This window comes from Dromiciops gliroides, chromosome 1, assembly GCF_019393635.1.
Source record: "Dromiciops gliroides isolate mDroGli1 chromosome 1, mDroGli1.pri, whole genome shotgun sequence".
Lineage (NCBI taxonomy): Eukaryota > Metazoa > Chordata > Mammalia > Microbiotheria > Microbiotheriidae > Dromiciops > Dromiciops gliroides.
Genome location: NC_057861.1, coordinates 698,396,609 through 698,457,556, shown reverse-complemented (window position 1 = coordinate 698,457,556; position 60,948 = coordinate 698,396,609). Strand labels below are relative to the sequence as shown.

Below are 60,948 nucleotides of genomic sequence, written 5' to 3'. Positions count from 1 at the left end.
CACCAGATTTGAATCCCTGCTCTGCTAGGTGTGTGACCATTCTCATGTTCCTTCACTTTTCCCTGCCTCAGTTTCTTTATTTGTAAGAGGCAGGGGTAAATATTTCCTTAATTCACTTTCAGCTCCATATCCTTTGACCATTTTTAGGCATAGGCTTCCAGAGCGTTATAGCTACTGTTGCTTTTCTCAGACACAGGATAAAAGGCAGTCAGGCCAACAACGGGCGGCTTAGTCTCTGGTATGAGTGACTTTAACCCCATTTAGAAAACCTTAAGGCTGTGGAGTTCATACCGAGGGGGCGGCGCCTCATTGTAGCCCCTCCTCCTGAGATTGAGAAGGGGTGGGGGATTGGGAGGTAGGTGGGGCCTTATCTCAGCAATGGGCGTGACATGGGCGTTCATCCTTCTGTGATGCAGCCTTACGGAGGGGCGGACATCTCTCCCAAGCCCCGGCCCCGGTGACGTAAAGGGGCGTGTCCCTCATGCTGCCCCCGCCCGCGCTCGGCCCCGCCGGCCTCTGCTTGGCCCAGTGCAAAGTCCGGGCGGTGACTGCAGGTGGCGGGTCTGCCGCAGGCCCGGCGGGGGGATGTGAGTAGCGTGCGGGCTGGGGCTGGGCTGGGACACTGTGTCCAGGGGGAGCGGCCCGAGGGCTCGGGGGAGCGGGGAGGCTTTTCATCCCTTTGCCTGGCAGCTTGACCAAGTACCTGGACGTTGCGGGCCCCGTCCCTCCCAGATTGCAGTCGTGGCTCGGAAAGTGGAAGCTGGATGCCTCCACCTCCTCCTCCGCGGGCGGGACGGGTGGGGGCCACCACGTGGCCAAACAGCTGGTCGAGGGGCTTGGGTCAGGAAGAAGTGACAGGCCTAGGGGACAGGCCCTGGTCCCTGGGTGTGGGCTGCGGGGGTGCAGACACCGCATCTTTGGGGCTGCCTTCTGCAGAGGCAAGCTTCTTCCGCAGTCTGTGATTCCCCCCTCCCCAGGGTCGAGGCTCTCCGGGGAATTAAGTATCCCTGAGATCCCATCTGTGCTCCCACCCACCCCCAACTGCTCCCTTGGGAGGAAAAGCCTGAAACAGGCAGTGAGGGACTCTGGGAATGTAGCCCCAGTCCACCGCCTTCTCTGGTCAATGGGAAGAAAGACAAAAAGGGCCAGGGGGGTTGGGCTGGTGGCCCTTGCCAGAGGTTGGCACTGGGATTCACAGGACTTTTGTGAAATGACAGCCAGTGACTGGACCCAAAGATGAGGCGGGAGAGGGGAGAGGAGACATTGTGGCCCATAGGGATCCTGGGCTCGGGATAGAGGGGGACATATGGCAGCTGTGGCTAGAGAAAGGAGATGGGAGGCTCTCAAGGAGCCTGGGCCACTGGCTCACGAGTTTAATAGTTTTAGATATGGAAGAGAGCTTAGGTAGCTTAGCTGATTCCCCCTTATTTTTCAGAAAAGTAAATAAGCTCAAAGGTAGGTAACTTCCTCAAGGTCACATGTAGTGGGAGCTGGAGCCAGAGTTTGAAATGTACGTTTCCTCCAAATCTGTCTCTTTTCCTGAAAAGCTGTGCTGCTCCCCATCTTTACATCTTTCTATTCCTCTCTTCTCCATTCCCACAGCATAATACTGAAACCTTCTGATATGTTTTAAGTTTTTGGTCTTCCAAATCACAGCACAGTGTAGTAGAAAGAACAGCACTGGAGAGTCAGGAGGCCTGGCTTCTATTTCTAGCCTTGTCGTGAATTTATTGCATGACCTTGAGAAAAATCACTTTTTCCTTTTGGACTTCACTTTTTTTTTTTTCAGTGAGACTAGATGGACCTCTAAGGTTCCTTCCAGCATTAAACATTTGATGGCTCATACAGAGATATTGATAATGACTTGGTGTTTACTTTATGTTAGAATGGTTGGAACTACTGAGATAGCCTTGGTAGATGGGTCTATAATAGCCCTGTATGCATGGGACCAAAAGTGGTCATAGACAGGGTATGACAAACAACTTCTGTCTCTTCATTTATGTAGTTTGAATTTTTAAAATTTTTATTTTTCCTTAGTGCCTCCTCACCTATTATATTTTCTTCATAGTCACTCTGTGAGATAAATAAGGGCAAGGGAACAGTAGTATTGTCACTGTGTTATAACTTTAAACAACACTCTACCCTGATGTCTCAAAGTGGCCTAATGGTGACTCTGAGTTTTAGAATATTATACCAGAGCAGCATAAGCTCTGGCATCACTCACAGTGTTGATCATCAAATCAGAAAGATCTTGGTTCCAATTCTGCCTCAGATGTATGCCAGTTGAAGGACTCTGGAAAAATGTCTTCACTTTGTTCAGCCTCAATCTCTTCATCTGGGAGATGGGAATAATAATTCTTGTGGTACCTTTGAAGTTGTTTTGAATCATAGGATTATAGATTTTATGCTAGAAGGGACCTCAGAAACCATTAAGTCTAACCCTTTCATTTTACAGATGAGGAAACTGAGGCTTAGAGAGGTCAAGTGACTTACCCAAGGTCACACAGATAGTAAGTTGGCAGAGGCTGGATATGAACCTTGGTCTTTTTGACTTCAAATCAGTGGTCATATGGAACTTGGAAATCTTGACTCTCTTCTGGAAGATTCCAGTTCTGACAGATGTCTTTGCAAGGGACTGATGAAGCACTTGATAGCCTACCTACTAGGGATCAGAAGAGTTTGGATAGGGGCAGCTAGGTGGTGCAGTGGATAAAGCACCAGCTCTGGATTCAGGAGGACCTGAGTTCAAATCCAGCCTCAAATACTTGGCATTTACTAGTTGTGTGACCCTGGACAAATCACTTAATCCTCATTGCATAGCCAAAAACAAAAGAAGAAGAAGAGTTTGGAGAATTTTTGACCCAGTTATTTCTTAAGTGCACCTCTTCCCCCACCTGAAACTTTAAGATTCCATGATTAAGATGTCTTACGAGAAATAACTGGCAGGATGCTCTCAGAAAAGCCTGGAAAGACTTAGAACTGATACAAGTAAAATGAGCAGAACCAGGAGAACATTGTACAAAGTAACAATATTGTATAATGATCAACCATGAATGACTTAACTATTCTTAGCAATATAATACAATTCCAAAGGACTTAGGATGAAAAATGCTATCCATCTCCAGAGAAAGAACTGATGGAGTCTTAATGCAGATCAAAGCATACTTTACATTTTTTTCTTTATTTTCCCTGTTTTCTTTTTGGGGGAGGGGGGGTCTATTTTCTTCCACAATATAACTTATATGGAAATATGTTTGATGTGACTGCACATGTCTAACCTATATCAAATTGTTTGCCTTCTTAATGAGAAGGGAGGGGAAGGAAGTAGGGAGAGAATTTGGAACTCACATTTTTTTTTTTACTTATTTTTTCCCAATTACATGAAGATAATTTTCAACATTCATTTACTTTTATTTTATTAAAGTACTTTATTATTTTCCAGTTATATAGTTTTCAACATTTATTTTCATAGGATTTTTAGTTCCAAATTATTCTCCTACCCTCCCTTCCCTCCCTCCTCCCCAAGACAGAAAGCAGTCTGATAAAGGTTATATATGTACAATCACGTTAAACATATTTCTACATTAGTCATCTTGTGAAAGAAGAATCAGAGCACAAAGGAAAAACCTCAAAAAAGAAGGGAAAAAAAAAACAGTCCAAAAGTAGAAACAGTATGGTTCAATCTGCATTCGTAATCCACAGTTCTTTTTTCTGGATAAACATTCATTTTTGTAAGATTTTGAGTTCCAAAATTTTCTCCCTCCCTTCCCTTCCCACTCTCCAAGACAGTAAGCAATTTGATATAGGTTATACAATCATGTTAAACATTATTTTCTCATTAGTCCGGTTGTAAAAGAAAAATTGGAACAAAAGGGGAAAACCATGAGAAAGTAAACAACAACAACAACAACAACAACAACACAGTATACCTCAATCTGAATTCAGACTCCATAGTTCTTTCTCTGGATGTGTAGAGCATTTTCCATCATGAGCCTTAGAATTACATTGGATCATTGTATTACTGAGAAAAGCTAAGTCTATCATAGATGATGTTAAGGGCTAAAATTCTAGCTAGTCTGTCTAAAATATCCAATGAGTGGTCGCCAATAAATTATAAGCTTTAGCAAGAGTTAGACTTTTAAGTGTTTATTAAAGAGAATAAGAATTTGGTAAAGAGAGAAAGAAAGGCCTAGATTCCTATCCATTAAAGCGAGAGCACATTTCTAGCTCCACTCTCCACCAGAGTCCAAAGGAAAAGCGTGAGACCGAGCGCCAGTCTCTTCCTTCCTCCTCCCACTAGCCCGCGTCACTTCCTGATGCCAAAGAAAAGACTCCTGGTCTTGCCCTCAAAGACCTTCGCTTCATGGGCGGAACTCTTCTACAGTAAGTCTCCTGCAGGTGGTGTCATCCCAATTGTTACAGTTATAATCGCACAATGTTGCTATTACGGTATATAGTGTTTTCCTGGTTCTCCTCACTTTACTCAGCATGAGTTCATGTAAGTCTTTCCAGGTTTTTCTGAAATCCTCTTGCTAATCATTTCTTATAGCACAATAGCATTTCATTACATCCATATACCACAATGTATTTAGCTATTCCCCAATTAATGGCATTCCCCTCAATTTTAAGTTCTTTACCACCACAAAAAGAGCTGCCATAAATATTTTGTACATGTTGGTCCTTTTCCCTTTTTATGATCTCTTTTGGATACAGACCTAGTAGTGGTATAGCTGGGTCAGAGGATATGCATAGTTTTACAGCCCTTTCGGCAAAGTTCCAAATTGTTCTCCTGAATGGTTGATTCAATTCATAACTCCACCAATAATACATTGGTGTGGAACTTAAAATTAAAAAGAAATGAATGTTAGAAATTATTTTTACATGTTATTAGGGAAAAATAAATTATTAAATCATTTTTTAAAAAAATCTTGTTATCACTCATAAAAAGAAGATGAAGATTCCATGATTCTGTGTGTTCTGAGGTGGTATTCTGTCCAATTCTCTGTCTGTCTGTGCCTCAAGGTCTCACAACACCAAGCTGTACCAAGAAGTGTCAAAGAACTGCTGGCCCATTATCTACTCTCCAAGATACAACATCACATTCATGGGCTTGGAGAAGCTCCATCCATTTGATTCTGGGAAATGGGGGAAAGTCATCCATTTTTTGAAAGGTAAAAGCAGGCCTTTCTCTCTGACCTCAAAGTAATACTGTAGTAAAACTATGTGAAATGCAGGTGAAGCTGGTTTTCAGTGGCTTTTACTTTTTAGTATATCTTCCCCGTGTTTTTTTTTAAATCCCCCAATATTTGGAGTATGATTTTGCAGAACAGGGCAGTTAGGTGGTGCAATGGATAGAGCACTAGGCTTGGAGTCAGGAAGACTCCTCTAAGAGAGTTCAAATCCTGCCTCAGAAACTTCCTAGCTATGTGACCCGGGGCAAGTCACTTCACCCTGTTTGCCTCAGTTTCCTCATCTGTAAAATGAGCTGGAGAAGGAATGACAAACTACTCTAGTATCTTTGCCAAGAAAACCCCAAATGGGGTCACAAAATTGGACATGACTGAAAATGGCTGAACAACAAATTTGTGCAACAACAAACATTTATTAAGCACTTATTGGATACTGAGCACTGTGCGAATTTACTGATCTTCATGGTTCCTATCAACTGTTTCCTCCATCTATTCTATTTTTCTTTGTTTTCTTTCTTTCTTTCTTTTTTTTTTTTTTGGTATATACCTACTTATGTGTTGTTTCCCTCTGGATTGTAAACTTCTTGAGGATGAGGACAGCTTTTTGTTTGTTTGGGGTGTTTTTGTATTCCCAGTGCTAAGCATAGTACCTGGTAGATGGTAAGTGGTTAATAAATGTTTATTAACTGATGGATTAGGCAGCACTTTTGCTTGCAATATCCTTCTTCTCCCTAACCATCCATTGAGACCCAAATACGATGCTATGTGTTTGACAAAGTCTTCTCTGTTCCTTTTTTTTTTTTAATTGGTGGGAATGTTCTCCCTCAGATTCTATACAACACTTTGTTTTGAAATTCCCTAGCTAGAAATTTTGTATCACCCCCAACACAGTGCTCTGCACACAGTAGGTGCTTAATAAATATTTGTTGTACTATATTACACCACCTTCTCTGTCCCTGGCACTGAGAGTGTCAGTGACTTATTTTTACTGAGTGTGAGACCATCCTCCAGTAGAATGTAAGCTGCTTGAGGGAAAGGGACTATTTTTTTTTTTGTATTGTATCCCCAGCGCCCTACCCAGCACTTGTAGTAGGTGCTTGATAAATATTTTGAATTGAATTGAATCAACATCCAGGGAACTAGCATAATGTCTGTATTGAACTGGGGGCAGATTGTGATGACCTCAATGTTACAGCCAGTGGGGCTTTAGGCTGTCAAGGGCTGATTTCCCCTTGGTGTTCAGTCTTCCTAGATATCTAAAGGGTGTGATTTATCTTGGTTACAGAAGAAAATTTCCTTACTGACATCATGATGGTGGAGGCCAGAGAAGCCACTGAGGAAGACCTGTTGGTGGTACACACACAAAGATACTTGAATAAGCTGAAGGTAAGGAGGAAAAGAATCCCTTTGGCCAGGCCTGTTTGGAATGGGTTCCCAGGCTTGAGGCTTTCCTGCTATTTTCTGTATTCTCTCTTCACTTTCTTCTCCATATCCCCATTGCTTCCCTATTCAGGGTAGGAGATAGTTTGGAGGCCTGGAGCTCTCTACAACCGGGGGAGTCCTTGGGTGTCCAGCACGTTGAGACAGCATATCTAGTTACTTTGGATAAACTAGGCTACAGTCGAGGTGGTGAATTTCTTGTCCTCCCTGTTTTATGTTGCTAGCCACTGTTTCAGGCCCAAGTTGAGCAAAGGTAGTTTCAGGTTCTCTCATGGGAGAGTCATAGTAAGCCACAGTCCAGTTGAATATATAGAGATGAATGAAGGACAAACTTAATCCCAGGATTCATTGTTGTCCTTCCTCTAGGATAGCTCATTGCAGGAACCCATTTTAAACAGATCATCCTTTAGAAAGAGCTTGTAAATCACCAAATATAACTGTCAGACAAGAGGCCTCAGGTTCTTTTACTTCATAATAGGCAACCTTCCTTTCACAGACACCCCCCCCCCAATTAATTTTCTCTTTGAACAATCAGTCACATTTCTCTTATCACACAGGCATCCAGGAGTTCTGGCATGAAGTTTCCGTAGGCCTACTAACAAGATTGTTTTTGGAGTGCCTACTATGTGTAAGGCACAGATGAACACGCAGAGGTACTTGGCTATGCCCTGCAGTAGTTTGGGGCTTGAACATTCCAAAAATATTAGGTAGTCCTTGGGCCATCCAACTGTAACTTTCACCGCCTGACTGACCCACCTTTTATTCTGATCATACATTTCCCTTATAGTAAGTACTTCTTGCATAGAAGGTCAACTCATTATATGTTTATTGAGCATCTATTACATGTAGGGTCACTGTTAGAAGTATGCTGGATACTTGTCCCCACAAAGCATCTCGTTATTGTACTTTGTGTCACCCAAAACTCTTCAGATCTTGTGGTCTTCTCAGCTTTGTAATTGCAAACTTGATAGTTAAGAGAATATTTGCATTTAAAAGAGGAGTTTTTGCTCTGAGGAGCAGCTTGTGATTGTTAAAAGTACCATACTTTCCCACGTGTGTATCATCTTTCTTCCTCCTATTCAGTTCTGGACCCAACTTTTTTGTCCTTCTGCAATACTTGACTCAGATATAGACACTGTTGAACTAACTGGAATTGTGTAGATAAAAGACATTTTTTTTCATCTGTTTAATTCTTCTATTTGGATTAAGTATATTTTTAGAGTAATTATGGTTTCCATTGAGGAGGTCTTGTAATGTTCTGGGACTGGATAACAATCAACCCAATATATCCTTTGTCATCTATAGGGATATAATTCTCTTCCATTTGAACCTTGTGTAGGTCATCCTTTATGGCAGGACAGACACCTTTGGCAATCATTCATATCTCTTTTTTATGCTTCATTTGATATTTATTAGTTTATTAGAGTTAGCTCTGTGGTTGGCATTTGCCAAGGACATTTGAGAGACTCTTGTGAAGGTCCTTAAGGCTGCGTGTGTGTGTGTGTGTGTGTGTGTGTGTGCATATGTGCACACATGCAAATCAATAAACACAAAAGAGCAAGATATCTTGTTTTCTCTTTGCCTCTCAGAGAACTGGGTAACTGTAAAGCTGTGTTTTGTTATAAATTACTACTTCAGAAAGTCTGCTGATTCCTTTCTCATGTTTTCATAAAGGTTATCCTGAGTATGTCTGTAAATTATTATCAGTGATTTTTATAAAGGTAAGAATGTAGCCATATGAGTTGGTAGTTATCAGGATTATTTTGGTACCCTCTTTTGGGTAGTAAAGGTGTCCATGAATTTTTCCATTAATTTCATTTCCCCCCCCTCTTAGAGATAGCTTGTTAAATGATCCTTTGAGGCTATCAAGATTGTGTTTCTTCTAGCATGTCTTAAATGCCATTTCAACTTCCTTGTGTAGTCAAGGACTGAGGGATTAGAACACAAATGAAGTAACTGATGATGAAGAAAACAGATCCTTATGGAAACACTGAAAATTTTGTCCCATTTTCTGTCTATTCATTGTCATTCAGCCAGTTTTGCCTCTAACTGCTCTCAGGATGATGTGGTTCAATTGGGGCTCATGCCAAGTTTCTGAAGACTTCCTTTTGCTTCTATTACTTTTCACTCTTTTATGATGTGATAATTACTAGTTATTTTCCATGATCTTCCTTCATTTTTTACAAATGAGTTGGTATTCTAACTCTTTGGTACTCTTGGCTTCCATATACCCTTTGGCAAAGGCGTCATATGTTTGCTGACTGAGGCAGTTTCTGGGCACCTTTGGCCTTTTCACTGTGGGAACTACTTTACAATGGCTAAGCTTTTGTAGGAAATGGTGATAATTAGAGTTAAAATATTTGTTTTTCTTCATTTCCCTTTTTTGGCCTCACCTTATTTGTTTTTTATTTTGGGGGGGGGGCAATGAGGGTTAAGTGACTTGCCCAGGATCACACAGCTAGTAAGTGTCAAATGTCTGAGGCTGGATTTAAACTGAGGTCCTCCTGAATCCAGGGCCAGTGCTTTATCCACTGTGCCACCTAGCTGCTCCCGGCCTCACCTTATTTGTAGAGATCAGACAATATATTCTCAAGGCTGTCTTCTCATTATTATTCTTTCTCTTAATTAATGCTGATTTTTGATTATTGCTCTAATTTATCCATCAGTGGTCAAAAAGCACACTGACAACCAGTTCTGCTTCGTATCTGAGAGGATTAGTCATTTTCCTATCTGTTAACAGATAGAGGTAATTGATTTTTTGCATGTGTTTTATTCTTTGCCATGTCCATGGATTTCTTATGCTCTTAAAGTAATTATGATATATAAAATCCAAGTTTTTAAAGTAGCCTAAAGTCTTTTGCTCTCTTTCATATTTAAAAACCTAAGTAATATTTTCTAACTCTTTTTTGCCATCTTCTCCTATTGCTATTAATGTCACCAAGTAACAAAGTATATTTTAACTTGGTGTAGAGAATTTTTTCCAAGTCCTTCATATTCACTCCTTATTCATCCTTATTCATCAACAGATGTCAGTACACGTGAGTCAATTAATGACATGTTTATGCTCATCTTGAGCATCAGAAGATGAGATTACCAAGTATGCCAGCTCTGCCACATCTTTTGTTTGCCTCCTCAAGAACTTACCTGTAGCTTCCTTTTATCTCTTGATTTCATTTCCTTTAAGAACATCAATATTCATGAATTTCAGTTCTTTAAGAGTGTCTTTGGCTTGGGATTTGCTCCAGTGCAAAGAATATAATACATTGGTCACTGGACAAGGTTTTCGCCATTAGGCTACCAACAGTTAGTATAATGTTTTAGAGAGTCTTAAAACTGTAATTCTTAACCTCCCTCTACCCCATTTTTCACCTCTATCCCTAAGATCCACATAAGACTGATGACCATTTTGGATTTTTCTTTATTTCCCGAGTTCCCACGGCCAATCGTGGCCATCACCTACTGCCCAAGCTATTGGTGATAACTCTCCCTATACTTAGTTATCTTTGTCCACAGACATCATCAGACTGCTTTAGGGACCACTTCAAATACTTCCCAGCATTGTTGACACTGCCAGAGTTTCCACTCTCCTCAAATTGTTTTTGACAATCCAGGGCCATTATCATGCCATGGTAAGGAATTAGAATAGAATTTTGTAGAATTTTGCCTCCTTTCTGGTTTTCCTTTGTGTCTGGAAAATGGTGCTTGTGTTTTCCTGGCACAGATAGAAAAAAACCCAGAGACAATGTAGAGCTTCAAGCTTCCCTAATTTGGAGTCTTGTGTATTTTTAAAAGTGATAATAATTTGACCAAAATTATTTTTGAAAAGATCCTCCTATTACCCATGGATAGTAGGTCAGGATCAGGCAATGAGATTGAAATAGTGATGACATGTGGTGGGTGGGTGGGTGGGTGTAACTCTTGTGAGAGAATCAGCCACCTTAACTTGTTAGATTCAGTAGGAGGGAAACTGGCAACATTCCTGAAAGTCATCAAATCAATCAGCAAGGCTGTATTGAATAATGCCTGTTCTCCAGTTTCTAGTTCCCCTCTGTCACTAGAAAATACTTTGTATCTATTTATACTTATTTGTTCATGTTGTGCCCTTTCCCCAGTTAAATGTAAGCTTCTTGAGGGGTGAGACTGTTTAATTTTTGTCTTTGTATTGGCAGTATCTAGTGCAGTACCTGACACATAGCAGGCACTTCGTAAAGGCTTACTGAATGAATAGATGAATGTTCATATCTCTGTGCTGTGGGAGAGAAAATGGGAGAAGACTGGGTCCTTGTCCTCAAAGAATTCTGTTTGGGAGCATGGGATCTGCCCTCTCCACTATCCCCCAAGAAATACAGACAGAAGACAATGGATGGCAGTAGCATTAGCTGCTAATGGAAGAGAAGGAGGCTTAGTATGAGGAGAAAAGTTAGGTTGAAATGAAAAGAAATTAAAAGTGTTTCTTATCCCTTGACCAATTAATAAAAATCTTTTACTCTTCTGTTTGTGTCCCATAACCTCTTCTTCCTCAGAGCCTTTCCTCCATTTCCCTCCTGTAAAGATTACCTACCTGGGTAGTATCCAAGACTCCAGATTTCTGAAACTTCTAATCAAAACTTCTGGCCTTGTGTCCTATTCCCTTAGGGTCCTGATTTTTACTAGGACTAATCTGATAAAATCTCCTGTTGCCAAAGTACTAATGCTTTACACAAAATTGCTAATAATAGCTACTGATAATATTTAATATAAAGTTGCTTATAATAGCTACTGATAATATTTAATACACAGGTGCTAATAATAGCTACTGATAATATTTAATACAAAGTTGCTAATAATAGCTACTGATAATATTTAACACAAAGGTGCTAATAATAGCTACTGATAATATTTAATACGAAGTTGCTGGGGCAGCTAGGTGGCGTAGTGGATAAAGCACCAGCCCTGAACTCAGGAGGACCTGAGTTCAAATCTGTCCTCAGACACTTGACACTTACTAGCTGTGTGACCTTGGACAAGTCACTTAATCCTCATTGCCCCACCAAAAAATTAAAACAAAACAAAACAAAAAACAAAGTTGCTAATAATAGCTACTGATAATATTTAATACAAAGGTGCTATTAATAACTTAGTGATAATATTTAATACAAAGGTGCTAATAATAGCTTTGTACCCCTTATTATTTGTGCTTTAACAGGGAATTTTACTGCCTCAACCCAAAGGTGGGAACTATAGCAGCTGGGGTTGGAGAGATAGCTCTGGAGGATGAGGAATAGGGATGCATTTAGGTCTTTTCATCAATTAATAGCATTTATTAAGGCCTACTTTGTTCAGGCACTGTGTTAAGTAAGTACTGGGAGTACAAACACAAAGAATGAAACATTCTCTACTCTCAAGGAACTTACATTCCATTGGGGGAGATGACGGGTACCTAAAGAAACATATGCAGAATAAATATAAAGAGAAGTATAAAATATATCGGGTAGTTTGGCAGGGAAAGAACTTCTGTTGAAGTTGAAAGGCTTCATGTTTAGAAGCTGGTGCTCAAACTGTGTCTTGAAGGAAGAGAGGGATTCAGTGAGGCAGAGGTGAAGAAGTAGTGCATTCCAGGCATGGAGGTAGGAGACTGAGGGCTTTGGAAGAGGAATAGAGAGACTGTCAGTTTTGGATACTAGAGTTTTGTGGGTGAGTTGTTTCTGACTCTTTCTGACCCATTTGGGGTTTTCTTGGCAAAGATCCTGGAGTGGTTTGTCATTTCCTTCTCCAGTTCATTTCACAGATGAGGAAACTGAGGCAAACAGGGGGAAGTGACATGCTGAGGGTCAAACAGCTAGAGTATTTGAGGCTGGATTTGAACTCACAAAGAAGAGTCTTCCTGACTCCAGGCCTGGTGTTCTATCCACTGCACCACCTAGATGCTCATCCTAAAGTTTAGAGGGGGAGAAATATACAGGGAAGCTAATAGTTGAGACCAGATTGTGAAAGGCTTTAAAAGTTAAACAGAAGAGTTTACGTTGTATTCTAGAAGCACTAGAGAGGCACTGGCATTTATTGACTAGGGGTATTACCTGGTTAGATCTCCATTTAAAGAAAATCCCTTTGGCAATCATGCCATTGATGGATGTGAAGAGAAACATGAGTCAGGGAGAAAAATGAGGAAGAGCTTGCAATAATCTAGATGAGAGGTAATGAGGTTCTACTTAAGCTTTGTCTGCCTTAGCTTCCTCCTCTGTATAATGGGGACAATGTCAGACCCTCCCTATCAAGGTTGAAAGGATAAAATGAGATAATATTTGTAAAGTGCTTTTGCAAAGCTTAAAGCACTGTATAAATGTAAGTTATTATTTTGTTGTTGCTGCTGCTGTTATAGTAATGGCTTGTGATTAGAGAAAAAGGGTCAGATATGATAATGAGTTCAATTTCTTTCATGTTGAGTTTGAGAAGCCTCTGGAATATCCAGCTTGAAATTGTCCAAAAGACAGTTGGTAATGTGGGACAGCAGTTTAGGTGACCCAAGATGTATAGATCTGTGAGTCATCTGAACAAAATGGATAATTAAACCCCTGGGAGCTCAAGGCATTACCAAGAGAGAGTTTAGAGAGAGAAGAAAAGAGAGCCCAGCATAGAGACTTGGAGAATAATACTCAGAGGTGTGTATGTGAGGGGGGGCGGGGAAGGGGGGATGACATAGATAATGAACCAGCAAGGGAGCCTGAGAAGGATGAGTTGGACAGATAGGGGAATAATGAGGAGATAGACTTGTCATGAAAACTCAGAGAGGAAAGAGGACGAGGAGAGGGGGGTCAATAGGGTCATATGCAACAGGCAGGCCAAGTAGGAAGAGGGCTGAGTCAGATGTCACAGTCAAGACATCATTAGTAACTTTGTAAAGAGAAGTTTTAGTCAGAAGTTTGATGAGGTTGGAAGCCAAATTGTAGAGCTTTGAGGAGTGAGTAAAAGGTAAGGAAGTGGAGGTTACAAGTGTAGGCAGCTTTTTCTAAAGTTTGCCTGAGCTTGGGGGAAGGAGATGGGTGATGATAGCCTGAGGGGATCATAGGGTTGGGCCAGTGAAGGTTTTTTAAAGTTGGGGAGGGAAGGCTTAGGCATATTGGAAAGTAGTACATAGGATCTGTTTGGGCAACTCCACTTAGAGGGAGGGCTGCCCCTCATAGGGAGGAAGAAGACAGAACCACCAAGTGAAGTAAAGGATTTAATTTGTCCTTTGACTTTCCAATTGAGGGTTTGCTATGGTCTGTTAGCTGACATCCTAGAGAACTTCAACAACAATTCAGTGAATATTTCTTGTGTCCATTGTGTATAAAACACTGTTCTAGGCATATTGCCCCCTTGAAGAAATGGCCACTCAGATTCCTGTTGAAACCTTTAGTGGGTTTGGTGGGCAGGATCCTTCCCTATCTGGGTTCTTGTCCCAGGACCTGGTCCATTCAAAGGGTGGGACTCTATTGGGTTTCACAGAACTTGATTCTCTTCCCCTGGGGAAGGCCATGATCCAGAAGAAACCTGAACTTGGTGGAAGCCTGAATCCTGCTCTTCTCCCGGTGGCTACCCATCCTCTCTCTTCCTTGTGGCCTAGGGTTTGGTGAGTTCCTGTTACTATATGTGCACCTTACACATAAACCTCATTACTATTGTTAAGTTTGAGCCCACTCTTCCCATGGATGCTATATGCATTGGTGAGACAGTGCATCCTATGTTTATTGGGGAAGGATGTTTTGTAGCTACTATTCTTAATATGGCATCTTAATAAATAAAGTAAATAAAGTTAATTTTGCTAACTTTAGGAAAGGAGAGTTTGTGGCAGGAGCCACATTGAAGAGCCTAAAAAACATCAAGAAAGCATTTTTTCATGTTTGAAAATAATTTTTAATACAATCAGTGCATCAAATTCACATATATATATATATATAAACATCTACACGACTCCCTTGGTAATTCTGCCAAAGGACCCCCAACTCAACAAGGGAAAGGCTTCAGGAGTTAACCCTGAAGAAAAATCAGGAGTCGGAGTCCCTTAGGAAGTTGGATGTTGGACATCACATCCTTCTGGCAACTCTTGCAGCGACACTGGTGCCCAAACTATATTGACTCTGCCTCTCCTTTGGATCCACCAATGTCGTGGAGAGGGAAAACCTGCTGCATGGGCAACAGCTTGTTTTCCATATTGATCTGCCCAGGCCAGCGCCCTGGAGAGGACGCTCCAGCTACTCCTCATGGGGTAGATACAACACGGGATGCAGCAGTTAGTGGTTATAAGTCATTCAGGAGCTGCAGTGCACAGCCACACTGTGGCCTGTGGCTCCTCAAGGTACTGATCCATGGTTGTCCTGGACTGGTGGAGGCCTACTACTACTACTACTACTACTACTACTATTATCTTAGTAAATGCCTTTGCTAAGAGATCATTGTGTCTCCAGGCTGATCGTTGATGAGAAATATTAGAAACACAGCCCATACAACTCGAGTAGCTGCCACCCTCTATGGACCTAATCCTAGAGTGCAAATTGGGGGAGTATCCCAGGAGTCCTTAAGGATTTGTAGGGGAGATATTCCGTCTCTGTGGGGTGGAAGATTTAAAGTATTATGGAATGACTTGTCAGAAGCAAACTAGGCTGTCAACAAGCCTGTTGGTCTGGTCAATAGTTCATAGCCTCTATTTTTCTCCCCATCAGAGGCTAGACTAGAGGAAATAGTGATACCTCAGTCAACTGAGTTGCATTTCCTAGTTTTAGGTGGAAGGTGTATGTGTTTGGGGGTGAAGGTAGAAAGAACAATGGGTAAGATTTAGTTGGGTCTTAGCTAGCAGCTGGCATTGTTTACAGGCTATGAGCACTGTATCAGTGGACACAGCAGCCTGGGGAGAGGAACCCTGATTCACATAGGTATGGGGAAAGAGACTGAAAACCAGTGAATTCCAAAGCCCATCATTCCTATCCCTTCCCTGCTTTACTGTGTTCCATCACCTTTCCTTGGCTCATTACAATTAAAAAAAGATTTTCCCTTCCACCCAGATACATCATGGAGTATTAGAATCAAGACCCATAAAGGACTATGGGAAACAACTTGGGATAGTGGAGAGGGAATTGGATTTGGTGACCATAAAGTACTACTGCTTCTGCTTATTTGGCAAGGGGTACTCACTTAAATGGGGCAAGTAGGTGGCATAGCGGATATAGAGCACTGAGCCTGGGATCAAGAAGACCTTCTTTCAAATCTGGCATCAGACATCTAGTAGCTGTGTGACCCTGGGCAAGCTAATTAGCCCTGTTCGCCTCAGTTCTTCATCTGCAAAATGAACTGGAGAAGAGAACAGCAAGCCACTCTAGTATCTTTGCCAAGCAAACCCCAAATGGGGTCACAGAGTCAGACACAACCTAAACAACTGAATGGCAACAGTTCACTTACATTTCTTGGGCCTCAGTTTTCTTATCTGTAAAATTAGGGGTTTAGACAAGATGGCTCTCGAGGTCCTTTCAAGCTCTACATTGTTGATCCTAGGATTACTGGGAGATCATACTGAACAGATTGGGTGAGCCAGATTATGACGGGCCTTAAAGCTTTGCAGGGGAATTTAGACTCAAAATCCAGAGTAACTAAAGGTTCTTGAGTAGGGTAATAACCCGATGATAATGAAGAAGAAAAAGGAAATGATGGTTAGGGAAGATATCTCTGGTGGTAGTTTTTAGGGTGGATTGAGGGAAGGTGAGGGAGACAGGAAGCCCAAGAGGCTATGGAACTGAGAAGAAAGTGATAGATGTGAGAGACATTCTGAAGAAATCAAATCAGTTTATGGAGTAACTGCAGAGGACAACTGAAAAGGGAGGAAGTACAAGATACCAATCTTAGGACCCTCTTTGCCCTCTGGGCATCTCTTTTCATCCCTGGGCTGGAATGGAGTTAGTTCTCCAGGGAAATGAGCTGTTGGGTATAATCTTGTGGAGGAAACTCAAGGTAGGCTTTAGATCTGATCAGGGTAAGATGGCTACTGAGTTAGGTCCTTGGCTGAATCTCACTGGCCTCACCCATACCCAGCTAGGCCCAGTAACAGATATGTATTCATGGGCATTGAATGTATATTCACCAGAATCTCACCCAGACACAAACACTCATGAACATAAATATATACATATGTATATATATGTATATATGTATTGTGTATATATATATATATATATATATGTATGTACACATACACACATATTTACCCCAAACCTTTTCTTTCACCTATCTAGTTATTTAATAATTATTCCCAAGTAAGCAGAGAGAAGACTCATTTCACTGGGTGTAGGGAGGGGAGCTTCTCCTTTAAAAAGAAAGTAAAATTCAATTTGAGTTCTGAATGATCAGGGGCTCAGTTTACCAAAGGGCCAATTTCTCCAATAAGACCAAGTGGTAGGTACATGAGTCCGTTATTCTGTCCCTGAGAGAAGAGCTGTCACCTAAGGACTGCAAGAACTCTTCATCTTCCTCTCCCTCTCAGCCATTTTTGATGACTTCCCATTTCACACTATGGACAGCTGTGGGGTACAAACATGCAGGACATTGTAACCTCATGGGTTGGGGGCTCTTCATTAGCAATGGATCTTTTAAATTGTTCAGAGCTGTTGGTGTTTTGGGGTCATTCTCACTGGCTGAACTTCCATGAAATATCCATCATGAGAGGGTTCAGGATAGCAAGCACGCTTGCCAGCATTGGGGTATTGGAGTCAGCCAATAGAAACATGATGTGGGGTATTTAGAAACATTCATGGCATTCCCAGCTCTGGCTGCCTTAGGTTTCTGATGCCCAGTTTCCTGGTGGCAGCCGCTAGTCTCCTTTCTTGGCCAGTAGCTGTGAGAATTCTAGATGGGCCAACTACAGCACAAACTCATTAAAAATGAAAGGGAAGAGACTGAAGCTTAGTTCTTGAAAAAGACCTGTAACTCTTTGGCTGGCAGCCTGGTATTTGGCTGAAATGGTACATGACAAGAATTCCATGTGCGGAGAAAGGAGGAGAAGGGAGGAAGGCTAGGAAAACCTGCCAGGTGGATGAGAACAAATGTGCACATGCAGAGAGAGCTTAATTTATGATGTTACTGGGAATCGAAATGCAGAAAGTGGGATGACTCTCAATGCTTGGTACTGGATGACTCGCTCCCATTTCTGTATTTCTCAACAAGTTGTCATAATATCTGACCTCTTTGATTCAGTAACTGCCAATTTGGAAACTGATATTTCTGCCTTTTCCAGATGTTTGAACGTCTCTTTCTCTTGCTTTTCTCTCTCCTTTGACTGGCACTCAGAACTGTATCCTGCAGAGCTCTCCGGAGGTATCCCCATGATTGATATTCTGTTTCCATTCCTCACATCCCCTCCCCTTGGGGGACTGCAAGTAGAGCTGCTGCCATTCAGCTGTGTGTGTGTGTGTGTGTGTGTGTGTGTGTGTGTATGTGTTGTGCAGAGTTCGTTGCTGTCCTTCATCTCGTGGGTCTCAGCTTGGCAGCAGTTGGCTCCCCTGGGTTTCTCCCTGCATGGCTGTTTTGTTCGTGATGTGAACGGATGTCATATTCAGTTCTTAAATAACAATGGTAATAGAAGAATTAATAAAAGCCCAGTTGACATTGGGATTTGCCTGTGAGAGGGCAGTCCCACAGTGGTGATTTATTTCGGACAGCACCGTGCTGTGGCCTTTGGTTGATAAGGAGAGTTTGCTGTACTTACGGCTGTGCGTGATTTGATGTGGGACTGCAGGTTGGGGGAGCAGGAACTTGAATTTTAATGTTCTTTAATCCAGGAAAGAGAGGGTAAAAGCTCAGAACGAGAGTGAGGGGAAAGGGGGTCTTTGGAATGAATCTAATGATCTAACCTGGACTGAGGTTTTTTTGCAATTTCTTTTGATCATAAGTCCTTTTGATAGTGACTCTCTCAATATAAAGACCTAGATGTCATACCAAGGAATTCCACCAAACCACTGCTTCCATTCTTTTGTGGGGCTGTAATGTAGTGAAATGGGCCATGGTTTTCGATAGGGGTTAGGGCTGGGCAATGTTTGGGTCACCTCTGGTCCTTAGGCTGCAGAACTTTTTTAGGGTAATTGTAGAGAAAGGGTATTGGGTAGGCATTGAGATAGTGGCTTTTCAGAGTTAGCTTGGAGCATGCTAACAACCACAGAATTTCAAAATATTTGAAACAGACCCCAGTAGCCATCTAATGAGCTATAGCCAAATAAAAAAAATCCTACAATATACTTGACAAGTGGATCATCCGACCTTTGTTTGAAGAACTCCACGAAGGGGAAACTTCCCTCTACACCATACCCAACAATGGTTAGCCACTTTTTTCACTGAAGACCTTCAATCTCCTCTCCCCTCCTCCCTTCCTGGCTTCCCGGGGCAGCCCATGCCACTTTTGGATAACTCTTACTGTTAGGACATTTCCCCTTATATCAAACCTAAATTTTCCTCCGTCATTTCCACCCTTTACTTCTTATTCTTCCCTTCAAAACCAAGCACATGCCTGACCTTTCTTCCACATAACAGCCCTTCAAGAACTTGAAGTCCCAGAAGGCCTAGATGCAGCCTTGTTGACTGAGTGAGTCCTGACTCCAAACTCCCAGCTTCTCAAAGCTCCTGTCCATGGATAGCAAAAGTCACTTTCAGGAACAGAAACAAGCCACCTTAGGGTATGGGGGACAAAAACAAAGAGCCCACATGTTAGGACTAGGAAGCCAGATAGAAAACTCTGGACCCAAGAGAAGAGATGTTAGGGGCAAAATTGGGGAGGATAATTCTGGTGGACTCACACTTGGAGGTGTGTTCTGCATTTTTTATTTGTGGGGCAATGAGGGTTAAGTGACTTGCCCAGGGTCACACAACTAGTAAGTGTCAAGTGTCTGAGGTCGGATTTGAACTCAGGTCCTCCTGAATCCAGGGCTGGTGCTTTATCTACTGCGCTACCTGGCTGCCCCCATTCTGCATTGTTTTTTTAAAGATTCTGGTTCAATGGAAAAAGCACTGGTTCTAGAGTTGGAGCACCTAGGTTCATATTTTGCCTCTGCCGCTTACTACCTATGTGTCTTTGGAGAAGTCACTTCCCTTTCTTTGGGTCTCAGTTTCCTCATCTGTAAAATGAGGGAAAGGGGCCTGAGCTAAATGGTTTCTGAGGCCCCTTCCAGCTCAAGGTCCATGATCCCTTCCCCTTACTCCAACAACTTGTGTTCTCTAATCTCCTTTGTTTACCCTAACCCCATTTGCCACTTCCTGAAGTTATAGGCAGGGTAATTTGCCTATTTCCTCTACTCCTGTCTCCTCCTATATATGTGCACATATATACACCCAAACAAAAAATGGATGTCAGGTATCTAGGGTGCTGGTTTGTCATATCTCCTTGCCATTCATTATATTTAATAGAAATCCCCCTCCTTCAACAAATGTTAATTGAGAAGAAACAAATATGCTCTGAAATGAAACTTTTACTGGCCCAGATTCTTACAGGTTCTAGAGAAAGGTCATGTTCTCAGGGTACATACGTACTGAGGAGACTAGGACCCAACAATCAAACATGTCTCCTAACATTTGGGGCTATGGATAACCTTGGCCCCGGGTGTTTGTTTTTTGGAGAGATGTTTATTCTGTTGGTAGTTGGCTCACTTAAGGTTTTTAGGGGGATGCCTTGGGAAAGGAGAGTGACATCAAAGCTAAAGGGATCAGGTGAACAGACCAGAGAAAATCCCTATGACCATGTCTTTGTTTCCTGTTCCAATTGGTGATCAATTAATCACAAGCATTGTTTGAGTACCTATTTTGGGCAAGCTCTTATACACTGGTCTAGTATGGTTAAGATCTGCCATGCCACCCTGGATTCTCCTCAGTAGGGCTCATGCACTGACACATTTGGAGGTTTGGCTAAGAGCTTTTGGGTGCCGAGGACATAATTATCAAAACGTCCCTTTGGCTTCTGAAAAACCTCGTCACAATAGAGATCATAAGATCCTGGAAAATCACAGCTATAGAGCTAGAAGAGAACTTAGAAGAAATTAACTCGGGGCAGCTAGGTGGCGCAGTGGATAGAGCACTGGCCCTGGAGTCAGGAGAACCTGAGTTCAAATCCAACCTCAGACACTTAACACTTACTAGCTGTGTGACCCTAGGCAAGTCACTTAACCCTAATTGCCTCACCAAAAAAAAAGAAGAAGAAGAAGAAGAAGGAGAAGAAGAAGAAGAAGAAGAAGAAGAAGAAGAAGAAGAAGAAGAAGAAGAAGAAGAAGAAGAAGAAATGAACTCCAATTCCCCATTTTATAGTAAGGAACTGAGTCCTAGCAAGGTGAATTGACTCACCCGAGACCCCACAGGGATCAAGCAGAAGACCCAAATTTGAACCCAGTGCTTCCTGTCTTGATTTTGTTGTATTCAGGGTATTTCTTTTCTGTCATCTCCCTTCTCTGACATTCCTAACACAGTATCATGTGCATAATGCTTATTCAATTAAATTTAATTTCTAGAATTCATTCTTTTCTTCCCCCAAGGATGTATCAGGATGTATTTTCTCCTTAATGTCTAATTCAGAAATTGGAGATATTCCGCCAAATATCCATTCTTCTCTTCCCTGTACTAATGTATTATGCATCTTCTCATCACTCATGAATTTATCTCAGTGCTGTTTGAAGGCACAGCTAACCTCTTGGGGACAGTATATTCTCTTAAGTTTACCCACTTTGCATAGTTTTTCCTTTTCCTTTAATTATTTAAGGAGTTGTTATAGTCATTGGTGTGGGTGTTCTGTCCACAACTGCAGATCACAACTCCACCATAATTTAGGAGCTGGTCTTGGAGAGTTACTATTGGAGGAGAAGAGGAGAGGAGAGGCAAGATCATCATGATGCAGCCATCCTATTGATAAACCTTTGGGGGAACATGGCTAGATGCTACAGCATGTCACAAAAGGCTGTGATTGAGCCATTAAAGCTCAAAATATCACTAATACTTTTGGGACCCGCTATATATTTCTGGCCCTTAAGCTCCTATACTTTAAATTTCTATAGCATTTTTGTACTTGGACATCCTGTTATTATTTGAAACTTTTAATTCATTTCCCCTAAAACACCTTTTAGAACCAGTTTCTCCTTGGTCATTGGTTGTGCCGGTAGGCTAATGGCTGTGCCACTACAGGCATTGTTGACTGTTCCCTCTCATTCCCATCTAGTCATTCAGCCGATCCTATCTTTTTTTTCTTCTGTGGTTTGTGCTTTACTCTCTAGCTCTTTCCACTCATTTCAGCCCAGGTCCGAATCACTTCACAACCTCCTATATGATCTCAAAGGTGGAAAGGTACATCGGAATATTCAGCGTCCAAGGAGTCAGATTCATATCCTGGCTTTTTCCTCTTACTTTACTGTGTTTTCTTACTAGTCTCTTAACTTCTCTGGGCCTCAGTCACTAATTTCTTAGTTAAAATGAGAAATTAGAATTGGGTGAGCACTGGGGTCAAATTTTTGGTCTTTGCAATTTTTCCTTGCCCTTTTTCCCCACCTGAAAATAGCTGTTAGATTAATCTTTCCTAAATTATCAATTTTGTTCTTTTTTTCTGATCAAGAATTCATGATGGCTCCCCTTTCTTATCACATCAAATTCAAATTCCATTCATCTGAATATAAATGACTTTCATCTCACACAACCTGTGTGTTTTTATTTTTCACTTGTTTCAGTCATGTCTGACTCTTCATGACCCATTTCCTTCTCCAGCTTATTTTACAGATGGGGAAACTGAGGCAAACAGGGGTTAAGTGATTTCCCCAGGATCACACAGCTAGTAAGTATCTGAGAATAGATTTGAACTCAGAAAGATGAGTCTTCCTCACTTCAGGCCGGGTACTCTATCCACTGCACCATTACTTTCCAATAGGAGCCCTTTGCTGTGGCCAAGACGGTTTCCTTACTCTCTCTTGAACATACTAAGTTCATTCTTAGCTCTGTACCTTTGCTCATGCTGTTCCTCCTGCCCAGAATGCCTTCCCTTTTCCCCCTCTAACAATTCAGGTGCTTTGCATCTCCTCAGTCCCACCTACTCCATGAAGTCTCTCCAGACTGACTAACCCGCAGCACATAGTAATGTTTCCTCTTATGTTGTTTTGCTTCCCATTTAGGTATAGTGTTTATGTAGTTTCTCTTATGATTGAGATGCCTCTGGCTTGTTTCCAACTATGCCATCATCTGAACTTGATGTCTCTCTATGTGGATTTTAGGTAGAAATTTGAAGACAGGCAATGTATCCTTCCTCCTTCTCCTGCTTCTGTCTCCCCCATATATGGGGGTAAAAGTAGTGGATACTGACTTCTCAGTGAATTGATTTTGTGAGTCAGTTGAGGTTATAGGATTCAGTAGAAAGATGCCTCAATAGTGAGCCAAGAGAAAAGGGGCCTATTTCAGGTTCCTCCACTACTCAGCTGTGTGATTTTGGCCAAATCATTTAAATTCTCTGAGCCTCAGCTTCCTCATCTGTATAATGAGGGGTTTCAGCCATGGAATCCATTCCAGCTCTTACATTCAATGACTCTTAAGTTCATCGTTATACTCCAGGTATGTGTTGGAGGATTGGTTAGACTTCAATCATGCTCTCTCCCATCTTTGGATGCATGGAGTGGTGCTCAAAGAGAACTGGCTATTGGATATGGGAGTCAGAGGGCTTGGAATCCAGTCCTGGATTTGATCCATGTGACCTGAGGCATTGTATTTAACTTCTTTGGGCCTCATCTCTTCATCTTCACAGTGATAAAGTTAGACTAAAAGATCTCTGGAGTTCTTTTCTAGCTCTACATCCTGTGATCTCATGAGTAAAATATACATCTTTTAGTCCATCATCAAATGAAACTTTTCCTGCCCTTGTTTCATTAATGATTGGAAATACAAATCTCCATACTTTAGGACCCTAGATTTAGAGCAGGAGGGTGCCTACCTGGGGCAGCTAGGTGGCGCAGTGGATAAAGCATCAGCCCTGGATTCAGGAAGACCTGAGTTCAAATCCGGCCTCAGACACTTGACACTTACTAGCTGTGTGTCCCTGGGCAGGTCACTTAACTCTCATTGCCCCATGCAAAAAAAAAAAAAAAAAAAGGAAAAAAAAGAAAGAAAGAAATTATAACACCTAACCCGGCTCCTCGGCTCCTCTTAGAGAAGAGAAAGTGAGGCATAGAGAAGGGAGGTGGCATGGAAGAGGCCATTAGGGGCCCTTCTTCTGCTCTAGTTCTCCTCTGGCACCTTATCCTGACAGAGAAATGAGCCCAAACTCTAGAAGGATATGTTGTCATAGAGAATGATCTGGCTGGTTCCACCATATTGGAAAGGCTCTGAGTGCAGGCCTGGTCACCAACTGTGATTGTTGACTAAGGATCAGCCTGTTGAGGTGTTGAGAGCCTCATCACCAGAAGGTCCACCACCAGGTGATGATTTGTTTTTGATCACAGCAGTTCCTGAAGACTGTCTTTTATGGTATGGAGGGGTTACCATCTGTGTCCTTGGAGGGAGTGCCCACAATGATGAAAGCCAGCTCTTTGTGAAGGGTTAAAGTAAGTATGGATCCTTACCTCTTCCTTTCCATAAACTGCTCACAATGATGTGGACAGGATGGGGGCTACTGAGTTGGGTGCCCAGCACTGGTGATGTCCACCTTTCCCCTGATTTTCTTGTATAAATAATCTAAAGCAGCAAAGTGTTTGAAGCCAGATTTGAACTCTGGTCTTCCTGATTCTGGGCCCAGCGCTGCCTCATCTAGCTGCTGACCTCAAAGGTTACCTTATATCCAACATCCTCATTTTACACATGAAGAAACAGATCCAGAGACACTTAGTGACTTGCCTGAGGTCACACAGGTTGTGAGTCAGAGTGGTGGGAGTTGAATCCACATGTTTCGACTCTAAACCCAGTGCTCTTTCCATTGGGCCACAGTGCCTCCTAGTGGTGATGGAGTGTGGCTAGAGCTTCTGCAACATAAGGTCTAGAGCCAGAAGAGGTCTTAGAAATCATTTATTCTAAACCACCCATTTTGTGGATGACTCTGAGACTCTGAAAATGTGCCCAAGGCCATTTTGCTTATGTTATGGAGATTTAGGTTGTCTTATATTTTGACTGTGATTGGCTTTGAACCGTTGGGGAAAGGAATAGCTAGAGGCAAATGTGTAGTGATTGGCACTCATTTTGGTTAATTTAAATAAGTATTTATTGAATACCTACTATGTGGGGGGACATTGTGATAAGCACTGCTGAGCAACACAAAGGAATAAGGCTTGGTCAATCTCTTTAAAGGAGCTTCCATGAAGGGAGGTGGGCAGGTTAGACTAGTACATAAACAATTCTCATGCAAAGCTGAATAGAAGGGAGTTCTGCTGCATCAGTGACCACCCTCTTCTTTTAGATATTCTTTTTTTCCACCGTAGCTGCTGTTTTTTTTCCTTTTTAAATGTTTTGTTGATGTTATTTCTTGAGCTCTATACTTTCTCTTTTTATGATCTGATCTATTCTCATGGGTTCAATTATCATTTCCAAGCCAATGACACCCACATCTATATACCTAGCCCTTACTTCTCTCCTGAACTCCATTTCTGCACCTCCAAATACTTGCTGGATATCTCCACTTGAATGTTTCCCTGGCATCTCATACTCAACATATCCAAAACTAAACTCATCATCTACTCTCCTAAACTCATCCCTCTTCTAAATCTCTCTTGTTCTAGTTGAGGTCTCTACCACCATTCTCTCAATCATTTATGTTTCCCATCTTTTGACCCTTAGTCTTTCTCATCCCCCTTAATGAATCAGTTGCCAAGTTCTATCATCTGTCCTTTCTCTGCATTCAGATTTCCCTCATTCAACCCCTCATCATCTCATGTGTGGGCTATCATAATATTCTACTGGCTTTTTGTTTTTGTTTTTATTGTTTTAGGGGCAATGAGGGTTAAGTGACTTGCCCAGGGTCACACAGCTAGTAAGTGTCAAGTGTCTGAGACTGGATTTGAACTCAGGTCCTCCTGAATCCAAGGTCAATGCTTTATCCACTGCACCACCTAGCCGCCCCCAATATTCTTCTAATTAGTCTTTCTTTCTGCGTTTTGTCTCTTCTACCTCCGATCCAGCCTTTACATAGTTGTTGTGATTCTCTTCTGATGGCATAGGTCTGACTGTGTCATAAGATCATAGAAATAGAACAAGAAAGACCAACTAGTTCAACTCACTTATTTTACAGTTGAGGAAACTGAGGTCAGAGAAGTTAAGTGGTATGCCCAAGTTCACAAACAAGTCATCATGTTTAAGAGGGAGATTTGAATGTAGGTTCTCTGACTCCAGTATCAGTCAGTCCTTTTTTCACTGTATCATCCCTGCCCCCAAACTTCACTGACTTCTTATTACTTCTAGGATAAAATAGAAACTCTTTAGCAGGCCGTCTAAAGTTTTTTTCCAATTTGGCTCCAGCCTGATTTTTTGGCCAATTGTTTATTAGCCTCATTCCTTGCCTTTGCTCACTCTGTGTAAGTCCAGCTGAACTGGACCACTAACTATTCCCCAACTTCCACCATGCCATCTTCCCGTCTCTGTTGATTCACATGAACAAACTGGTTCTGATGCCTATAGTCCACTTTCTCCTCTACAACATTCAGAATCCTTCCCTCCCTCTTATCTGAAGCCTTCTCTGTTGTTAGTGCCTTCTCACTGCCTCATAATTCTGCCTACAGCCACTTTATCTTATTTTCTCCTTTATCCCCTGCACTCCCTCACTTGTATTATGCTTATGTGCTGCTCTTGGTAATCCTCATGAGAGCAGGGGCTCTCTCCCTTTTGTTTTTGGGTTTTTTCTATCTCTATTGTCTTATATAGTGCCTTGCACTGAATAGATGTTTCTTTGTTGAATTCAACTGAATTGCTGTAGAAGAGACAGAGTACAATCAGAGAAGAAAGAAAGTAAGGCTTCATGAAGGGGGTGGCATTTGAGCAGGGCACTTAGAGATATGGGGGTAAGGTAGCATAGGTGAAGGGAATAGTAGGAGCAAAGGTGGGGAAATGGATGCTGTATTCAGCACATGGTGAGTGGTCCAGTGTGGTGGGAGCATAGTGTATCTGTGAGGAAACGGTGGGTGATAAAGTTTGAATGTTCAGTCATAGCCAAGCTAGGAAGTGTGAATTTGATTCTTATAGGGAGGCACAGAAGGTCTTTGAGCAGGAGAATGATATGATCAAAATGTTGCTTCATATTAAAATGAATTCAGCAGCAGGTTTGTACAGTATTGGAAGGGAAGATATTGGGATAAGGAAAACAAGGTGAGGGGGGAATTGTAGCTGTCCAAGTGAGAAGCAATGACATCCTGAGTTAAGATAGGGCTGAAGTGTGAGGAAGTGGAAAGTAGCGAATATTTTGAATATGGAATTTATGGCATTTGGCCATGATAAGATATGTGGAGAGTCAGAGAGAGGGGGAATAAAAGATGACCTCAAGGGTTTGAGGCTGAGTGCCTAGTAGGTTGGAAGTCTCATCAACAAAAAGAAGAAAGTAAGGAGGAAGAACTTGTTTGAGGAAGAAGATGTAGAATTTGGTTTTAGACCTGTTGAGTCTGAAGTACAAGTAGGACACCCCAGTGAAGCTACTGGTCAGACAGAAATATGGGACTGGATCCTAGGAGAGAATCTGGAGCTAGAGAGAGAAATTTGGTTTTTTCCAGTGGCTTCTCTTATGGATTCTAGCTCCAGAAATTCTGTAATGGGGCAGTGATGTAAGCACAGCTAACAACACCATAAAGTATCTTTTTTTTTCAATAAATCTAATTGTCTGGTCTCATACTCCTAGTATCAGCTTTGGTGTTTATGAGTATGTGCGTGTGTGCGTGTGTGCGTGTGTGCGTGTGTGTGTGTGTGTGTGTGCATGTGTGCATGCACGCACCTGCATTTGCGTTTGTCTTTTGAACATATTCTCATCTCAGATGCCCCTGGGTGACCCAAGCAATACACTTATGCTTGATGCTGATCAATCCCTAAAAACCCAACCCAGTCCAACACCAAGGTAAAAGAATTGGGTCTTTCTGGGTCAGAGTTACTTGAATGGGAAGATAATTTACTCCCTTCGTGCTCCCCAGAACTCCACTTTCCTCCTCTGTAAAATGAGGGACTTGAACTGAATGACCTCTGAAGGTCCTTTCCCACTCAGAATCTTATGTTTGGAAATCTCTCTAAATTCTGTGGCTCTAGGGGAACCAGGTTTTTCTCATTTCAGAGCCCAGACTTGGCCAGATCCAGGCACCCAGAGGTCATTTGTTGAATGCTAGTAAAGTATTTCCACCTGGAAATAGTTGATCCATTGTCCACTTTCCTTCATAATGGGCAACTATCTTCCCCTGCCTCTTAAACTTTGCTATTTCCTGGGAGGCAAGTTAGCAAAGAGAAACGTTCTTTTGGGATGATTCTTCCCCTGTGAGGGAACTGGATTTGGAGTTCGAAGAGCTGAGTTTGAATGCTAACTGATACTTACTACTTCTGTGACCTAGGACAAGTTACTGAAACTCTTGGAATGTCTCTGGGCTCTGTGTCCTCATTTGTAAAATTAGGAGTTTGGGTTAAATGGTCTCAAAGAACCCCTCTAGCTTTAAATGCACGATCCTTTTCCTGGAAGGGAGGACATTTGGAAACTTAGGGGTGCATCTAGATGGAACCTCATAGCCCTGAGGCACATGGGTGGACCTTACTTTATGGAGGTCTGCCATGCCAAATCAGTAGTTACAAACCAGATAAATCCAGGGGAGGGGAGGCATTATTTTCATCCCAAAAAGATGTATCCCGTTTGTGGAGTAAACCTTCTGGGTGTGGCTTCTTTCCATGGCCAGCTCTTCCAGAGCAGTCAAAGTATAGTTCATTTTATAAAAATTTCATTTACACGCATGCCACTGTGGAACACCGCTCTTGTAAACCATCCCTTGGTAGTCTGGCAGAAGCTGTGGGCCTCCCGAAGGGTTCCTTCTTCACTAGAGCAGAGCATGAATCTGGGGAGAGAGTAGTGCATGAAGTCCACAAGCAGTCATGTAACATTAAGCATGCTCCTTGTTTCTGTGTCTCTTCCTCTAGTGGTCCTTTGTAGTGGCAACAATCACGGAGATTCCGCCAGTCATCTTTCTTCCTAACTTCCTGGTGCAGAGGCATGTTCTAAGGCCTCTAAGGACCCAGACAGGAGGAACCATTATGGTAAGATGCACCTCTCGGCCCCTTTGTAACTGAGGATTGTCCAGGAGCACGGTGATGAGGAGGAAGATGGTCCTAGAAAGAAGGGACAAATGGCACCTGACCTTCTCTTTCATTCTCAGCTCCCAGACTACTTGGGACCAAGCAGAGATCCTTGTTCTCCCAGTGCCTGGTGTGGACTCTTGTCCCTCCCTCCCTTGTAAATGCCCTCTGTCTATGAGGCACGAAGGCAGGCAGCACCGGCTTCTGTTGTGATGTACCAGCAGGTCTTATCAGCCACGTGAGCTCATTTTTGGCCCATTGGGGAGGGAGGTGGATACCAGATAGGAAATGACTAGAATTTAGTGAGTAATTGGACCTGAAAGGTCCTTAATGAATAAATGACTCTCCTGAGTATCTTTTCTTGTGTAAGAAGAGAGCCAAGAGCCCATTATCATTTGAAGTTATACTAAAGTTGAATGGGTTGCCTCAGAAGGTAATGAGTTCCTTGTCTCTGGAGGTCTCCAACAGGAGGCTGAAAGACAAGTTGTCAGAGATGTTGCATGGATTGGATTAGATGAACTCATCAGGGATACTTGAGAAGTAACTGTGGTTCACTGGAAGGTCTCTGGAGTAAGATAATTGAGGTTCTAATCCCACCTCTGACACTTTTGTGTCACCTTGGTGACTGAGCAAGTCCCTGAACCTCTCTGTCTCAATTTCCTCACCTGTAACAGAAAGGGGTCAAACTAAATGACCTCTGAGGCCCTTTCCAGTCTATATCTATGAGCCTAGGAGTCATTCTGTCCCAGAAATCTCTCAAGATTGTGAGATCCTATGTATGGATGTTTCTCTGTGATTTTTGAGTGTGTGGTCATCTCTGAAGGTATCATGGATACCTGAGAGAATACCAAGGGATGGGAAGGGTATGTGCCCCTTTGGGCCAGGCAGATTTGTAAAGCCCTTGTCAAACACCTACTCTCTGCTCATCTTTATGCTGAAGTCTAGGGGAAGATGCATTGCTTGTTCTCATAGAACTTAGAGGGGAGATAAGGTAAATCTACAGGAGATAATTAGGAGACACAGCTTAAAGATGCTATGTGGCACAAAGTGATTAGTCACGATACCTATAATATTAACAATTTCCTTAAAAGGGAAGCAAATCCTTTTTGTCTACATCATTTCATTTGCCCTCCCCAAAGCCTTGTGGGGTAGGTCATAGACCTTAGAGTTCATCTAGGTCAAAGTTTCTTAAACTGTGACTCTCAACCCAATATGGGATATGGGGAGTAATGAAAAATTTGGCAATAGTAAAAGGTTATGTATACCTATTTTATATACCTCTATACCCGGGGTCATGTAAAAATTTCTCGGAGGAAAAGGGGTCATGAGTGGAAATAGTTTAAGAAGCCTTGATCAAGTCCAACCCTCCTTTTACAGATAGGGATACCGAGGCCCAGAGAAATCAAATGACTTTCCGAAGTTCATACATAAAATAAGTATAAGAGCCAAGACATAAGCTCAGGTTACATATTCTTCTGTTGAACTATGCCCAAATTGGTGATAGGATATATCAATGGTCACACTTTTGGTTCCCAAATTGGTGATAGGATATATCAATGGTCACACTTTTGGTTCATGGCAGATCTAGGATTAGAACCCAGTTATCTTTACTCCCAACTCAGTGCTATGCTCTCTTTCCTCAGGAGCCTCAAGCACATCCTTCCTACACCCTGTCCTTGGTTGGCAACCTTGAGCCAGCAGAGTTCATTAATAATACACTCACCATAAAATATGGATGACACGCTTCCCCAGGAAACCAGCATGCTGAATTCTTCACACCCAGGAAAACTCACTTTGGGCATGCGAACTTGAGGAAGATAGTCCCCCAAAGCCAAGGCTAAGGCATGGCATAGACAATATCAATATGAAGTTTGAATTGTGCTTTTGTGGTTTTTTTCCAAAGCACTTTCTTTCTGTTCTGGCACATTCACAAAAGAGGAGAGCAGTATGACTCATCCCCAACCTTTCAGAGATACAGGAAGACACATCCTTTAGTTTTTATTGGGTAAACCCAATCTGGGAGAATTAAGAAGGAACCTAGTAGGGCAGCTAGGTGGCGCAGTAGATAGAGCACTGGCCCTGGATTCAGGAGGACCTCAGACACCTGACACTTAACTAGCTGTGTGACCTTGGGCAAGTCACTTAACCCCAACTGCCTCACAAAAAAAAAAAAAAAAGAAGGAACCTAGATTTGAGGGGCACAAAATGAGGTGTGTGATTTATACTAGTGGATGGAGTATTGCATACTTTCTTGAAACACACATGTGTTCTTATACCACAGGCAAACTGAGGGACAGAGACTGAGTGACTATTCAAAAGTCACACATCTAGTCAGAGACAGAACTAGAACAAATTCAGGTCTGCCTCAAGCTCTTTTTCAAGTAGGCAGGGTTGTTCTCAAGACCTCAGTCATCCCATCTCAAATAAAGGGATTGATCTTGTTGGTCTGTCAGGCCTTTTCCAGTACAAACATTCTTTGATCTTGTAATTGTATCAGAGAATGTCACTTCCTTCAAATGATCTTGCTGTGTTCCCAGTAAAAAAAAAAAAAATAATAGTAACAACAGAAAAAAGAAAAAAATAAGCCCTAGCACAATGTCTGGTCCGCAATAATACATGTTTAATAAATGCTTATCAATTGTGTTTCCTCCATGGATGGGAAGCTGGAGTTTTCTTGATTAAAGGCAGGTTTCCCACCTCTTCAGAAGCAAAATGCTAATTTTGTTTGTGAACAAATACTCACTTGGAATCTTAATTTCTCTTCTCCCTCCTGCCCCTAACTTGTGTGGCTCCTACAGAGATTTTGAGGAGAGAGGTGAAGAATTTGAAGAGTGACCTCTCTAAGGGTCCTTGTAAGAGTTCTGCAGGGGCCTTGGGTACTGCTACTGCCCAGACCATATTTAGACTCTGAGGATTTACAGACCACAGGGTCATAGATTTGGAGTTAGAAGGAATTCTGGAGGTCATCTGGTCCAGGACTTCTTAAATTTTTCTCACTCACCACCTACCCCTTTTTGTCCCCCCCCCCCCCCCGCCAAATTTTACATGATCCGGGGTATATAAAATAAATAAAAATATAAAATAGCTACACAAATCAAACATTTACTGCCAAATTTTTGTGACCCCCACATTCAGTTGTATGACCCCATATGGGGTGGGGATCCACAATTTAAGAAGCTTTGATATAGTTCAGTTCACCTCATTTTACAATGATAAAGTGAGGACAACAGAAGTTTAGTGACTTATTCAAGGTCACACAGGTAGCAAATGTCAGAAGTGAGATTTGGACTGAAGTCTTTTGATTCTAGGGCCAGCAGCACTCTCCATGTTAGTGGGCAGCCTTTGAAAAGGGGAAGGATACGTAACTACTGAAACTGATGAGGACCTAGGTAGACTTATTAAAAGGGCATAGATAATTTGTTGTGTGGCAGAATCAAGATGCAGTGGACAGGGGGCAGCTAGGTGGCTCAGTGGATAAAGCACCAGCCCTGGATTCAGGAGGACTTGAGTTCAAATCTGCCCTTGGACACTTGACACTTACTAGCTGTGTGACCCTGGGCAAATCACTTAACCCTCATTGCCCTGTAAAAAAAAAAATGCAGTGGACAGATGATGCAGTACAATAAAAAGAATGATGGATTTGGAATCCAAAGACCTGGGTTCAAATTCAGGTTCTTGTGACTACCATGCTGACCTTTGGCCTCAGGGCTTCTGTTTTCTCAGTAGGAATCTGAGCGAACTGAATCACATGATCTTGGATTTTTCCTTTGTTTCTAAAGCCTAACATCCTAAGTTTTTAAAAAAAAAATATCTAAGATCTGCTTTAAAATAGAACCCGATATTTCGACTTAGACTGGACCCCTGAGACAACATGCTGTCCCAGTCCTGGGAACCTTGTTAAATTTCTAAATATCCTTCAAAATCAAGTTCTTAAGCAACATCCCAGAAAAATCTGGGACCTCTCCATATTCTGTTCTTTCCTGGCATTTTCTTTACATGCTTCTCATGAGACTTATCACGTTCTACCTCATATTCTGGTTATTATGTAAATGTTTTATCTTCCCCTACTAGATGGTTAACCTCTGTTATGGTTGTGATTATGTTTTATATTGCTTTTTGTCTCTCATAGTATCTAGTGCAGGGCCTTGTAATAGTAGGTTTTCAATTAATATCTAGTTAGTGGGATCACAAAAGGGTTATATAGTTCTCAGGATTTGCTAAGTTCAGTAGCTTTATCCTCAGGGAAGCAGGAAATGGGGCAGTGCCCAGTGGAGATGGATACTACTGGGCAGGCATTTCTCTTCGAAGGGTTTGGAATGGGCAATATTGTCTTCTTCCTTTAGCCGGCCTGCTTCTTGTCCCCTTCACCCCCTTAAGATATCGTACTAGTTTACCTTTATGATAGAGGTTCCTGCCTTTCGAGGTGCTTTCTTCCCAGAAATCCTGGGAGGAAAGCAGTACAAGATGAGGAAGTGAGGCTCCTGAGAGCAAAGTTGACTTGCCCCCAGCTTACAGCTAATCAGTAGCAGAACTGGTTTTGGGAAGCAGCAGTTGCGCCTCCATACCCAAAGCTCCTTCTAGGACTTTCCTCCATTGTTTTCTGACCAACTGACTAAGAATGTTGCTCGAGGGGCTTAGAGTATTGCCACTTCTGGATTGTTGGGAAGAGCAGGATAGGCCCCTTGCAGACCTGGTAAAATGCCTTGGTATTCATTTTCTCTCTGTGCTTATTCCCAAAGGCCGGGAAACTGGCTATTGAACGAGGCTGGGCCATTAATATAGGTAAGTACAACAGGTAATTCATCCTGGGAGAGCCTTGGGGGCCATGTGTGTGTGTGTGTGTGTGTGTGTGTGTGTGTGTGTGTTTCCCTCATTATTCAGTCTCAGTACTCCCAGCTGGCTTTTAGGAGATGGACCCTTGAGAGTCTGGGACTTGGAGCCTTTGTTAGCATTGTCCCTTTGCTAAGGGACACAGTGCTTGAGGTGATCTGATCTAACTTCTTCATTTTATAGTTGAGGAAACAGGCCTAAGAGAGGTAGAGATCACACAGACCCTGGAGTCAAACTGGGGTCCCAGGCTTCTTTCTCCTGCGGCTCCTTCCCAAAAATGTTACTGCTCCCCAAACTCTCAAGGATAAGCATTGTCACCAATATTAGCTTCATGTGTGGGAAGAATGAGCCATCACCTAAGTGGTATAATTTTTGGAGCCCAGCAAGATCCCTCTGCCCAAAGGTCTCTCCCCCACTGGTTTGTCATGAAGTCTAAAATACCACCCCTTGGCGTCAGTTCTTAAAAGCTTTCTGGAGCCAGCATCATCCTGGCATTATGCATCCTATTAGGAAGGACACACACACACACACACACACACACACACACACACACAGGAGCTAGGTAGAGAAGGATTAAATTCTCCCCTTCTCAGATATGAAACCGCAATATTCTCTAGTCTGCTGAGAAAGCCACTTCTGTTCTGTGGCGGGTCCTCAGTGTCATCCTCACCTCCTCAACCCACATAGCTCATCTGCTGCCAAGTCTTGTCATTTCCACCTTCACGTACCCTTCTCTCTACCCCCAGAGCTGCCACCCTGTTGCAGACCCTCATCCCCTCATGGCTGGACTGTTGCTGCTGGTTGGTCTCCCTGCACCAAGTCTGGCTTCACTCTAATCCATCCTTTTTTTAGCTGCCAAAGTAATTGTCCCAAAGTGCAGATTTGGCTGTGTCAGCCTCTCCCTGCTCTCATTCAACAAACTCATGTGGGTCCCTGTTACTTCTAGGTTTAAATATAAAATGTGGCTTTTAAAGCCCTTCACAGCCTGACCCCCTCCTCTCCTTCCAGTCTTCTCACAGCTTCTTCCCCTCCACATACTGAACAATTCAGCTACACTGATCTGCATGTCTGTGTGACCCTGTGCCGTTCCGTTGGCTGCCCCTCCCTATACCTGGAACACACTCCTTCCTCACCCCTCCCCAAATCCTTGCTTCCTTCAAGACTCACCTCAAGTCCCACTTTCTTTAAGGATGTCTTTTCCAGCCTTCCCCCCTCCCTTCCTGTCTTCCTTGGGACATGACCTTCCATTTATATGGTATATTTCTTGTGTGGACCTAGTTATTTTCATGTATCCACTGTGTTTCTTATTATGTTGCCTGGCATATTAAGTAACCACTTAATAACTGCTTAAGGACTAACTCCTGGAAGCACAGCAGAGACTTAAGGGAGGCAGGGGCAGCTACACCAACTCCAGAGGGGCAGAAGATAAAGGCAGTTGCTGGATTGCACATGTATGCGGCTGCTCTTGGTAGCAGCTGTCACAGAAGAGGCCTGCCCTTGTCGTTAGCTACATCTCTCCAGCAAAGGCCATTATTCCAGCCCGCAAAGCTGGTGGCAATTCTGGTGGTCGGGTCTGGAGTTTGGGCTGGCTTCTTGTTTTAGTATCAATGCCAGGTCAGGTCTTTGCCACAGGGAAGCTGTACTAATCTGTTGTCATGAACTTGAAATTTCCTTCCAGAGGAGTCTGAGACTCCTATCTCTTCTTACCTGGACAAGAGGGTTGAATTGTGGTTCTGCAAGAATTCATCAGATTGCATAAGCAAGCAGAGGGAGATGAATTGTGGTGCCAGGCTAAGCTAATTAATTAATACCATGTCTTGAGAGCATGTCCCTTAGGCTTCTCTTGTCTCTACTTCTCAAGAACTAGAACCATATTTAGGGAAAACTCTGTTGTCATCAGCAGAGAACAGGCCCTTGTGAAAGGTTAAACCCTAACCACATTTCTGGGTGACCTTTACTTGGGAGAAGCTGAGTCCCTTCAAGGTTGGAGGATTTCCCCAAATAATCACTGTCATCTCTCTGGCTTTCCTTGTGTCTAGGAGAGGCATCTTCTCTCCTATGTCAGGTCAATTACTAGAATCACTAGAAACTTTTAGGGCCCAAAAGAACTTTTTACTACACTAAACTTTGAACAAATGTAAAAAGAGACAAAATTAAACAAAACTGTAGAGTTCAGGGCTAAGTTGAATGTGGTCCCAATAGGGTTTGAGACTATTAACATAATAATAGCAGCTAGCATTTATCTAGGGCTTTAAGGGTTGCAAAGTACTTTATGTGTTATCTTGTTTGATTTGTTATCCTAGTTATATACATAAGGCAAAGGACATAGAGATAAGTTAAGTGACTTCCCCAGGGTCACACAGCTAATAAGTGCCCGAAGCAGGTTTTGAACTCAGGTCTTCCTGACTCCATGTTTGCTGCTCTATCAACTAAACAACCCAGCTCCCCAGTGTCTGGCCTTGTGCTTTGTTCAGGATATGGTATTCAGAGCTGTATCTCAGAGAATATCTGTTCCGTCCTCCTCCTTTACACATAGAAGCCAGGACCCAGAGAGGTGATGCTTCATCTCTTAGCAGGAAGCAAGTAGAAGATACTGAGTTTGAATTCATGTTCTCTGACTCCAAATCAGTATCTAATACTTCACAGAGTAACATTGATTAAATGCTTGATGAATGGATGAATAGCTGTGCCTCAATGTGAAATGCCCATATATGTCTTTTTCCCCCTCCCTTTTTTCTGTATCTCTCTACCTTTTAAAATCTGGCATCAGATACTTACTAGCTGTGTGACCCTGGGCAAGTCACTTAGCCCTGTTTGTCTCAGTTTCCTCATCTATCAAATGAGCTAGAGAAGGAAATGGCAAACCATCCTACTATCCTTGCCCAGAAAACTCCAAATAGGGTCACAGAGAGTTGGACATGACTGAAAATGATTCAACAACAGCAGCAGCAGCAGTAGCAACCTTTTAAAAACTTGGCAGGTTGATTGAATGTCTTTATGCCTTCCCCCCCTAAGGAGGGTATTTGATGATTCAACCCTTTATCCTTTCTTTAAAACCAGGACCAAAATAATGTTTTCCTGATTCCAGTGATGGTGATGATCAAGTTATACAGCACAGTGTTTTCCATATGACACTCCTGTGAGGTAGATGATGCAAATATTCCCATTTTACAGATGCAGAAATTGATGTTTAGAGAGAGGTGAAGTGAATGTTTCCACTGTGTCCAATTCTTTAGTCACAGTCAGTGCTCTTTGTAAACTGGGAAGCGCCATATAAATATAAAGTTATCATTATTATTGTTATCATTTCCAGTGGGGAAAAGGAAGGTGAAGAGGAGGGGAGATTTAAAGCAGCTTCGATTTTTTTATTCTGGCCTTGGCTGGGAAGTGACTCTAGTGTCCTGGGTAGGCACAGCTGCCCTCTGGGCTGAGTGACTGCCAATGCTGCTGTGGATCAAGGAGACCACCAGAGGGTGCACTTTGTCTGCCCATAATTGACCTGATTAGGTACTGAGAGCTTGGGCTGTGAACTTGAAATCTGATTCACAGCAGCAGCACTTGTGTGAGAATCCTTCTCTTTCACCCTCTTCACAGTGACTGGGTGGAGGAGGTGGCTGTGAGGAAATCCTGTGCCCCACCCCCAGCATGCCCCCTGACCCCCTGATCCTCACTATATCAAGTGCTAGGCTGCCTGCCCCATTAACTTCTCAACCAACAACATTTCTTAAGCACCTACTGTGTTCCAGACACTGTGAGAGATACTGTGGATCTAAGAATCCCAAGACCCTCAGGATAAAACAACACCTTCTCTTAAGGAGCTTACATGCAACAGCATTTATATATGTATACATAGACACAGACAAAATAGGTAAAAATTGGCTTTGGTGGGGAAGGCACTAGAATTGGTGGGATAAGGAAAGGTTTCTTTTAGAAGGTGGTGCTTGTGCTGAATCTTGGAATTCAGTTTGGAAACTAGGGATTCCAAGAGGTGTTGATGAGGTGGGAGAACATGTCAGGTTTGTTAGACACCTAGTTCAAAGGCAGGGAGGGAGATGGGAGATGATGGGGGATGAAGCATGCTGTTTGAGCAGCATCAGCAAAGGTGATTTGACTGGATTGTAGGGTGTGTGAAGGGGGCAAGCCCTGGGAAGATGAGCAATTATACAAGTGTTTTGGAGCCCCTGCTATGTAGTCACCCATTTGTTCAACTGTGCCATGGGGGATGGAGAAGAAGACATAAGCCCTGCTTTGAATAGCTTGTCTGCTGGACAGAGGAGCTGGCAGACAATGTCAGGGATGGATTGCAGTGATAAAGACTGTATATGATGGGAAGTAAAGGAAGAGAGAGAGTTCAGCAAATGCTGGAGTAGGGAGAAAATGCCTTATACAGAAGGCACTCCTTGAACTGGGCTTTGAAGGATGGGAAGCATGGGAATGACTATGTGACCTTAGTGAATCACCACCCTTTTTATTATTATTATCATTATTTTTTGGTGAGGCAATTGGGGTTAAGTGACTTGCCCAGGGTCACATAGCTAGTAAGTGTTAAGTGTCTGAGGCTGGATTTGAATTCAGGTCCTCCTGACTCCAGGACCGGTGCTCTATCCACTGAGCCACCTAGCTGCCCCTGAATCACCACCCTTGATCCTGTTACTGATCCAAAATGGGAAGAGGTTGGGCTAGGATGTCCCTAAGGTCTCTTCCAGCTTTGAATCAATGCACCTGTGCCCTCTGGCTCTAATACTTTATTATTTCTGAAGTTAGGAATAAGGCAAACTAGCAACCGTCGCTTAGGGGTGGGGCAAGTGAGGAATAGTGTGGAAAAGGGCTGGAAGTAGAAAATATGGCATAAGGAAGGAAACTGACCTATATGGGATGGTCTGCATTGGAGAACAGGCAAAAGTGAGGATTCCCGCCCCCCCCCCCAGCCTGGCCACTGCTTGATGCTTTTTCTTCCTCTGACATTCCCTTCCATTTGCACTGTGTATCCACATACATACATACATATATACATATATACACACACATACATACACATAGGTATACATATGTACACACACATATATACATATATACACACTATATATCTCTGTATCTTGTTTGTACATAGCTGTTTGCATATTGTCTCTCCCCACTTAGACTGTGAGCTCCTTGAGAGCAGGGACTGCTTTTGGCCTTTCTTTGTGACCCCAGTGTTTACCATAGTGCCTGGAACATAGTAGGTGCTTAATCAATGCTTGTTGACTGACTGCTGGGATAGCTTAGGAGAGCCAAATTATGGCAGGTCTCTTTGCCGTGACTTTATACAGGTTTTTTTCTTCTTCATGGACCATTAATTTCCTGGAAGATCAGTCAATGGAGTTTATCAGTGCCATTTAGGGAAGAGAGGATCTTGGAAAGGGATGAGGAGACTGGAAGAATGTGACTAGAATAGACTTTCACCCTTTCTGAGAGCCCTTATCTGGAGCTGAGGTACTAGGGAGTCAGAAGGAGAGGTATGAGAGGGAGGGATGCTGTCTGGAAGCAGGGCACTAGGGCACCAAAGAGAACCACCAATTGAATGTGTTTCTTTTCCCTGCAGGCGGTGGGTTCCATCACTGCTCCAGTGACAAGGGAGGCGGATTTTGTGCCTATGCTGATATTACACTTGCTATCAAGGTAAGACCTGTAGAGATGATGACTTTAAGTGAAAGACCCAGGGGAGGTGGACCATCTGTATCATAGGATAAGGACCTTAAAGGTCATCTAGTCCAACACTGGTTGAAACTGAGTCTCAGAGGTCCCAGCAGTTGAGCCAGAACCCAGTGTGTTGAGGACTCAAAGGCCAGCATTCTTTCCACTAAACCACAACAGCAAGCCAGGCCTTAAGAAGTGATGGGCAAGGCAGCTAGATGGCGCAGTGGATAGAGCACCGGCCCTGAAGTCAGGAGGACCTGAGTTCAAATCCGGCCTCAGACACTTAACACTTACTAGCTGTGTGACCCTGGGCAAGTCACTTAACCCCAATTGCCCCACCAAAAAAAAAAAAAAAAAAAAAGAAGAAGAAGAAGAAGTGATGGACATTAATTGGCTGAGAGGAGGATGGTGTGCATTCCCAATAAGAGGTAAAGACACAGGAAAGGGGCACCAAGACATATCTGACCCCTCCCCTCAAAAGGAAAAACAAAAGCCCAGAAAGATTGGACTCTTAATTCTCTGAAACTCTGGGCTCAACCATAACCCATGAGAGAGAAAACAAACCTTTGGGTGAAACACTTGTACCTTTACACTGGGTATTGCCAGAGGCCAAAGAGGGCAGCAAACTTACCATGAGTCTTCACTGAGTTCTGGCATGGAGTGGAGGAGGTAACTACTATAATGGTAGCTAGCATGTATATATCATATGAAGGACTTGAAACATTCAACTTTGAATTCTGTCGGGAAACTGTTATTAGAGGGTCTTTCATCCCAACTGCCCTCTTACAGTCCCCAGTGGAATAGAATATCTCACTGAAATATAAGGGCCATTCATTTGGAGGGGAAGTTTGATTCTCAGGGAAGAGACTTTTAAGGGGAAGGATGTGATTTCCAGATTTCCTTGAGCTACTTGGGATTTTCAATGATTAGCTACTCAGTTATTTGCCTGGTTGGTGTTTATTTCTCAGCTTCCCCTTTCTCTCCCTTCTCTCTCCTGAGCAGTTTCTATTTGATCGAGTAGAAGGAATCTCAAAAGCCACCATTATCGACCTGGATGCACATCAGGTGGGTCCCCAGTCCTATGTGGGAAGGAAAGCTCAGAATCAGTGTCTTGTCTTGACAGTCTTGACAGGCATCCCCATGATTCTTTCTCTTGATCAGCTTGCACAATCGGCACAGTATATAACACACACACACCACTCCTATCCACACCCCTATAGAACATCAGAGGTCATGGGCTACCCAGGGATAGTTAAATGTCATAAGGGGAGATGGAGGAAGGTTTGGGGTCACCATCTTTGGAAGTCTGTACATACAAGGGAATGTGTGTGTTCCCTTTTGGCTACAGTCAAAAGTGGTGCTGGGTTCAAAGTACCTGCTTGTGTCCTATGCCAGGGAAATTTCAGGCTTAATCCTTGTGCATAATACTAATGATATGGTGGTGATGGTGAAGATGATGATGACAGCTGCTCCTCTTTGCACAGAGCTTTAGCACTTGTGAGGTGTGTTATACCCATGATTTCATCTGATTCTCAAGCCAACCCTGAGAGGTTGGCTGAGTGGCTATTTTAGCATTCTTCATGCTGGTGTTGGCATTGTCTTCCAGAAGATGATCACTAGTGGTGTGTTTTCCCCTAGGGGAATGGCCACGAGAGGGATTTCATGAATGATAATCGAGTGTACATCATGGATGTCTACAACCGCAACATTTACCCAGGGGATGGTTTTGCTAAACGTAAGTCCTCTAAAGTCCTGGGGTGGGATTTCTCTGTGGATGAATTGGTGTGGCATTGAGATAAGGCAGCAGTGTCAAAATGTTTTTGGGAAAGAAACCTATCTCCATCTCTATCTCTATTTTAAATTTATAAGTACAATTGTACAGGCAGGCACCTTCTCCCCTATGCCTCCACAAACACATGTACCCACTGGGATTGAATTATTTGTAGCCCAGTTGTTTGAGACTCCAAATTCATTTTCCCATGGGAATAATGATAGAGGGCCTGTTCAGGTCCCCAGGTGCTCCCCTAGAGGCCTATCTAGCCCACAGTATAAATGAAATACTTGATTGATGCTGCTGCAGTTTCCTATTGTTTCTGTGGGAAAATGCGTCTTAAGTTCTACCTGGGAAGTTGGGAGGCAGGAAACATACTTTCCCCTCCATTGTAGCTACATCCCCAAAGAAAACCTCTTTTCCCCATCCCCTGCTCTGGATCATTCCCCTTTCATTTGCGGGTGAGTGTTTCATAGGTAAGGAGTATTTATAAGGTGACTGTTCACATCTCAGGGCTGATCTATCTTTATCATCCAGTCTTAGTTCTTGGATCTTTTATGATATTTTCCAACTCCCTGAAGAGAGGAGGAGAATGGGAGGACCAGAATCACCTCCTTCCCCTCCCTAACGTGTTGCCCGGGGCCTTCTTTTGGGATAGCAAGCTGGGAGAAAATCCAACGGATGCAGCTCAGATTGGGGGTGCTGACTGGCCCTGACTGTTTAGCTTTACCATCCATGAGACTATAGAATTTGGAGCTGGGATGGACCTTAGACATCCTTTGGTCCAATCCCTTCACTTTATATATGTGGAAATGAGGGCCCAGGGGGAGAAAGGATTCACCTGGGGTCACATGGTAGCAAGTAGCGGAGCTGGTATTGGAACCCAGGTCCTCTGATTTAAAATCCAGTGTTCTCTCTGGCACACTTAAGTCACATGTATTATTATTATTTATTTTTGCGGGGCAATGGGGGTTAAATGACTTGCCCAGGGTCACACAGCTAGTAAGTGTCAAGTGTCTGAGGCTGGATTTGAACTCAGGTACTCCTGGATCCAGGGCTGGCACTTTATCCACTGCACCACCTAGCTGCCCCCAAGTCACATGTATTATTGCATTTGATCTTCCCAACAGCTCTGGGAGGTAGGTGCTACTATTAGCTCCATTTTACAGATGAGGAAACTGAGGCAAACAAAAGTTAAGTGACTTGTCCAGAGCCACCCCGCTGGTAAATGTCTGAGGAAGGATTTGAACCCAAGACTTCCTGACTCTCAAGTCCACTCTACCCATTATACTAAGCTGCCTCTCTGGTGAGGCAATGAATGGAGTACTGGGTCTGGAGTCAGGAATGCCTGAGTTTAAATTCGACCTCAGACACTTCCTAGCTGTGTGACCCTGGACAAGTCACTTATCCTCTGTTTGCCTTAGTTTTCTCATCTGTAAAATGGGGGGGGGGTCATAATTGCACCTAACTCCCAGGTCTGTAGTGAGGATCAAATGAGATAATATTTGTAAAAAGTGTTTTGTACAGAGTACTTTATCATGCTTATTCCCTTCCCTTCCCTTTACCCCTGCTGCTATTGACATATGTCAGAATGAGAAGAAACCTTACAGGGCATCCATTCCAAACCCCTCATTGTATAGTAGAGGACCTGGAAAGTCAAGGTCACCCAGGGAATAAGTGGCTGAGCTGGACCCATCCCATTTCTCTTTGTGTTATGCCACATCTAAGCCACACCTTCCAGATTCATGGTGCCTCTTTGTGGCATCTCCTCTGCTTCTTTTCTCTACTATAAGGAGGGCCCCGAGGGTATAGGCCAAAGGACAAGTGCTTTTGGCTGAGCAGAGGGGCAAGGAGAGGTGGCATGGATGCCCGCCTGGGAATCGGGAGACCTTGGTGGGAACCAGAGAAGGGACAGACTGAACATACTGAGAGGCTTGAGTCGAGGTGGGAGGGGAAGGGTACCAGAGGCAAGTCTTTCCTACTTTGACATTTCACTGCCTGTGGGATGAAAGTGGTTGGTAAGACCCCAATTTGTTATAGTCTCTGCTGGGAGTCCACCAGGCATGTACCTTGTGGAAGAGAAGATTGTGCTGGATCCAAGCAGTCCTGGCTTCTGCTAAAGCCTCTCCTTAGCCATCCCTTGTTCTTAGGTGCCATCAAGCGGAAGGTTGAGCTGGATTGGGGAACAGGAGACACCGAGTACCTGCGGAAGGTGGAGGAGCACGTGGAAGGGGCACTGAATGAGCAGCTGCCTGATGTTATGATCTACAATGCAGGGACAGACATCCTGGAGGGTGACCCTCTGGGAGGACTCTCGATTTCTGCTGAGGTGAGTCCCACCTCTTACGGCTTGTGTTCTGACTGCTCCTTTCCCATTTAGAAACCACTTGGAAATGGAGACTCTCACTGGTCCCTGGATATCAGTCATATTTCCTCTGAGGATTGGAGGGAAGTAACTGGACTTAACCTACCATAGGGAATTATGGGGTTAAAATTTCCTGGCAGGGAGGAATGAATGAATGTCTTCCCCACGAGAATGTCAGTCAATCAATAATCAATCCAATCATTTGCTAAGCACCTACTATGTGCCAGGCACTGTGCTAAGTGTTGGGGCTACAAAAAGAGGCAAAAGACAGTCCCTGCCCTCAGAGAGTTCATATTTATGTGGGAGAAACAATATGTAAATAACTCTGTATATTCAAGATATATACAGTATAAAAGGAAAATACTTGCAAAGGGAAAGTATGGGGATAAAGGTCATCTTAGAGATGGGAAGGCTTCTTATAGAAGGTGAGATTTAAGCTTGAGATTCTTGAAGGAAGGTCAGGAGGGGCAGGAGTGAGAACATCCCAAGTGTGGGGCACAGCAAATGAAAGCACACGGAATATCATGGAGGTCAGGGAGAGATATTTCAATTTGTAAAGTTACTGGGATGTCAAATGAAGCTGGAGGCGGGGGGAGTAAATTGACTCTAGGGGTAATGGCAGAGTTGATTTGTTTGTGGTTCCACAACTGGAAAGGGGAGGGTGGAGGGTGGAGGTTGGAGAGTGGAGAGCATGTTGGCTGTAAGGAGATGGCCAAGCGGATGAAGTGTGGCTGGAAACAGGCCTAGATATAGGTGACAGAGGCAACCACCAATTAGGACAGAAGACCCCAGCACAGGAATTCCTAGGGTGAGAGGGTTGAGTCATGCAGCATTTTGGCTTCTGGTCTGGGTGACAGTGGCTAGAAGGAGATCCCCAGGGAGTGAAAGGGATATTTCATGCTGGAAAGGGCCCCAAGGGGACTTGGAATGGAGAATGTATTCTTAGGGAGCCTGTGGCATTGGAGGCTTTGCCCAGATGACCATAATTCTTAGATCTTCAAGGAACCTTGAACATCACCTCATGAAACTTCTTCCTTTTACACACAAGAAAAACAGGACAATAGTCAAGCAAATGGGACCACAAAGGAGTATATATTTGAGGGTCTGTGGTGGAAGAGGAAGGCCAGAGTTGATGACTAGAACCTCTGTTTGGTAGTAACCCAACTATTGGCAAAACAGGCATTCCCCATCCGGGCCTCCTCCTGAGTTGAACCCCCTACCCCAAATAATGTCAGACCTTCTCCTGCTCATACCCCTATAGGGCATCGTGAAGAGAGACGAGCTGGTGTTCCGGGCTGCCCGAAACCACAATATACCTATCTTCATGGTGACCTCAGGAGGTTACCAGAAACATACGGCCCGGATCATAGCCGACTCCATCCTCAACCTGTACAACCTGGGCCTCATTGACCACTTTGAGGCGATTGGAAGATCCCAGCACACTCTGTAAATGACGGTGACCACCTAAAAGGCAGCCTTTGCCATCCCTCTCCCGGAAAATTTTTGTTTTTTAAAAAGCAGATACAACAGGCAACACTTTAACTCTAGACTGGTGTCAGGGTCAGCTGCAATACAACAGATCTGGAGCCAGGGCCCTGTATAATTAATTTATTTTTACCCCTTTCAAAAACGACAGAGCGGGGAAGCACCTGTTCTTCCTCATCTGTTTCCATGGTCTTGATCTGTGGGCTAGCTTTGATCTTGTCTGGGTCCCTGGGGGAAAGGGAGGAGGACTCCCCACTTTACACTTTCTCCTTCCCCTCCATCTCTTGGGCTGGGGCAATATATTTCTCCTCCGTGATGATTGCTGCATGGGGTGACTCCTCTCTTGTCCTGTGGAGAGAGGGAGGAGATTTTGAGGAGAGGGGAGGTGAAGAGGGGAAGAGAGGATGGCAGAGTCTTTGACAAGGTCTCCTCAAATGGACAGTGACAGTGGGTAAGCTCCTATCTTAGAATTTTGGAAACATATATGAGAGGAGAAAGGAAAGGTGTCTGGAGGGAAAAGTCCAGGATCAGGGTTGCAGATGAATTGTGGGTAAGTAGTGAGGAAAGATGTGGAGGTTGTGAGGGACAGGGGCAAAACGAAGTGTAGGGAGAAATGGGGCTCTGGTTTTTTAGGAAGCCTGAGGGGTAACCAAGAATTAGGAGACCTCTGGTAGTAGGAAAAGACCCTCTCCAACCAGTTATCTCCTTCTCTCTCTTTTTTCCCTCTTCCTCTAATCCCCACTCCCTTTTTATTCCCCCCACCTGCCTCTTTCTCCCTTCTTCTTTGGTTCTCCTTATCCTCTGCTTTCCCCTCTCTCCACCCTAATTTCTATCCTGGAATCTCTTCTGATGGGAGAGGTGAATTGAAGTGAGATTGGGAGTCCTGACAGTTTTTGGTTTTGTTTTTTGAGGCTGGGGAGGCAAGACTGGAATATTGTCCAGTGTGGAGAAGAAGCTGGAGGATCCCAGTTTCCTCCATGTTGGACAAGCCTCTTTTCCATAGTTACAGCCTCTGGGATGCTAGAAAAAGAAGGCTGCACTTATGGGGTTTGGCCACAATCCCAGGACCCCTCGTTTTTATGTCCTGTTTTCATGGCTAACAGAGGGTTCTGACTTTCCTTGGGATATCTGCTTGGGCTGGAACTTTCTCCTCCAATCAGGAGGTAGTTGATCGTTGTGTGGGGACTCTTCTGGGCCAAAGTGAAGCAAGGAAAAGCCTTAAATATGTCTCCTGCAGGCTTCCTGGTAAAACTGCTCAGGGGCAGGCAGCAAGGGCATAGGGAAGGCTGGAGAATAGAAACAATCTGCAGCCTCGTGTATTTAGCCATAGCAGATGGAAGAGAGAGAGAGGGGCGGGGAGGGAGGGAGGGAGGGGAGAAGAGAGAGGAAGTTTATATGTAAAGAGATTTCTCTTCCAATATTGTGGATGAGCTAACCTATCCAAGGTAAGGAGAGAGTTTTTGGGGGGACAAGAATGTGCATCGTGCTCATAGAATGGGGGTTTATACCATGGCTGAAGGTCTTTCTGAAGACCCGAAAAGGTGTTTCTGGGAAAAGGCCTTGTCTTTGAGTGTTTCCCAGATGAGACAGAAGCTCAAGGCTAAGGCAACCCTGGACCTCTGATTCCTTACTCCGAGACACATTGACTGGCCATTTATCGAGAAGGGAAAAGGCTCACTGATGGAGGAGACTCCCTCCAAAACAGCCTTGGCAAATGTATCTACTACTACTCTACTGGGGCATGTGCCTGGGCCTTCATCAAAAACCTCAGGAAGTTCAGCATAGAAGAGAACTTAGAACAAAAACGCCAGAGCTAGAAGGGACCTTGGAGATCATCCAGTCTAAAAGTAATTTTACACATGGGGAAACTGAGGTTTAGAGATGGGACACATACAGGTCCAAGGTCCCATAATTAGTTGTCCTTGATGGTTAGTTACTTGAGGGCAATGGAGAAACCATTGCACTGAGGCATCTAGGAAAGATACAATTGTGTAAGTCATGTCACTTCCTAGGGCTTCATTTTCCTCAACTGTAAAATTAAAGGTTGGCCCTGGTGGCCTCTGGGGTCCATTCTAGCTCTAGATTTGTGATCCTGTGACCCTTCCTCAGTGCAGACCAGGGCACCTGAAGCCTGGCTGGTCCTGAGGGGACATTCAGAGCTATCTCCTTACAGCCACTCACTGGGGAATTCTCATGGTCCAGGCCTTTCCTTGAGGACTTGATATTGGCAGCTTTTAAGCATGATTTTACCCAGTGGATGGCCATTGCTTACACAGAGGAATGTGCTTGCATTGATTTGAGAGGCTGCATACTGGGAGGTGAGGAAAACAGGGCAGTGGGAAAAGGTCCTTGGACTCGGTATCCAGAGATCTGAGCTCTGTTCGTAGTTTTTGATCACTGCAGTGACTCTGTGATGGTGGAAAAGTCCCTGCCATACTCTTGGCCTCAGTTTCCTCTTCTGTAAAAAGAGAGGGTTGGACTAGTCCTTAAATAAGTTTTCTTGTGTCACTGCCGGTCACAGTTAGAAATCTCTACCACTAACTCACCGTTGTAACCTTGGGCGACTCATTTAATTCTCTTTGAGCCTCAGTTTCCTCATCTGTAAAATGAGGATAATAATACCTGCCCTGCTTACCTGGCAGGGGCGTCTCAAGAAGCAAATGAAATAGTAATAATATAAAAAGGCACTTTGAAAAGCAAGAAAGCACTATTTAAATGTAAGGCAATATTCTTAATAACATTAATAATGTGGCTACTTTCACGTACTTTGCATTTCTTTCTGCTTGTGATGATGGGATCCCTTGTGGACAGCTGGGCAGAGGTGCACCTGGCTCCAAGGACTACTGCTCCTCAGCATGCAGGGGGGGCCTTGGGCACCAACCAGTACCTGCCCACTCCCCCACTCCCCACTTCCACCACTTACAATGCACTTTGAGACTCATTAACCCGTCTTCTAGATTTGTCGGATCCATGGTACTTGATGAGTTTTTGTTATTTTTATAAGATATTTATATAAGGCTAAAACACAATGCTAGCACCATCTTGTCTTTCCTAGGTGGGGGAGTGGGTGGGTAGGGGAGAGGGAATTGGCTTCGTGGTTAACTTGTTTATGTCCCTCTTGGAAATCAGTAAAATTATTTCAACTCATGCTGGCTGTTTCGTATTATTCTGGGAGAGAATGGTACTGCCTTTTCCTTTCTGACCCCTAACCCGCAGGGCAAGCAGTTCCCAGCTAGATCCTGCTGTTCCATGGATGCCTGTGTTCTCTAGACATTCTATTCTCTAAAAGAGGAAAGCAGCCTGCAGACCCCTAGCTCCTCTGTGTATGGTTGGGGAGGAGGGACTGTGGAGGAAATGGGAGGGAATGGCAGGGAGGGAGAAACTGTGCCCATTTTTTGGCCCTTGGCCCTGCTCCTGGGCAAAGCCACCTTACTGGCAGGATTCTTTGTAGCCCCCAAACCCACTTGCCTCAGTACCAGCCATGACTGCTGAGTCCCTTGGGTGAGGCCTAGCTGCCACTTAAAATTACAGGGAGTCTGGGGGGCAGCAAGGTGTCCCAGTGGATAAAGCACCAGCCCTAGATTCAGGAAGACCTGAGTTCAAATCCAGCCTCAGACACTTAACACTTACTAGCAGTGTAACCCTGGACAAGTCACTTAACCCTTGTTGCCCTGCAAAAACAAACAAACAAAATATTACAGAGGGTCACAGAAATAGCAGGGGTAAGGGGTAGGGGGAAGGTACCCAACCTGAGTGTGCCCTTGTCATTCCGAGGGAACTGGCTTTATCGTTAATCTACATGGTATCCTGTCTGAGCTGCGGTCCTATGTCTAGTATACAATAGTAGTAAAGTCTATTTATTATGTCTGCCCTCTCAGAGGGCCGGAACCATCTCACTTTTGTATTTGGGTCTCCAGTGCCTCCCAGGCATTGAGGTGGTGTTTAATAAATGTTTGCCAACTGGTTGGGGTGCTTCCGTGTTTAAACCAAACCGCATTGTGAAATCATCCATTGGATCCAACAAAATGGAAAGTACCTTAGAGGTAGTCGGCAAACTGAGGTTAACGTGCCTCCTAATTCACTGAGTGGTTGTACAGAAAGGGTTTTGTAAACCTTAGAGCCTTACAGGAATGTAAGTAATTACTGTCCGGTGCAGGCCTTTCATTTTGCAGCAGAAACCATTGATCCATGTCTAAATTGTGTAGATCCCATGATCCAAGGGAATCCTATATCTCAGTCATGTAAGACTCAGAAAGGGGTGGGTCACACATTGACTACAAATGAACATTACCTATTTCATAATGTATTTTTATTAATTTTGCTAAATATCTCGCAATTACCTTTTATTCTTATTTGGACTGTACTCTGCCAGCTTGGGCCAGGTGGCTGTAAGTTTGACACCTCTGCTGCAGCTTAGCCATAGTGGTAGGTGTCCCCCATTTTTTTGGGCAGGGCAATGAGGGTTAAGTGACTTACCTAGGGTCACACAGCTAATAAGTGTCAAGTGTCTGAGGCCGGATTTGAACTCAGGTCCTCCTGAATCCGGGGCTGGTGCTTTATCCACTGCACCACCTAGCTGCCCCTGTGTCCCCCATTTTCAAGTGGGAAAACAGGATCAGAGGTTTAATGACATGATTATGGTGTCAGGGGTGGGCTTTGAACTGACATCTTCCACATTCCAGCTGTGGTTTGCTATCCACTATATTACTATGTTTTTAATGGCTTGCCCAACGGCATAGCTAACAAGCAGTAGAAATGAGATTCACACCCAGGTCTTCTGATTCAAAGAGGTCTCTTTCATTACTCCTGTATGGGCATTGAAAGATCCTCTTTAAAATGAGAGATTTAGACAGGTTTGAATAGATTTATGCTTTGCACACTCCCCTTACCCCCAATAATGCAAATGGTAGAATAGTCTTCCATCCCTTGCATCCCCAACTCTAGCTGTAAAGCCAATTCCAGGGTGTCTGCTGGGCATGCTCTATTGAACTTTCTGGCCCATGGTTGTGGACTGGTTGGAGAGATGAAGTCTGGGTCCGAGAGGATTGTATGGGGCATGGTGTGTTCTCTGCTCCCCCAAGGTTTGTGCTGAGGACTCTCAGTTGAAAGATGGATCCAGGTATTGGAAGAAACAGCTCTGGCCAAAGGCTGTCTGTGAGAATAATGGCCTGATTTAGGATGGGGGCTCCATGGAGGGGAGAGGCATTCTTGGTTTGTCTCCAGTGATAAATTGTCTGCAAACTCTATCCTGTGTGATTCACTATTGTCAGCCATGAGTCACCGTGGTGGGAGATGAGTTCAGTAACCTGGGAGTTCATGGTGTATGCAATTTGTCCAGCTGGCCCCTGCTTCAAAGGGAAGGATGAAACTCCCTGATGCTGATAGAACCATTTCCCAGAGTTTGTGTGGTGCTGCCCATGGGTGAGTACAAGGGCATGTGAAAGGAGTGGAAAATACAACTTAAAAGGTGGACCGAAGCCAAGTTCTAGAGAGTCTTGAATGCTAGATTAAGGAATACAGGATTTTATTTTGTGAACAAGGAGGAGCACTCAAATGTTTTTTGTTTTTTGCTTTTGTTTTTGTTTTTTTTTAGTGAGGCAATTGGGGTTAAGTGACTTGCCCAGGGTCACACAGCTAGTAAGCGTTAAGTGTCCGAGGCCGGATTTGAACTCAGGTACTCCTGACTCCAGGGCCGGTGCTCTATCCACTGAGCCACCTAGCTGCCCCACTCGAATGTTTTTGAGAAGGGGAGTAACATGACAAGAGTTTTGTTTTATGAAGACATCTGGAAGGGATGTATAGGATAAATTAGAAGAAAGCATTGTAGGATTTAGAACCTATGACCAACTACACACATACACATACACATACACACATGTTATAGAGGGGGAAACTGACTCCCTAGAGAAGCTAGATGATATCTCCAATGTCACACAGGTATTATTTAGTTGCTGAACCAAGATTTTAGCTCAAATCTGACTACAAGTCCAGTAACATTCCCATAATACCATACTACTGACAGCAAGGTGGTTCAGTAGATACAGTACTATACCTAGAGTTCAAACCTAGCCTTGACACTTATTCTTTAGCTGTGTGTTCTTAGAAAGTCAATTTGCCCTTGTTTGCCTCAGTTTCCTTGTCTGCAAAATGGGAATAATAATAACACCTACTTCCTAAGGTGGTTGTGAGGATATAATGAGATGGATAATACTTGTAAGTGACTTTGCAAACTCTAAAACACTCTATAAATAGTAGCTCTTGTTGGTGGTGGTATTACATTGGCAACAGAAAGACAACATAGTGAATAAGAAAATCAGTTGGGAAGCTAGTTGCAATAGTCCAAGAAAGGTAATAAGATTCTGATCTAGAGCACTGGCACAGGGAATGGAAAATAAGGAATAGGCGTCAGAGATGTCGGAGTGGTAGAATCATCTGGATTGGCTGTGGGACACGAGGGAAAGAGAAGAGCCAAAATATGGTTTTGGCATTTGAAATCCGAGAGACCAGGTCATTAACAAAAATGGGAAGTCAGGAGGAGGAATTGTTTGACCTGAGAGGGTACTATAAGTTCATTTGGGACAATGGTTCATTCAAAGCAATGTGTTTGGGTTTTTGTTTTTTTTGAGCATCTAATATAATGGTTGATGTTTATGCATGTAAAGTAAAAAACCCTTTACCTATGTTGTCTCACTTGATCCACACAACAACCCTGATGCAATATATATATTTTTTTTAATCTGGGACAGATTTACAACTTGTCTGTAATTTCTAGCACTAGAAAGCTGACTGGGAATATTGAGAAGTCAAGTGACTTACTCAGCCAGTATGTCTTAATGACTGAACTTGAACCCAAGTTTTCCTTACTCCAAAACTGGCTTTCCATTAGGTTACACTGGTGAATGTTTAACAGCTGTCTCTCCAGATGGGGGGAAACCACAAGTACTCATAACATACTTTCAAGTTGAATCTGCATTATTATTTTATACATAATTTCCTTAAGTCTAGACAATCAATAAAACAAGAAATCAAGCCCTGATTTGTAGCATCTCTGGATTTCCAAGGTATAGACACTTGCATTGAAAATAGAACAACCAGCTCTCCTTATGTGGGTTCAGATGGCTCCAACACACCACAACTCCTCCAACAACTACATGTTGCCTCCTACATGTTATTATTATCCCATTTTAGAGATGAACAAACTGAAGCTCAGGAAAGTTTGGTCACTTGTGCATAATCACACAACTAATGGGGCAGCTAGGTGGCACAGTGGATAGAGCACCGGCCCTGGAATCAGGAGTACCTGAGTTCAAATCCGGCCTCAGACACTTAACACTTACTAGCTGTGTGACCTTGGGCAAGTCACTTAACCCCAATTGCCTCACTAAAAAAAAAAATAAATAAATAATCACACAACTAAGAAGTGTCTGAGATAGGATTTGAGTCCATGTGTCTCCTAATTCCAATTACAGGACTTCTTCCAAAATACTGCAATTGAACATTGAGTATGATATAAAAAATGACAAAATCTTTTGTGGGGGAAAAGGGGCTTCCCCTAATCCTAGGGACAAGGAAAATATCCTAGCATCACAGCTTTTGAGAACTGGAAGAAATTGTCAGTGTACTTTTAGTGCTATTTACAGATATAAAGTCACTGAGTTAGTTTGGGAACATAAAAATGGATTATTTGTACTTTGGTTCAGACATGGTTGTGTTGGCTATAGGATTGAAGACTGTAATTACCATTTTACTCATTAAATGTGCTTGTGAATGTTTTTCATTTGTTGTAAATGGAGCTCAGTGCTCCTACCCACAAAGGGATCAAGATTCTAAGTGTTTGCCAGTTGCTTTGGCGTGGCAAAGACTCGAGACCAGAAGAAGTCATCATTAAAGGGAAGTTACTGTGTTCTTTGCATCTGGGGGTCCGCACAGTGTCAAGTAGACATAAAAATAACTTGTTTTCAGAAAAGGAGCTGTATAAAAAGAAGGGGACTGGACCCCAACCTCAAGGATCATAGCTTTTGCCACACATGGGTCTTTATCTAATCAGAGCTTTCACTATCAGCACTTCCTGCTTTCCTGATGTCATGTTTTTATCACCTTCCTGAGCTTTTGAGAACTGAAGGTTTGATGGAACAGACACATTTCTCTCTCTTCATTTGTTAGTTTATTTCTGGATTTGGTGTCCTTGATTCCAAACAGAGCTCTGATTTCTTTGATGTGGGCTAAGAACCAAGGGTACTAAAACAGCCAAGACATGAGAAGCTAGAGGCTGATGCAGAGGTGTGAGCTCTTTGAGAGCAGGGACTGTCTTTTGCCTTTCTTCATAGCCCATCCTCTGAACACAGTGCCTGGAGCACACTAGGTGCTTAATAAATGTTTATTGACTGACTGCATGACTGGATACCACACCTTTTGGGTCTTTCTGTTGTGGATAAGTATTTTTGTTTGGATGTGCACTTTTCTATATTGCTTCAACACCAGAAGTGCTGTAATAGGGAAAAAGGGACAGAACTTGACATAAGAAGACCTGGGATTGAATGCCAATTCTGCCCCCTTACTGGCAATATAATCTTTTTTGTGTGGGGGGGCAATGAGGGTTAAGTGACTTGCCCAAGGTCACACAGCTAGTAAAGGTTGGATTTGAACTCAGGTCCTCCTGAATCCAGGACCAGTGCTTTATCTACTGCACCACCTAGCTGCCCCTTGGCAATATAATCTTTAGAAATTCATTCAACTCCTGTGAGTTTGGGTTTGTTTATTTTTTCCCTTTGTAAAATTGGGTTATGACATTTGCTCTGTCTAGCCCAACAGGGCAGTTATCAGCTTCAAGAAAGAAACCATATGAGAAAGTGCTTTCTAAACTAAGGGGTTATATATGAATAAGAAAAAGTTGATTAGTCACTAATCAATTGTTTATTCACGTGACTATAATGTGTATTAACCACAGGCAGTATGTCCAATAGCCTGATAAACATTTATGAAGCTCTTTTCCATTATTTTCCCCTGGAGGAATAACTTCATATATTCAAAAATGAATTTGATCTAACAAAAAAGGAATCAATAACATTTATTAAAGTAAATTCCATAAGCAGAATTATGAACTTACAGGTATGGGTAAAGAGGGAACTCATTCATTGGACGGACACAGGTGTTTCCAAATAAAAAAGAATGTTCAGAATAGATAATGTGTTATATGGTGGCCACTGGTGACACTTTTTGATATTGAATCCTGTCTCTATGAGATGTGAGAAATAGTCAGGCAAGGGAGAGAGAAGATTGGTAGCAAAGTTCTTGGAACTGTGGCCAAAGAGTTGGAGAGCCTTAAGAATTCTTAGTCTAAAGAGAGGTTGGAGAGCCTTAAGAATTCTTAGTCTAAAGAGAGGTTGGAGAGAGTCATTTCAGTTGAGTCCAACTCTCTGTGACTCCATTTGGAGTTTTTTGGCAGAAATAATGGAGTGGTTTGCCATTTCCTTCTCCAATTCATTCTACAGATAAGGAACTGAAGCAAACAGGCTGAAGTGACTTGCCCAAGGTCACACAGGTAGTAAATACCTGAGGCCAGATTTGAATTCAGGATGATTAGTCTCTCTCATTCCAAGTCCAGTGTTCTATCCACTGTACACCACCTATTACTGTGAACTCTTAGGTGAGGACTGTAGCTCCTGATAGGTATGGTATTATATGAATTAATTTGCTTCAGCTGTGGAATCTTTGTGGGAAAAAATGGTTCAGGGCAATTCTGGCTTACGGACTTAAAAACAATTTATCTTTTTAAAAAAGGATTATCTTATGAGATATATTTCTACTTACTGTTCTGTGGCTTAAAACTGGCACAATAGGGCTGAGCTGACAAGGCCAGCTTAACCATAGATGTCTGCTGATTTTCCCACCTTCCTTTGCTACAGTGTCAGCATAAGAGATCCCTAACCACAACTGGCACTTGGTATCTGATGTTTAGTTATTTGGTGTTGGGTCACAGCAGGTTTGAATTGGACCAAAAGACATTCAAATGGAAAACATTTTTTAACAACTGGTCTCTAAGACCTCCAGATGTAAAACTTTTGAGGTTGGAAATAATGTTAGAAAGAAATAAGACTTTGTTTGGGAAAAATGAATGTGTAATATGGGGAATGATCCCTGACATCCTGCCAGAGGGGGTGATCAAAGGCATATTTTTTTTCAACTGCTGACTTATTATAATGACTGATTAATAAAGATGCCTGAATCTCTGCATTTGGGGGATTTCAGTGCAAATAGTAACTGGGTTAATGGGTGGAATTAAAGCTTTATAGTCAGTGATATTCTGAGGCCAATGTTTTGTAGATTATAAAATAGTACCTTTCAGACATTGCTTTACCTATCTTTCAAGGCTTAACTCAAGTCTGATTTCTTCCATGAAGCTTCTAGATATCTGGTCTAAGGTCAAGCCTCCTACTCTTACCTCCATGGAACTAGTGTTGGTTACGGTACTAGTGATAATAGTGATAATCATGGTGGTAACAGCTATGGTAGTGATGATAATGATAATGATAGTAAAAGCAGTGATAATTTCCACCATTCAAGATTCCTTCCTTTGGGCTAAAGCATTGTGTTTGTAAGAAACTGGGGTACAGAATCTAGCCTAATGAATGGTGCCATAACCAATAATTTATTTCAAGCCATTGGCTGTTAACACCTGAGTGTGTATTAGTTTATAAGGTAGCTTTTAAAAGAAATAATTAACTGAGAAGCTGACCCAGAAGAAAGTAAACACAGAATTTCAGGATTTAAAAAGTCATCTCATCCAACCTTTATTTGAAGGGGAATTCCACCCTTCCATGATATCCTTGTTAAGCAGTCATCCAGTCTCTTCTCCAAAATCTGCAGCAAGGGAGAGCTTACTAGATCTCTTAAAAGTCCCTTCCACTTTGGGGTAACACTGATTATTAGGAAGTGGGTTTTTTCCCTGACATACATCCAGAATCCACTCTTCTATAATCTCTACTCATCTGCCCTTTGGGATCAGACAGAACAAATCGAATTCTTCTTCCACAAAATAACCATGCTTTAAGTATTTGCAGAAAGCTGTGACATCCCTTAGTCTTCTGTTCTCCAAAGTAAACACTGGTTGCTTTAACCTAATCCATATAAGACATCTTTCTAGGGTTCTCACCATCTTTGCTGCACTCCTCTGGATGTCACACTCCAAAACAAAAAAATCCATCCTAAAATATGGTACCCAGAATCAAACATAATAATCTGAAACTATTGTTACCAGAGCAGGCGATGGTGGGGCTACCTTATCCTGGACACCATGGCTCCCAATGGAAAGTAGGGCATTTGCTTTGTTGAATTCCATGTTATACTGTTGATTTCCTATTGATCTCACAGCCCATTAAAACCCACAGAGCTTTTTCTCATATGAAATGTGATCATCCTGTACTTGTGTAATAGCTGCCTTTGAAACCTAGAGTAGGAGTTTCCTTTTATTCTCATTAGATTTCTTCCTTTGAGATTCATACTGTTGTACTCTGCTGTTGAGATCTTCTTATTGGATCTGGCCTCCATCATTCAACTTGTTACCTCATGGTTTTGTTTCATTTGCATAATTTATGGACGAGGTGAGGTTTGGTTGAGAAAGAAGGAAGGCCTGGGTGAGCTTCCCACCAAAGGATGACTCTGGATAGTCACTGGGCATTCTTTCTTAGAACACCCTGGTGAGTATTGGACAGGGCTGGGAGAGAAAATCCCTGAAGATATCAAGTAATCATTAGCTTGATCTTTCCACCCTTTCAAGCTATTATTCTATATATCTCTTCCCTTTCACTGGCAGACTCCAAGAAAGAATTATCTACACTCAATGTCTCCACCTCCTCACCACCTCCTCATTTCTCATTTCCTTGCAATCTGGCTTCCGAACCCACTGATCACTGGAAACCGCTGTGGTACAGTGGAAAGACTTCTGAACTTTCCCACAAGTTTGAACCCTGGCTTCGCACTGTGGCCTGAGTTTCTTTTTTTAAAAGAATTAGGGCATTGGACTAGATATATGATCCTTGAAGTTGCTTCCAGTTTTAGATCTGTCATCCTAAAGCTACCAGCCATCTCTTAACTGCTAAATAGTGTGGATTTTCCTTGTCCTTCTTGACTTCTCTGAAGCTTTCTATCACGTTTTCCTGGATAGCTTCTTTTTCCCCCCCCCGATTATTATAATTCTCTTATCCCCTTAATCAGTGTGTTCCCCAGAGATTTATCCTAGCTCCTCTGCTCTTCTCTGCATCTTTCTTAGGGATCTTATCAACTCTCAAGTTCAGTTATCATCTCTTTGGACTCAACTCCCTCATCTGTATCTTCAGCCCCAACCTTTCTGCAAAACTAGTCATGCATTGTGAAATTCCTGCCAGATGTTTCTTCTGTGTACCATTGGAATCTCAAGCTCAGCTTGTCCAAAATAAAATTTTATCATCTTCTACCATAAACCTATCCTGCCTGTAAATCTCACCATTGCTTTTGAGGATACCACCAGCTTTCATTTTGCTGCCAAAGTAATCTTCCTAAAGTGCAGAACTGATCATGTCATTCTAGTATTCAATAAACTCCATTGGCTCCCTATTACCACCAGGATCAAATTTTTTAAAATCCTCTGTTAAGTGCCCATACCATTTAATAACTTGTCTCCCCACCCCCTCAATTCTTTGTGTGTGTGTGTCTGTGTGTGTGTGTGTATGTATGTGTTTTGGGGTGGTTTTTTTTTGGTGGGGCAATGAGGGTTAAGTGACTTGCCCAGGGTCACATAGCTAGTAAGTGTCAAGTGTCTGAGGCCAGATTTGAACTCAGGTCCTCCTGACTCCAGGGCTGGTGCCTCATGCACTTTGCCACCTAGCTGCTCCCCCTAATTTTTACATCTTATCTCCATATATTCTGAGATCTAATGACATCTCTGGCCTCATTGCTGCTCCTCACACAGGACGCCACATCTCTCAGTTCTGAGCATTTTCTTTGTCTGTCATGCCTGGAATTCTCCACCTCCTCCTCTCTATCTCCTGGCTCCCTTCATTTCCTTCAAGTCTGAGATAAAATCTCATCTTCTACAAGTAACCTTTCCCAGTCTCCCCTAATGCTAGTGCTATTTCTTTCTTGGTTTTCTCCAATTTATCCTGCATATATCTTGCTCATACATAGTTGTCTGCATGTTGTCTCCCCCATTAGACCATGAGCCCTTGAAGAGTAGGGACTGTTGTTTCCCCTTCTTTGTATTTCCAAAGCTTAACATAGTGCCTAACACATCACCATCACCATCGCCACCACCACCAATCATCATCCTATCATCAATATAGTGTTTCCTATGTGCCAAGCACTATGCTAAGTGCTTTACAATTATTATTTTTTTCTGATCCTCACAACAACCCTGCAAGGTAAATGCTATTATTATCTTCATTTTACAGTTGAGGAAACTGAATCAAACTGAAATGAAATGACTTGCTATTGAATTACATACAGTGAACAAGCAAGTAAGTGGCCAGATTTGAACTGAGGTCTCCCTAATTCTAGGTCTAGCACTCTGTCAACTGCATATCCAAACAATAGCCAAATGTTATTAATGATACTCCCACAATTGCTCTAGCATCCGTCCCTCCTCTCCTCCCTCCCCCCATAGCCATCAGCTAGGTGTTGCAGTGGATAGAGCAAGGGCCTGGAGTTAGGAAGATCTGGGTTCAAATCCCAACTCAGATAATAGCCAGGTGACTGGAAGGCCACTAAACTTCTGTTTGTCTCAATTTTCTCTTTTTTTGCGGGGCAATGAGGGTTAAGTGACTTGCCTAGGGTCACACAACTAGTAAGTGTCAAGTTTCTGAGGCCAGAGTTGAAATTAGGTCCTCCTGAATTCAGGGCTGGTGCTTTATCCACTGAGCCACCTATCTGCCCCTGTCTCAGTTTTCTCAAGTGTAAACTGTAGGTAATGATGACCTTATCTCACAGGGTTGTTGTGAGTATTAAAGGAAATAATATTTGATTTTTTTTTTTTTTTTTTTTTTTTTTTTTTTTTTTGCCGGGCAATGAGGGTTAAGTGATTTGCCCAGAGTCACGCAGCTAGTAAGCGTCAAGTGTCTGAGTTCGGATTTGAACTCAGGTCCTCGGGGAATCCAGAGCCAGTGCTTTATCCACTGCGCCATCTAGCTGCCCCAAGAAATAATATTTGTAAGCACTTAGCACACTGCCTGACATGCAGTAGGTGCTATATAAATGCTTATTCTTTTCCTCTCCCTTCTTCTCATCACACTGTTCCAGGGACTTATCACTTCTTGCCTAGACCATTTGAACAGCTGTCTAACTTGTCTCCTTGAATTCAGTTTCTCTTTCCCCCAGTTCATTCTCTGAAAAGCTGCGAAAAGGAAGATGATTTCTTAAGGCCCAATCATGTTACTCCCATAATCCAAACCTTAAGGGGATCCCCTTTGCTTATTGGATGGAATGCAAACTCTTCAGCCTGGCATCATTTAGCTCGTTATTGGGATAACCTCAGCATCCTATAATATCTCAGCAACCTTGGTTCTCTACCTCATCACTACCCTCTGCTTCTATGTTTGGAGGGTGGATTCATGAATCCAAACCTCCATTGAAGGAGATAGCTCACCTAAGACATCTCATTTCTCACCTGACTACACTAAGTACTTCGGGACTTCTCTGACTGACTTTTCCATCACCTCTCACCTCATCACTTTTCAACTTCCTTTCATGTGCTGTCTCCCCCCCACCATTCAGTTATAAGCTTCTTGAGGGGAAGGATCATCTTTTAAAAAAAATTTCAGCACTCAACACAGTGTCTGGCACATAGTAGGCACTTAATACATGTTGATTGACTATGGATTGACTTGACATTTAAGCTATCGTTTGGCTCTTACCTAACTTTCCAACCTTATCTCCTCCTACTCTCCTCAATCTTTACATTCCAGTCAGCCTGGAGTACTTATGGTTCCTTATGGTTCCTTATGGTCCATAGTCCTTTTCCTGCTCCATGTTTGTATAATCTGCACCCCCATACCTAGAACAATCTCTCTTCACTTCTCTGTAAGAATCTGTCTTCTCTTCTACCATTTACCAGCTGTGTGATGTTAGCAAGCCTCAGCTTCCTCACCTGAAAAATGAAGGGACTGGGCAAGGTGCCTGTTGAGGTACTGTTTAGTTCTACATCTATGACCCAATGAACTCTCCATGGACAGGAAATAGTGGGGAGTGAATCTATGGGGCATGTCCTCTAAAAGCCATCATAGGCTCACATCTGAACCTGGAGGTGGAGGGGAGGCATAGAGAAGGTGAAGAATATTTTGCAACAATGTTTTCTCTGAATTCCAAGCCACCATCAACACTCTTGGCACACATGTGAGCTGTGACTTATCCCTGGGAATTAATGGATTGTTTTCAGCTTCAAATACTTTCAATACAAAAGAAGCCTGGCTCAACTCTACAGTCTCCCGATTACTGTGGGAACCTGTCATTGGAGATAGCCATTGGCATTGATGAAACTTACTTTAACAGTGGTCTTTGGTATGTTCCCTCCCCCTTCTCAGTTTTGTTCTTGGCTGCCCTTGGCTGCTGGGGAAGGGGGAGACACCCAGAGCCTTTGGGGTAAGGCCTAGTCATATGAATCTGGGGATGGAAATACTAGAGAACACTCTCCTCCCACTAATGCCTGTGCTTGTTTGGAAATCTGCTCCCCAAGGTGAGTGGGAGAAATTTGTTTAGCTTGGCTTGGGCAGGTGTTCTGAGCTATGAAATAGGGATTATTATGTAACTGACTGTCAGGTTAGACATTATAGGGTCTCTTTACAGGGGATGGTTTGATGTTGTTCCCTTGTATGATTTATATACTTACCCTTTAACAAGTGATATAGGATCATGGGACCATGAATTCAGAGCTAGAACGAACACCAGGAATCATTTAATCATCATCAGTCAATTAATATTAAGAGCCTAGG

General features: G+C 43.0%; 1 protein-coding gene across 3 annotated transcripts; it reads left to right on the top strand.

Moving 5' to 3' along the window:
* Nucleotides 1-460: 460 nt before the first annotated feature.
* On the top strand, nt 461-48,140 carry HDAC11 (histone deacetylase 11). Of its 3 annotated transcripts, none has more exons than XM_043972048.1 (11): nt 461-587; nt 5,023-5,171; nt 6,475-6,575; nt 17,919-17,945; nt 28,710-28,826; nt 33,605-33,647; nt 39,277-39,353; nt 40,374-40,436; nt 41,010-41,106; nt 43,293-43,471; nt 44,769-48,140. In XM_043972048.1, coding segments are annotated over exons 1-11 (1,044 nt in total). In that variant the 5' UTR covers nt 461-585; the 3' UTR covers nt 44,958-48,140. The 3 variants fall into 3 exon arrangements, with proteins under 3 accessions (XP_043827983.1, XP_043827979.1, XP_043827991.1); XM_043972044.1 differs by lacking the exon at nt 461-587 and adding an exon at nt 4,331-4,383; XM_043972056.1 differs by lacking the exons at nt 461-587; nt 17,919-17,945 and adding an exon at nt 4,331-4,383.
* Nucleotides 48,141-60,948: the final 12,808 nt, after the last annotated feature.

What these genes read in the sequence shown, in the direction of transcription:
- HDAC11 (XM_043972044.1), top strand. Translation starts at nt 4,364, where the DNA reads ATGGGCGGAACTCTTCTACA. An exon ending in ATATTACACTTGCTATCAAG is followed by an intron (nt 39,354 to 40,373) that starts GTAAGACCTGTA and finishes TCTCCTGAGCAG; the next exon opens with TTTCTATTTGATCGAGTAGA. An exon ending in AGGGGATGGTTTTGCTAAAC is followed by an intron (nt 41,107 to 43,292) that starts GTAAGTCCTCTA and finishes CCTTGTTCTTAG; the next exon opens with GTGCCATCAAGCGGAAGGTT.